Source organism: Thamnophis elegans, chromosome 10 (genome assembly GCF_009769535.1).
Source record: "Thamnophis elegans isolate rThaEle1 chromosome 10, rThaEle1.pri, whole genome shotgun sequence".
In the NCBI taxonomy this organism is placed as follows: Eukaryota; Metazoa; Chordata; class Lepidosauria; order Squamata; family Colubridae; genus Thamnophis; species Thamnophis elegans.
The window spans coordinates 59,657,882-59,729,970 of NC_045550.1; positions in this window are offsets into that span (position 1 = coordinate 59,657,882).

Below are 72,089 nucleotides of genomic sequence, written 5' to 3' on the forward strand. Positions count from 1 at the left end.
TCTTGAAAAATTAACAGTTCTACACTGCTCATCTATTCAAGTTCACCTGACTTGGTTCACACATTTTTTTTCAAGTGAGTGTTGACTCCTGGTGACTATCTGGACAAGTCCCTATAGTTTTCTGAGGTAAAAGTAAAGGTTCCCCTTCATACCACTTCTAAAAATAGAATAGAATAGAATAACAGAGTTGGAAGGGACCTTGGAGGTCTTCTAGTCCAGCCCCCTGCTTAGGCAGGAAACCTTACACCACTTCAGACAAATGGTTAGATTAGATTAGATTAGATTTAATAAATTTATAGGCCGCCCAATCCCGAAGGACTCTGGGCGGCTTACAACAAATACATTTAAAAAAATAAAAAAGTTAAAACAAAGAAACACAGATTAAAAAACCACATCATACACCCAGTCTAGTTGGGGCGGGACCTCAGTCATGAGGTCAACAGCCCGAGGCCTGCCGGAATAGCCAGGTTTTAATAGCCCTTCGGAAGGCCATGAGAGTGGGTAGGGTCCAGATCTCTGGGGGCAGTTCATTCCATAGGGTCGGAGTGGCTACAAAGAAGGCCCTCCCCCGGGTAGTTGCCAGCCGACATTGTCTGGCTGACGGCACCCGGAGAAGGCCCACCCTGTGCGATCTTATCGGTCGTTGGGAAGTATGTGGCAGAAGACGGTCTCGCAGATTATCCAACATCATCTTAAAAACTTCCAGTGTTGGAGAATTCACAACTTCTGGAGGCAAGTTCTTCCATTGCTTAATTGATCTGTCAGGAAATTTCTTCTTAGTTCTAGATTGCTTCTCTCCTTGATTAGTTTCCACCCATTGCTTCTTGTTCTACCCTCAGGTGATTTGGAGAATAGCTTGACTCCCTCTTCTTTGTGGCAGCCCCCAAGATATTGGAACACTGCTATCATGTCTCCCCTAGCCCTTCTTTTCATTAAACTAGACATACTCAGTTCAGGGGTGGGTTGCTGCCGGCATTACTGCCAGTTCGACGTGTGTGCGCACATTTGCACCTAAAAAGGTCTGTGCATGTGCACAATGTTAGAAAGAGGGGAAAAAATGCATGCTTGCAATGAAGATTGTTCTGTGCATGCTGAACCGCGCCGAACCGGTAGGAACCTACCTCTGACCCAGTTCCAGCAACCGTTCTTCATATATTTTAGCCTCCAGTCCCCTAATCATCCTTGTTGCTCTTCCCTGAACTCTTTCTAGAGTCTCCACATCTTTTTTTACATTGTGGCAACCAAAACTGAATGCAGTATTCCAAGTGTGGCCTTACCAAGGCATTATAAAGTGATAAATGCTTCCCAAAAAGCTGTGTGAATTTGACCAGGCAGTTTCCAGTGATCAAGAGGGTCACGGACACATTCACAGATTAATTTAGGCAAGACCTAGGCTGCAATTCTATAGAGGCTTACTTGGGAATAAGCACAGCTGTTCAATTGTTCCTGCCCCCCAAATCCCTGCCTGTGTTTCTATTAACAGGTTGAATTGATGAAATGTACATTTAATTTATCAGGGTAATTGGTAAAATAACAAAACCAGAGCCTAATGAAAATTGCTGGGGTCCTTGGAGCTCTCTGGGCTTGGTGGTTTTCTTACAAATGCTTCATTACCAAACTAGGAAACATGATCAGTGAAAGGAAACCACCAAGCTCAGAGAACACCAAAGACCCAGCAGTTTCAATCCTAAACTACAAATACCTCTGATGCAGAAAATGACAGGCGTTAGACTTCTCAGGGTGCAGGAAAAGTTTATTTGGCAGCCAGGTTCAGAAAGCTAGCCCATGGCTTAGCATTGCAAGTTCTGAACAACCTTAATTATCGAAGCACGCATTCTTATACATTCTCAAAAGCATTGCAACACGTAAATACTTAACCCATTTCTTAGTGGTTACCTTGAGGAGAAAGCCTTATAAGGAGATGGGATCTTACTTCTCCTTTTGTTTCAGGTATGGCTTACGTGTTATTAACGAACTTTAATTGAACTTTGCGGTTTGGACTTTTAACACAAGTTTAGACATAGGGACGTTGGCGAGAACATCCTGTGGTTAGTGAATGGGGACACTTCCTTTAAGCAACTTCTAACTGCCCCTTTTATTCTATTGCAAGTTCCAACTCTTATCTATGTGGCTTTTAATATAGAAGTAAAGGGGACTCTAAGCGGCTGTCTAGCCTGACCCAGTAGGTTTCACACTTAATGTCCAAATCTTACTTTACGGCTGCTTTACCTCCTTCCGACTTGCAAAGTCAAATGAAGCATTACTGTAAATTTGATCTGTAAATTAGGATCACTATTTTCTGGCTATAATTCTGGTCCCAGTTTTGGGTACCACTTCTTGATTATGATAAAGTAGGAGCAGGCAAGTTAGTTCGCGTCCCCTAATGCAGGGTCGGGATTGAAAATTTGTTAGCAACCAGTTCTCTGCCTTGTTGCTGGGTGGGCGAGGCCATGGGGGTGTGGCCTAGTCGGCTTCCTGAATCATGGTGGGGGGTGTTTTCACCCTCCCGAAGGCTCCGGAGGCTTTCCTCAAGCCTCTGGGATGGCAAAAACATCCTCCCCCGGGCTCCAGAAGCCCTCTGGAGGCCAAAAACGGCTCTGTTTCTGGTACTTCTGGTAGGCCCATTTTTCGCCCTCCCAGAGCCTCCATGAAGGCCCTGCACTGACCTGGCATCCAAAATGGGCTGCGTGGAGAGTCCTGGGAGGGGAGGGGCAGGCGGGGTCAGCCAGTCCTTTCAACTACCGGTTCGGTGAACCAGATTAAAATTAACATTTGGTTTGCCGGAACCTGTTTGAAACGGCTGAATCCCACCCGTGCCCTAATGGTAAAGCCCACAGAAAACCAGGTGGCAATATTGTGGTGGCCGTGGATAGAGATAGGAGAAGTTCTGTTTTGAAAAATATTGGAGTTAACAGGTACATTTGCTATAGTTTCTGTCTGAAAATGGTGGAAGGAATATTATTTGTTGGCTTGCAGCCGAGTTTCAACAGCACAACCCCAGGAAGCTTCAGAGAAAGAGAGAAAAAACACCCCTGGTCTACATACAGTAGATAAGCTAGAAAATTGGACGCTCATATTTATACATTTGTATAAATGTACGAGCAGATTTTTTTTCCCCACTCCGCATTTATGGTTTTTTTCAAGCAGTCTGCAGGAGGCCTTAAGTATATGTAGAGTAGAAGGAAAGGAACCAAGAATTATTGGTAGAAGTAAATCTGATTCATTTTCTAACTCTTTGCTTTTCTTTAGCCTGTATGGCTTAACACCTGTGCAAGATGTAGAATAAGCTGCTTGTTTTCCTTATATTATATTGGGCAGCACGGTGGCCCAGTGGTTAAGATGCTGGGCTTGTCAGCTGGAAAGATGGCAGCCCGGGTTCGAGACCCAAGCACCGTATGATGGGATGAGTTCCCATCCTCATCCCAACTCTTGCCCACATAGCAGTTTGAAAGCATGCAAATGTGAGTAGATAGATAGGTACCACTTCGACGGGAAGGTGACAGCATTCTGTGACATCCTGCTGGCCACATGACCACAGATATGTCTCTGGACAGCATTGGCTTAATGGCCTTGAAACAGAGATGGGCACTGCCCCCTATAGTCGACAATGACTAATGGAATTAAATCCACAAAACTCCTTTCATTATATAGCAATGGATCAGGGGTGAAATGCTACTGGTTCGGACCGGTTCGCTGGAAGTGATAGTAAAAAAATGCTACTAGTTCAGGTGAACTGGTATTTCCAACGATCAGCTGTGACGTGCGATTTATATTAGCTAGAAAGCAGGATTTCCTGCTGTCTAGTTACTCTAAATCGCGTGGCACAGTGGATTCTCCCCCCCCCCCCTCGCTGTTCTACTTACCTTTCAGGTGTGCTCAGTAACAGGCTCCACCCACCCGTCCATTTTTAATGCTCTGCGCATGCGCAAAAGGTCCTGCGCATGCACAGAAGTGCACGCATGCTCACATTTGCGAACTGGTAACGAAGGTAAGTAGATTTCACACCTGCAGTGAGTGATATGATAGCCTGTCACACTCTATAATGCAACTAGCTTTCTTTAACTAACGCAGAGAAGGCAGCACTACTTTTTCCAAAGGAGTGAGATACTTGGAGTCTGGCAAGTCAAGCAATAAAAGGTATTCTGAAAAAATCCTAGTACATTGCTTTACAGGGGGGGGGGGATACATTGAAATGTCAAGCTGTTTTGATTTTGTATCCCAAATAAGGAAGATGTTTATATTGCCAGAAGATGGGATGAATTTAAGTTTGATTTATACTTTTTTACGACTTCGCCTGAAACTAAAAGGTGATATAAAATTAAATCCTTCCTTCCAGCCTGCTTCGTTTAATATACTGTGTAAGTTTAAGTTGTTTATAAATCCACAAATAAAGTGGCTAGAGAAATTAAAACTCTCAATCGATTATCCTACAGTATTTTTCCAGAAGAGTTGGGTTTCTGGATGCTATAGTCTCCATTGCCTGTGTTGCCTGAAAATAAGAATTGAAATTAAATGTGATTATCCTGTTCCCCCAAACTAAGACCTCCCCGGATAATAAGCCCAATTGGGCATTTGAGTGCATGCACTAAAATAAGTCCTCCCCCCAAAATAAGCCCTCCCTGAAAATAAGACCTCCCTGAAAATATTGCAACACAGCAGCAGCCATGAGGTGACCACGCTTGCCACCTCCTGCACCTCAAAAATAATAAGACCTCCCTGAAAATAAAACGAAGTGCTTATTTCGGGGACGGGAAAAAACAGTAGTGAGGAATTTTTCACAACTACTCAATACAGTACCTATATCTTCTTTACCAAAGTTCCATTGTGGTTACAAGCGAGCTATGCAAGGGACTTTGCTAACACAACAACATCATTTCTGTAATAATTTGTGTTTTATCCAATATATGTGGTCTCTTTTCTCATTGTTGGTTGGCTTGGATCTCCATGCTTGTCCTCACGTCTTGAAAACAGTTCTACATAGCTCACCTATTCAAGTTTACCTGACTTGGTTCACAAAAATTTCTTCAAGTCAGTGTTGAATCCTGGACAAGTCCCTGAAGTTTTGTTATCGGTTTGCTATTGCCTCCTTCCTACAGATGAGAGAACTGATCCAGGGTCACCCAGCTGGTTTTGTGTCTAACATGGAACTAGAACTCACAGTCTCCTGGTTTCTAACTTGGTGTCTTAACCAGTACACCAAACTGGCTCACATCAACTAGATTAGGGGTGTCAAACTAAACACCTGCGGGTCAAATCCATCCCATGATGTGCTTAGATCTGGCCTGCGGGACTGCCCTGGAAACAGCGGACTGGTCCCCGCTGCCTCAGCCCCAGCCCAGCCAAGCCTGGTACTGTTCCATAACTTGGTGGCAGCCATCCGGGCCAGAATGCAGTCAATTTCAATTCAATTTCAATTTTCAATTTAATAAAATTTGTATGCTGCCCACTCTCTTGGGACTCTGGGCGGCTTACAGACAGATAAAAAAGCATTTAAAAATTTACAAACAAAAAATACAATTGTTAAAATTACACACCATCCATTCAGTCTAAGTGGGGCTGGACATTGATCAACAGCCCCAGGCCTGCCGGAACAGCCAGGTCTTAGTGTAAGGTGACCAGACATCCCGCTTTTGGCGGGACACCCCCGCTTTTTGATGCATTTTCCCGTGTCCCGCCCGCTTTTTTAAAAGGCACGCTTTTTTTGGCGCTCGCAGCTCCCGCCCATCAGCTGCTGGGCTGGCTCATCATTCTGTTCTATGCTACCTACAAATTTAAGTCAGCCCAGCCTGCCGCTCACTGATTTGATTGGCTGGACTCCGTAGCTGAGGACACATGCGCGAGTCTCCATTTTATTTTGTCTTTCTTGTTGGGGTTGCAGCTGCGCTTACTGGTGGTGAGTAAAATAAATCATGTTTTGTAAAAATTTTTACTCGGGAGTAAATTTTACTTACTCCCGAGTAAAAATTTTACTCGGGAGTAAAATTTACTCCCGAGTAAAAATTTTACTCGGGAGTAAAAAGCGGCTGCCGGTCACGCAGAGAACTTCCACGTGGTTCCATCCAGACTTGCCGCCCGTGCTGGCTGTGAACTCTGCAAAGCCAAAGGGGGAGAAGGCAGGGGGCTGTCTCCTCCTCCCAGTCCAGCAAACAGTCCGTTTTTCAGCTGTGCAGACAACTTCCACGTGGCTCTCGCAGCCCGGCAGAAGCATTTTTTCGGGGGAGGGCTCTGCCTTAAGCAAGAATTGCATTAAAGACCAGAGCAACAGGTATTTCCTTATTTGCCTGGAGACAAATAATTCCTAGGGATACTTGCCATGTTCTTTCATCACCATGACGATCTTATTTTTTTGAGCTAAATGTATTTTTCCAGTTTGAATTGGGCATAATCTTTTTTTATTGATCCACTGTCAGGAAGAGGGATTATAATTTAAAACAGATGATTTCAGTGGCATCTTTTTTATTAATTTAAATTTCTTTCCGTTCTCCATACCCATCTTCTTGTATCAAATAATAGCTGTGGATTCATTGGTATTAAGTGTATATGTTTGAAGCAGTGCAGGAAATCTTGAAAACTTATGAATTTCTCTCCCCTCTGTGGCATTAGGCCTTAGTATCTGATTTGCTATATAACTTAGCAGTAGTTATTAGCACTCTTGGTGAATGATTCCCTTTTCTCAAATTATCTTGAACAATAGTTTGCAATGTTTTCATATCTTGCATCCAGCTTTTTAAATTTATTATTAAATAATTTGTATTCTATCAGGGGCTTTCAGCAGTTTACAGCAACAAAAATGCCAAATAAAATTATATTATTATAAAATCATTGTAACAATTCCACAAAAACAATAAAAAGAAAATCCAGTGATAAAACCATATTAAATCCCAATGGCTCTAGAAGACAGAATAATTTGTACAGCCTTCCTGAATGGACAGCAGGTTAGGGCTCCCTGCTCTGGAGGAGGTTTCCAAAGGATGGGCACCAGCTGAAACCTTCCTCCTGAGAAAGCCCTACCTTTGTCATGAATGGGATTACAGGGCCTCCCCAGAAGATATTTAAAGCTCTGGTAAGATAGCTTTGAGGGGGGTGGTCTTTAAATATTTGGACTTTAAGCTGATTTTGGAACATCTGTAAATTTGAAAGCACAAAAAATGCTATTGGCTTGTTTCCAGATGAGTCATTTACTGTAAGGAGTATAGGCTCAATGTATTTTAAAATAATATTTTATTTATTGTGCATATGATTTTTTAAAATAGTGGTATTCTGTGTTGATTCTTTTTTTAAATTGTCTTAGACTATTTAAAAAAAGATTCTATCCAAAATAAATTGAAACAAGCCATTTTTAAAATTTCTATGCACAATACTTTGAAATGGACTCAGGAGTCATGATTGACACTGAGTGAATTTGCACTTTTAATAATCAGGAAGATACAATGGCATTGAAAAAAGTGACTGATGACCATTTTTCACACTTAGCGACCATTTTCACACTTAGCGACCGTTGTGGCATCCTCATGGTTACGCGATCAAAATGTTGATGTTTGGCAACGGATTCGTATTTCTGATGATAGTTTGAAATGGTGACAGTATAAATTATTGCTGGTGTAATACTTTTCTTTTATTTATAGAATACCTTTTTATTATTTTGGGGGGATTTTTACTTTTAAATTGTTTATAAAATGTATTTACTACAAGAAATGTTCCTTTTTGCAAATGTGATCTTTGCAAATCTTTGTGATGCAATATGTTCAGACCAGGTTTATGTGTCTCAAAGTGGCTGCTATTCTATGGGCAGGCCAGGTTGGTGCAAGGCAGCTTTGCCAGATTTGGTGTGTTTCACCCTCATTGAATTTTATATCGTATAAAGAATGGAAGGAGGAAGGAAGAGAAAAAAGGAGGAAGGGAGTGAGTGAGGAAAGAAGAGGATGGAAGGAGGGAGGAAGGAAGGAAGAGAGGGAAAGAGCAGAAGACAGATAAGGTGAAGGTAGATAAGCAAGAGGAATGAAGGAAGAAGTGAGGAGTCTCGAGGAGGGGGAAAACATTTAGTGACCAAAGTTACAATGGCATTGAAAAAAGTGACTGATGACCATTTTTCACACTTAGCGACCGTTGAGACCATTTTTCACACTTAGCGACCGTTGCGACCATTTTTCACACTTAGCGACCGTTGCAGCTTCCTCATGGTCACGTGATCAAAATTTTGTTTGGCAACAGATTCGTATTTATGCTGGTTTCAGTGTCCTGGGGTGACCTTTTGACAAAAAAAATTTTTTTTAATCAAGCCCCCCCCCCCCCCCGGTCAAGGGTGTCCCTCTTTTCCAATCTGAAAATCTGGTCACCTTATCTTAGTGGCTTTATGGAAGGCCGGGAGAGTGGTAAGGGTCCGGATCCATATGGGTAGATTGTTCCACAGGGCCGGCGCAGCTACAGAGAAGGCCCTCCCCCGGGGGGCCGCCAGCCGGCATTGTCCACCTTAGGTTTGCAGGACTTCCTTGAAGCCTATGAGTGGCCAACCCCTCCTCACACCCTGGACGCACACTGCAGACAATGGATCCCCCAGCCCCACCCAGGCTACCACAGGTGTCCCACAATGTGAGCAGCATTGAGCGACATTGTGTTTCCCAAACATGAGCAACGTTGCCCACGCTGGCCACATCCACCCAGTCAGTTGCGACCACCCAGCCCCTCGAGGTCAGCCACAACCCTGATGTGGCCCACAATGAAATTGAGTTTGACACCCCTGAATTAGGCCATCATGTTAAATCATAATATGGGTATAGCATTGTTGTATAAATTACATCAAGCCATTTCATTAAGCCACACTTAGCACACTGTGTGAAGCATTTATAAAACCAAAAAAAGTATTAGGAGCTATTTTTTTTAATTCCTGAAAGACTCTAAACTGAGCCCTTTGAGTATTCACCTCACACATATGTGCTAGTCATTCCTGATTCTAGGGGGCAGTGCTCATTGTTGTGGCCCAGCAGGATCTGGTTGAGCTGCTGATGGACTCGGATAGCGAGGAACCACATGAGTCTGCCAAGGAAGATGTGGAGGACCCTGGGCAGGGTTCAGACTCAGAGCAGGGACCAGAGAGGCTGGTTGGCCACCAGGAGGCACCTGAGGCATGGAGCAGTGGGGAAGAGCAAAGGCAGTTTGTCCCTGATGCAAGATTAAGAAGGGTGGAGTAATGGAAGCAGCAGCTCTGTAGGCAGACTCGTAGACGATGATTAAGCCTAGGTGTTGTGGCTTGACCCCTTCCAAGAGAGTATATAAGTGGAGAGGTTGGGAGGGGGCATTTGCAGGAAACAACCATTTGAAACAGTATTGGAAAACTCTGTCTGTATTGTATCTGTATCTGTTGGATTTTGGGTTGCTGCCAACTATTCTTGCATGTGAGTCTTGTCTGGGTCTTCAGCCAAAGGAGTCGATAACTCTGTGATTAAAGAGTGGCAAACAGCCAAGCCTGTGTCTGGGTGATTCGCAGGCCGGAGCTGGGGGGTGGTCAGAACAGCTCATCTATGTTTCGAAACCAGAGAGGCAGCGCTGTCCAAAGACGTCTCCGTGGTCATGTGGCCAACATGACTAAATGCCGAAGGCATATGCTTTCGAACTGCTAGGTTGGTAGAAGCTGGGACAAGTAACGGGACCTCACTCCATTATGCAGCACTAGAAATATGAACCATTGAACTACTGACATTTCTGATCGAGAAGCTCAGCATCTTAGCCACTGAGCCACTGCGTCCCTTTGAGTTAGGTGAGGTCAACAAACAGAAGCAGAAGGGATTCTGAAAATATTTATTTGTTTATTTATTTACTGAAAATAATTATATGAACTTCCATCTTAAGCAACTCTGGGCAGCTCGCAGCAACCGTAAAACTAATAAGCAGAACAATAATAAAAATAAAACCAGTAAAAAATAAATTGTTGTTAAATTATTATTATTATTGTAAGATAGAATAACAAACTCTTAAAAGCCTATCAAGGTTTCTTTCGGTATAGGTAATAAAAGCAAGGTAGTTTTATTCTGAATTACTTTATCATACTTTTCTCTTTCCCAGGACTGTGTGATCATTTCCGACTCTTTAACAGGTTTCTCATTCTTTCTTCATTCCCATGGCCAAGTCTACATGTCTTCACGGTAGATAAGTACATAGGTTCAATTTTTTCCTCTACCCCTCAGTCCGTCCCTTTATGTTAATTGGGAAGATTTCTACAGTAATTCAACAACTTCAAACATCTTCAGCTGAATACAATTTCAGAGCATTGCATGACAAGGAATTTTTGTATGCATGACTATCGAGTTCCCCAAGGCCGCAGCAGGATCAAGATATTGGCAAGCTCCGTTGTTTATTGCCCTGATTTACCTGTCTGTGATGCATTATGTGGGATCAACTCATACCGCAGTTTGTATAATGATGACATTTCCTTATCTTAACTGGGAGGCAAAATCTGGAATAAACACTAGATGGCAGCAGAGGGGTAGAATGGCTAACCTTTTTGTCATCACATGCGGAAAGCACACCCATAATGCAAGGAATGTGAGACACCACTCCCCTGTGCGCCCTGTCCCCATGTGCCTGCACGTGAGACTCCCCGGCCCCTCCTACACATGCACTTGAATCTCCTGCATGTGCCCCACCCACTGGGCACGCACAGCAGAGACCGGAAAATCAGATGGCCAGAGAGAGGCACACATGCATGCACGGTGGAGCTGAACTGGGGCGACGGCTCACGGGCCCACAGAGAAGGCTCTACATGCTACCCGTGGCACGCGTGTCATAGGTTTGCCATAGCAATAGCAATAGCAGTTAGAATTATATACCACTTCATATGGCTTTCAGCCCTCTCTAAGCAGTTTACAGAGTCAGCATATTGCCCCCAACAATCCGGGTCCTCATTTCACCCACCTCGGAAGGATGGAAGGCTGAGTCAACCTTGAGCCGGTGAGATTAGAACCGCTGAACTGCAGATAACAGTTAGCTGAAGTGGCCTGCAGTACTGCACCCTAACCACTGTGCCACTTCGGCTCCATCATGGCCCTATATCTGTGATGGTGAACCTATGGCACATGTGCCACAGGTGGCATGCGGAGCCATTTTTGCCGGCACGGCAGCCCTCGGCTCCGGTGCGCATGTGCACGCCGCCCAGCTGATGTTTGGTGTTCTGGAGGCCTTATACCATTCCAGACAAGTGGCTGTCCAGCCTCTTCTTAAAAGCCGCCAGTGATGAAGCGCCTACAACTTTTGAAGGCAAGCCGTTCCACTGGTTAATTGTTCTCGCTGTTAGGAAATTTCTCTTTAGTTCTCGGTTGGATCTCTCCCTGATTAGTTTCCCTCCATTGATTAGTTGTTTCCATCCATTGGAGAGGCTTAGATGATGCAAAATGAATAGCTCTCTTATTATTATTATCATCTTTCTCTGCTGCTACTTTCAATTAAATTGACAATTTAATAAGTCATCTTCTTGCACTTGCATAGTTTTTGGCATCCCAGATATGATAGTCTGATAAAATCCCATATACTGTTCCAAATTCCCTTGCTCCACAATAAACCAATGAGACATTCTTTGTGATAACAGAACCTCCTTGCTTCTTTCTTGTTCTCCTCCAAAGTGTCATTGCTGTAACTACATTCTGGTTATGTTTTTCAATGTAGAACTCTCAGGCTGGGCCTGAGCAGGTGAGACCTAACTTTCTTCCATGGGTTCAATTTGAAACAGGTTGAAATAGCCTTAAATGAGAGGTTGATTCCCACTCGCACATATGTGCTAATCGGTCCCAACCCTAGGGGGCGGTGCTCATCTCCGTTTCAAAGCCAAAGAGCAAGCGCTGTCCAAAGACGCCTCCGTGGTCATGTGGCCAGCATGACTAAACGCCGAAGGTGCACGGAACATTGTTACCTTCCCACCAAAGGGGGTTCCTATTTTTCTACTTGCATTTGTACATGCTTTCGAACTGCTAGGTTGGGAGAAGCTGGGACAAATAACAGGAGCTCACTCCGTTACGTGGCACTAGCAATTTGAACCTCCGAACTGCCGACTTTTCTGATTGACAAGCTCATCGTCTTGGGCACTGGGTGCATGAAGCGAACCGGTACTGGTTCGCATAGGAACCCACCCCTGACTCAGAAGCATGAAGCCTTAAGTCACTCTTTTCAGTGCGGTTGTAACTTTGAACACTCACTAAATGAATCGTTGTAAGTCGAGGATGGCCTGTATAGAAAGAAAACTGAAAATAAACATGTCTGTTCATCCGTCCTTTCCTTCTTTCTCTTTTTCTTTCTACATAGCTCTTCATTTTTAAACCCCAAAGGATGTTCTCTAACCTGCCTATATACCTGTTAATATATGTCCAGGGAAAGCTGAGGTAAATTTTTATTTATATGCACATGTATTAAAACTCGCAGATGCTTAAATTAAAAAAGTGGGAGGAAGAGAGAGAATTTAAAAGTTTGCCTTGGAGAGAAAGTGAAAGGGTGGGATTTACCGTTTCCGAGCTTTGCCTCTGACCTACAGCACAACCCGTATGCAATCCTTCCTCCTTGCATTTTTCATGGCTTCGGTGCCCCTCAGGAGGGGCACTTAAGCGATGAAAAATGCAAGAAGGAAGAACTAGACATGGTGTGGATTTCAGAAGAGCCTCTAACTTATCTTGAATTTCTCCCCCATTAATGGTATACGAGCCCTTAGCAATGTGCCCTTCCCAGAAAGACCAGGAATGGATAGCAGTTAACGTCTCCTGACAGGGATCTTATTTTCTTAAGTCTCAGGGTACAGCTGCTAAATGCAGCAAGTTATAGTTCACAGGTGGGCAGCTTTCAGCCCTTAGGCCATATCCAGTAATGGGATTCAGCCAGTTCGCACCTATACGGGAGAACCGGTTGGTAACTTTCTAAGCAGTTCGGAGAACCGGTTGTTGGAAGAAGTCTTTTGTTTTTTTCCACTTTACAGGGCTAATCCTGTAAGGAAGGCAGGAAGGAAGGAAATATTCTGGTGTTGTTTCTAGCCTAATCTTTATTGCCCTGCTTACAGAAACTGCCTCTCTGGTTAACCCTTATGACATTGTAACTGCTAAGGCGAAGCGCCCATCAATGTAAATGATGTTGAGCTGGCCATGCCCAGCCAGTCACATGACCACCGAGCCATGCCTACCCAGATGGTCATTAGGGCAGAGAACCGGTTGTTAAATTATTTGAATCCCACCACTGGCCATATCCCACACTCAAACTCATTTCATGTGGCTCTTGGTCTCCATTTAACACACACACACAAAGACACACACACACACAGAAGGAAAGAGAATTGCTCACACTTCTGACAGGTTGTCTCAGACTCCTTTGCCGTTGGGAGGCAGGGAAGAGGAATTCAGAATGGAAAATAAAATTATGGAAAATGTGTGTCCTATCTACTTTGGATTCCATTGCCCTCATCCTCACCTGTGTTGTTTTCCTTTGAGGGAAATAAAATGATACCCATTTCCCTGTACTTTGTGGCTGTATTCCCTGATTTGAAAGCCAGTAGCCTGCATGGGCAAAATAAATTAACCCCACACTCCCACCAACACAGACAGAGCAAGCTTCTGTATATAAACAAGGAGCAAAACTGACACTCTCTGTCGCTGATGATGTTACCTAGTTGGGTAATGAAACGTCCACAAGAATATCACCAAGCTCAAAGAGCATCAAACATTTCAACCCTGAGCTACAAATATACTCTTCTACTGGCAAAACAAATTAAGATTAGTTTTAATCTCAGTGGGATGATTATTATTTTAAAAAGAAGTTGTTTAAGGGAAGGCTTAATGTGTGGTGCAAATGCAACCCATTTGGTTAGGTAAGGGTTCAGTGTATAATGGACACCCAGAAAATAGACTAAATAGATTAACAAGTAGCTAGATTAACAATGCTATGTAAACTCAGCTCAAGATTTCCCATTGACAAGAGTGTGTTCAGTGACCAGTCCTAGTATCTGTCAAAATTCCTTCAAAAAGTTAATTTAGCAAAAGGTAAAGGTTCCCCTTGCACATATGCGCTACTCGTTCCTGACTCTAGGGGGTGGTGCTCATCTCCATTTCAAAGCCCAAGAGCCAGCACTGTCCAAAGACATCTCCGTGGTCATGTGGCCGACATGACTAAATGCCGAAGGTGCGCAGAACGCTGTTACCTTCCCACCAAAAGTGGTTCTTATTTTTCTACTTGCATTTTTTACCTGCTTTCGAACTGCTAGGTTGGTAGCAGCTTGGACAAGTAACGGGAGCTCACTCTGTTACGCAGCGCTAGGGATTCAAACCACTGAATTGCTGACCTTTCTGATCGACAAGCTCAGCGTCTTAGCCACTGAGCCACCATGTCCCTTTTAATATAAGCCAAATCAACCTTCAAATAAACAAAGAGTTGGGGTGCTCCAAAGGATCTCATTTCTAAAGGAAATCTGGGAGCTGTTCTGACTGGTCATTCAATTTTCCTACTTACGTATCAGATTTCTTTCACGCATGACTTATGACCAGAATTGCGCCCAATGTTTCTATTGCTTAAGCGAAACATTTAAGTGACTTGACCCTTTCTTGCCACCGTTGCTAAGTGAAGCACTGCGGTTGTTAAGTTAGGAAGACAGTTGTTAAGTGAATGTCTCTTCCCCATTGACTTTGCTTCTAAGAAGGTCGCAAGAGATGATCATGTGACCCCAGGACATTGCAGCCGTCTTAAACGTGAGTCAGTTGCCAAACATCCAAATTTTGATCATAATGTAATGGACATGAGTGTGAAAAATGGTCATAAGTCACTTTTTTCTAACTTTGGATGGTCACTAAATGAAGTGTGGTAAGTCAAGGATTTGTACTATTTTCTGGAATGATGGACCTACTGGCTAAGTTCACCCAATGCTAGATCAGGTACAAACCAAGTAGATTACCTTGATTAGAGATAATCCAATACTTTGGTTAGGATATTTGTGGATTTCCTTTCTAAAATGATTCCTGTCTACTACAATGATAGAAAGTATCCTGGAACATCCCTTAACCTTTTGGTACATGGAGATTTTTCTGGTTGACATGTCAATCCTACCACATCCTCCCTAAATTCCAGGCATTTGTCCTGGCTCACAAATATTGTCTCATGATTCCAACAGAAGAGAACAACTGTAGCTTGTTGGGAGTGAGTTCTTGGAGTTGAGCGAGGTTGCTTGCTTGCCGATGTTGTATTACCCAATTGGGCATCACCAGTACACCAAGAACTTTGTGATGTTATGATATATTTGGTGTCATGTTATGATGGTGGAGCCATGATGGCTCAGTGGTTAGAGTGCAGTATTGCAAGCTGACTCTGCCCAGTGCCAGGAGTTTAATCCGGATCTGGCTCAAGGTTGACACAGCCTTCCATCCTTCCGAGGTCAGTAAAATGAGGACCCAGATTATTGGGGGCAATATGCTAACTCTGTAAACTACTTAAAGCACTATGAAATGGTATATAAGTGCTTTTGCTATTGCTATTACTATACAAGCTCCATCTCATATATACTTTATAAGGTGGGTTGCACTTCACAAAGACTGGGAAGAATGTTTTCAGAAAATGACTGGCTCAACCTATCAAGAGGGCTTTAAACTAAAATTGAGGGGGGAGGGTGACCAGTCTTTAGGATTTCCAGGTCCTAATTCCAAGCAAAAAACCCTAGAAAGCAAGGCAAATAACCAAGTAAGGAGGGGTGGGAAGGAAGACAAACTCAAATACCAAATAGGAGAAATAGAAAGCAAACCCAGAGTCAGGCATATGTCAGCGTTCCAAGTATCATGTAGAATTAAATCAGAGTCCAAGGCAAAACGATCCTTAAAGTTCCAATTTAATAAAGCAGACATCTTAGCACATCAGTGTTAATCCTAATTCTGGAAATTACATCAGGGTCAGAATTCCACCCAGTTAAAAGTTCATGATCTTGTCCCCACACCCACAATCCATCAAATGGTCCAAACTTCTTCTTCCACGCTGGCGTCTCCACCCAGCTGCTTCCGGTCAGGTGTAAAAGTGCGGAGACAAAAGATGACCTTGGTCTTCTAGAAAAGAATGATAACAATACATTCCACAATCCTACTCCTTTCTATTCCCCCCTCCTATCAACTATACTAACGAAACAGCATAATGAAATAAGAGAAAGTGTGGCCGGCCAAAATTCTAAAAAGAATATAATTGCAGGCCTGACAGCATAAAGATCTCAAGTGCCTATATACAAATGCACAAAGTGTGGGGAGCAAACAGGGTGAACTTGAACTATTAATACACAAAGGTAGATACGACATAGTTGGAATAACAGAAACTTGGTGGGATGAAACCCACGATTGGAACAGACTAATAGAAGGATACAAACGCTTAAAAAAAACCAGACCCCATAAAAGAGGAGGTGGAGTTGCACTGTAAGTCAAGGGCTACTACATCGCTACAGAATTGCATGAAACCAAAGGTTCCCATAACCTACCACACCCTGAGCTTCTCCTGCAAGGCTCAATAATTTCGCCGAACTCAAGCAACCTTAATATATTCTTGGAAATGATTATGAAGCCACTCAATGGCAGTTCTGACTTGTGAAAACAATTCCTGCAGTAAACCAGTTTGATTCTGCCAAAAGTCCCAGGGTTTTGTCTGTCTCTGAAAACCTACAAATAAAGAGAGGCAGATGAAAACTGGTGGCCTGCAGGCAAGTATCTGATGAACAGAGTTTTGACTGGCAACTTAAAATGTTGGAAGGAAAATTGTTTCCCTAGATTTCCTACCTTTTTTGTGTTAAAGCTTATTCTTGCGGGTGAATATAATCCTTTCCCGAAAGAAGTCGGCATCAACCCTTTTTCTTATTCCCTTAGATTTTAAAAAAAGGCAAAAGAAGGCTGGAAGCAATTAAGTACCATTACTAATTAAAACAGAGAGGCTTATATTTGCATAAGGGCACAATTGTTACTAGGATCAGTATGTAACTCCCGTGTTACATATTAATAAGGTTACTCATTGAAGGAGCCCGAGTTTCCAAGTTCACTTTTGCTAATGTCCTTTAAGACAGACAACTTAAACCAATGGCTAGTTCTCGGGGGAAGATTTGCCATGCATGCAACTCCACTTTCATGCGCGCATCTGTTCCATGGGGATGGAATCAAACTATGACTCACTGCAGTCTGGCAAGGAACTCAGCCTGTTCATTACTGTATCTCTATTTGAAAACAGTGGGTGTTCCCCAACTGAGTTCTATGATAAAATGATCTGGAATAGAAATGACCTTCCAAATGTGGTTTAATTACAGTTTTGTTTCCTGTTGATCATGTTGGTTAGAGTTGCTGGTTGAATTAACTAAATTGCATGCACATTATCGCTCTTGTCTAAGGAAATGTTGGAGCTATTCTGACTTGTCTTTCCATTTGCTATTTATGTAGAAGATTTCTTTCGCATACTTCTTTCTAGAATGACAAAAATATTGGCTGAGTTCACCCAATCAAGTAAAAAAAAAACAAGTACCGTATTTTTTGGAGTATAAGATACACCTTTTTCCCTCAAAAAAGGGAGTGAAAATCTGGGTGTGTCTTATACACTGAATATAGCATTTTTGGCCTCCTGAAACCCCACCCCCTTTGCAAAAATGGCCATGAATAGCCTTTAGGAGGCTTCCAGAGTGCTCCTGGGGGTTGGGAAGGGCAAAAATTGGCTATTTTTTGCTCGCTTTGCTCCCCCCCCAGCCCCCAGGAGCACTCTATAAGCCTCCTAAAGGCTATGCATGCCCTTTTGGGGGGACAAAAAATGGGCCCTTTTCATGAAAAATGGGCCATTCTGGGGAGGTCTGCAAATTACTTTTTTTTTTTTTTTTAATTTGCCTCTTCAAAATCTTGGTGTGTCTTATACTCCGGTGAGTCTTATATTCCAAAAAATATGGTAGATTATTTTGATTAGGGCTAATAAAATACAGGTAGTCCTCAACTTATAACCACAATTGAGCCCAAAATTTCTGTGGCTAAGTGAGACAGTAGTTAAGTGAATTTTGCCCTCCTCCTTTTTATGCAAAGTTTTTTTTTTATTTGTAAACATAAATCAATATCATGCAATTTGCATGGCCAGTGTGGCATCTGAGTGTCATTCATTCTGATACAAAACCAATGTTAATACAAATAAATGTTACTACATTAATCAAACTTACATGGTCTAATGTTATTATACATATTTATATCAGCACATATTCCTTCATTTTTCAATTATTCCATATTTGCTACATCCTTCTAATAGTCATAACATTATTCTTGGCCATATCTAATAACAGCCTTTTTCAAAATCTAATCTTAACCTCTAACATTCACTTTAAATGTGTTATGCAAAAATATGTATAACAATATTCCCCTATTTCTAATTTCTTAATCTGTTCTAATTTTCAGTACAGCCAATCTTTGCCCCATTTTATGATCTTCCTTGCCATAGTTATTAAGTGAATCCCTGCACTTAACAGTTGTTAAGTGAATTTTGCTTCCCCCTTGACTTTGCTTGTCAGAAGTTCCCAAAAGTTGACCACATGATCCCAGAACACTGCAACTATCCTAAATATGAACCAGTTGCCAAGCACCCAAATTTTGATCACATGCACAGTGGTTGTAAGTGCAAAAAAACACTTTCTTCAATGATGTTGTAACTCACTCACTCACTAAGTGAACTGTTGTAAGTTGAGCACTACATGAGTCAGGTTTCCGAAAGATGCCCCAATTAATTCATGAGTCTCGAGCCAAGTTTCAAAAGAAATCCAGTCATTTATTAGCAACACCATTTCGGCAATACCCCATTACAGTCAGATCTGACCTCATTTTAATTATGGATGAACTTTCCCCCTCTTCTGTCACCAAAGTGTACATTTAGTTGGATATAGGCATGTGAATCCCCATCCTTATTTATATACATACAGTCAGAGGTGGTGTTCAGCAGGTTCTGACCAGTTCTGGAGAACCAGTAGCGGAAATTTTGAGTAGTTCGGAGAACTGGTAAATACTAACTCTGACTGGCCTCGCCCCCATCTCTTCTCTGCCTCCCGAGTCCCAGCTGATCAGGAGGGAATGGGGATTTTGCAGTCACCTTCCCCTGGAGTGGGGTGGGAATGGAGATTTTATAATATCCTTCCTCTGCCATGCCCACCAAGCCATACCATGCCCACTAAGCCACACCCACGGAACCGGTAGTAAAAAAAATTAAATCCCACCATTGCATACAGTATACATCTGCATATATACAAATACAACAAAAACAATATAAAAGGGAGGAGGAAAGAAAAAAGATAGCAAAACTGCATTTTCAGAAACTCAGAAGTTTTAACCGAAGCACTGAATGTTGGCTACATGGAGTAACGTTGATAAATCTTCCATCATTCCATCAAAAGAAGGGAAGTACATAAGCAGAGAATGAATATTTAATCAGTCCAGTGACAGCACTATCTCTCCATCATAAAAGTGTAATTTTTTTTGCTGTTTCCCAGGTGCAGTAAATCCTTAGCATTAGGATTTTCCCAAACACTGTATTTGTTTTTTTCCCATGCAACATTTGTTTTACTGTATACAATTAAACTCCCATTCTTTACTTCTAAACTTAATGCTAAGTCTATGTTTGTTTCTATTTCCTGACCTTTTTTATTTTCTCTTATATGACTATTGCTCTTCTTATTTTATCTATTACTAGCTGATAACCCAGCGTATCCTAATCCATACGTTTGTTCTCAAAAATAATCCTGGACCAAATGTAATTTCTAATGTTGGATTTTCCCCCTTACCAGAGGGAGTACTGTGGAGTACTATGAAGCCATTACCAAGGCAACTTCACTGTGCTGTACAGTAGAAGTCATTTTATGGCAGTACAGTAGAAGCCATTGTAAGGCACAACAGGCTGTATTAACGAACACACACCCCGAGGGGTGTTAGGTGTGTCTTACCCTCACAGTATTTGTTTCCAGAGAGTAAGTCATCTATGTACCAAGTTTGCTTGAGACAGTCCAGAGTTATGCCGGAACATACACATACATTTTTATGCATATGGATGATCTTATTTTCTCTATGTTCTATTTCTCATTTTGTTTCTCATTTCTCTGTTTGTTTGTAGCAGGGTTTTTTCTTGTCTTAATTATTTCTTAGCTCTTTACCACTTTCTTTTCTCGCAAGTCTTCATCTCTTGTTGCCAAACTCAGCGTATTTGCACAAAAAAAAAACATTTTCACTCCTTTATAAACTTGCAAACAGCTTTTCTCTCTATTCTCTCCCTGACTACCACTCACACTCCTCTGCTTCTGGTTTCTAGAGCTCTGCTTCGCTCGGTGGTCTTGGTTTGATTTGCAGGCTTCCTTGGATTTTCAGATTCTGATCATGCTGTTTTTCTCCCGTGTCTGTCAGCCAATCTTACAGCAAAAAGATTTGAAGGTGGTTTTTTTTTCAATGTCTGAACGCTACTGCACTGCCTTGCCTTTGCACTGGAGATTTCTGTTTCTCACCTCTGTATCTTTTATTTATACTCACTTGTATTATTTTTTGTAAATAACTCAAGGTAGAGAATATACCTGACATTCCTGCTTTCTCGTATTGTCAAAAACCATCTGAGGTAGATTGGACTGAAAGAGAGTGCCTGGCCCAAAAACACCTAGCCAGTGTTCATACCTAAAATGGGACTAGAACTCACAATCTCCTGGTGATTGGCTCAAAGCCACCCAACTAGCTTTCATGCCTAAGATAGGTCTAGAACCAGTGGTGGGATTCAAATAATTTAACAACTGGTTCTCTGGCCTAATTACCATCTGGGTAGGTAGAGCTTGGTGGTCATGTGACTGGGTGGGCATGGCCAACTCAAGGTCACTCAGGTCGATGGGCGCTTCGCCTTAGCTGTTAGGATGTAATAAGGGTTAACTGGAGAGGCAGTTTCTGTAAGTAGGTCAATAAAGATTAGGCTAGAAACAACACTAGAATGTTTCCTTCCTGCCTTCCTTACAGGATTAGCCCTGTAAAGTGGGAAAAAAACAAAAGGAGATTTCTTCCAACAACCGGTTCTCTGAACTACTTAGAAAGTTACCAACCGGTTCTCCCGAATAGGTGCGAACTGGCTGAATCCCACCACTGTCTAGAACACATAGTCTCCTGGTGATTGGCCCCAAATCACCCAATTGGCTTTCATGCCTAAAGTGGGACTAGAACATTCAATCTCCTGGTGATTTTGCCCCAAATCATCCAGCTGCCTTTCATGCCTAAAGGAGGGACTAGAACTCACAGTAACCTGTGATTGGTTCAAAGTCACCCAGTCAGCTTCAAGTCAGTCTTGTTGACTGGATTCCTTTCTTCCCATACTAATGCATATATTTGCTTTCAGGTCTCTTTGTATAGAACTATCTCTCCAATTAAAGAGAGGATTGGGCTGTTTTAATCCTCCTTCCTAGGTAACATGAAAAGTTTGTATTCCAGAAGAGGAAAAAATGCCTGCTAACTCAAGATGATGAGTTTTTCTTTTACATTTTATTTGTTAATGAATTGATAAATTCCAAATCTTTTGGCATATAATTCAAACTGAGATCCACATCCTTAAGCCATTGTACTCTTCTCAAATCATGATTAGTATTAAAGCAAAATTAAACAATGGTAACAAAAACCTTTATGAATAACTGTCATCTCCCCCATCTGCCACTTCTGTCACATTTCTAATGAGCTTGTTAATTATCTTTTTTTCTAAACATTCTCTAAAGTGTCCGGTAAGTAAGAGAAACATCTTTTCTTGGAAGTGTCATTTTAAGTACAAAACAATTATTACTTTTAAAGTCCCTTAATACTGATCATTCCAACTGTTTATTCCACAGCTCTTGCCCATAATTATTATCTGTTTTAACAATACTCTTTAGCTGTCTGTAAAAATAAAAAATCTGCAGATTTAAAACCTTTCAAAACACATTTCAGTGTTAATAGTAATTCATGAGTTTTAAACGCTGCTAATGGATCTGGAACAAATTGCAACATCAAAAGATGTTTTCATTATGCATACTGCCCGTTGTTCAGTTTTTGACAATCCAGATTCCTTTGGCAATATCTCAAATGTTAAAAAACTTGATTAGCAATAAGCTGGTGCAAAGCGCTGATATCTCTCTAAGCCCATTAATTTTTTTTAAAAGTGCCCTTCTATTTTCAAACTGGGGTAATTCCAAAGTGATTCAACCATTCTTGCTTTGTACTTCAGTCCTCCAAAACTTTGCTCTCTCTGCATTGCCACTCACCATTTCAGGTCAAATCTTTTCAAACTTCTCCTCCTTCCATTCAGACAAGAGATTTGGTGAAAGCATTTGGCCCAGGGGGGAAAAAAATTGACACCTGTGCATGCTGCCAATTTTATTCTGAATTATAGCAGCTTACAGAAATTTAAAATAGTTCCTGGTACAATGAATGATATCAAAAGGAAAAAAAAGCATCCACAGAGGTATAAACATCAACATGTCCATGGCAAACAGTAGCAATGAAATATTTGCAGTAATATCGTAGACATTATAAGATCATTATATCAAGATACAAGAAACTTATAACTAACCCAGAACAGCTCACAATTAATAAACCACATTTTTATTTTAGCGATCAAAAATCCTCGGGAAAAGTTCAGTTTTTATTTCTTTCTGGAAGGCAGCTACCGTTGAGCTAGTCTAATGTATCTAGAGATGCTGTTCTACAATTTTGCCTTGAGAAGGTGTGGGTGCTCCATCACTGGAGGTTTTTAAGAAGAGATTAGACAACCGTTTGTCTGAAATGATATAGGGCATTGATGGCGAACTTTTCCGCAGCGAGTGCCAAAAAGGGAGCGTGCGCGCAGACGCATACTCATCTGGGCCTCAACCTGGAAGAAGACCTGCCCAGGGAGCATGCACACACTGGAAAATGAACTTCTGGATTTTGGCATGTACATGCGCACTGGCCAGCTAGTCTTCCAGTTACTAGCGTGCATGCGTGCACAATTATCAGCTGGGCAGTGTGCATTGCTCATGCCGGAAAACAGAAGATCAGCTCTTCCAGTTTCCGGCACTGCCACATGCACGAAGGACAGCTGATTGTCACACACATATGTGCGCCAGAAACCCAGAAGAGGAACAGGGGATGATGCGCATGCCAGGCAACATGGCTCTGCGTGGCATACGGGTCATAGATTCACCATCACAGGTATAGAGTTTCCTACTGGAGCAAGGGGTTGGACAGGAAGATCTCCGAGGTCCCTTCCAATTTTAGTATTCTGTTAATGTCGGTACTTTTTGGAAAATCCTATTCCCAAAAGTGAGGATGTTCTTCCCTCGATGTTTAGGAAGCAAGTTAAGGCTGTGTTATTCCAGTAGATATGTGATGCCTAGCTTCTCTTGATGACTTGTATATTTATTTGATTGGATCTTATTTTACTTGTTTGCTGCCCGGAGTCCCACAATAGTTGTTAGGGGTGACTTACAAGAACAATAAATGAACTAAGGTGATGCTATAACTAAAAAACGATGCCTCTAGGCTTAGGACTGCTTATTTTTACAAAAACGTTGGAATACCAGAAGCTTCTGCCATGGTATCTATTCAGACAGGTCAGTTCTGGTTGAAGGAGGTAGACCTGAAGATAAGGTGATGTGAAGCCATGTAGATCAAGGGTGTCAAACTCAATTTAATTGAGGGCAGCTTCAGGGTTTTGTTAAATCTCAGAGGGCTGGGGTAGGCGTGGCCAGGGTGGGCGTGGCCAGCTTGACATCACTCCTGTTAGGGGGTCAAGCCCTCTGCCAGTGAAAAAGGGCTCCTGAGCTCCATTTTCACTGGCAGAGCGTTGCAGGAGGCCGTGGTAACCGAAAACTGAGCTCGGCAGTTTGGCAGCTCTGGCAGAAGCTCCACAGGCAGCTTCAACTGTTTCCAGGGTGGCCCTGCAGGCCAGATCTAAGTACCCCATGGGATGAATCTGGCCCTTGGGCCTTTAGTTTGACACCCCTGATATTGATCTTTTGTAGGTCTCACTTTGACCTTGCTTGCAAGCTCATCAGTAATCAATGCAAGACCAGGAATAATCTGCTCCAGGTGGGCAACATCTGCCAACATCTGGGCCACCACATCCAGAACCTATTGTACCTTCCATGTAGACATCAGAAGCAGCCAGCCCCATATATATAAATAGCATTGTAGTAATCATATACAAAGTGATGAGCAGGGGTGAAATGCTACTGGTTTGCCCGAACTGGTAGTAAAAAAAAATGCTACTGGTTCCCAGTGAACCAGTATTTCCACCGATCAGCTGTGACACACAATTTATATTAGCTAGAATTGTTGTGTTTCCTGCTTTCTAGCTAATCTAAATTGCGTGGCACAGCGGATTCCCCCCCCCACCTCGCTGTTCTACTTAACTTTGCAGGCACACTCACTAGCAGGCTCCGCCCACCCACCCAGATGTCATCACATCTCTGTATATGTGCGGAAAGTCCTGTGTGCGCCCTCACATTTGCGAACCTGTAGCGAAGCTAAGTTGATTTCACTCCTGGTGATGAGGTATCCTCAAATTTCAGATAAGGCACCATTTCATGATGATACAAATTTTATCTGTTTTTTTTTTATATAAATAAGGATTTATCTAGGAAATACTTATAGCCTTTGGAACATACAACAGCTCCCAATCGGAAACACGATGAAGGGTATTTTCGCTTAATTTCCCTGGAATTTCCAAATTAGTGTTAAAAGAGAATTTGAAGAACAGACGGATCTAACTTTTTTAGTTTCTCTTTAGTCTATGATGGTTCTTCCTCTTTCTTCCCCCAGTCTTTGCTTCCTTGTCTGTATGAATTACAGTTTGTTCTGTTCCATTGACTATCACTAAGCCTTCATTCACCCATTCTAATTCAATGAAAATTATATATAATGAAAATTAGCGTGTTAGAAATAAACCACGAGAAGCAATACAGATGCAAGCTTCAAATATCCAGCTGCTCTTTGCAAATGTTTCGCAGTTACGTCATCCTTTTCCTCCCCCTATAGAAAATCTGTGGGTTTGTGTTAGATAAAACTTCATGCCATCGTTTGAAATTCCATTTGCTTCAGTAAAAGAGCCAAAAAAAAAATCCAAGCCATATTCCCCGGGGAAACATACTTTTCATACACAGTGCAACTTAGATATTGCAAAAAGAACCTCTCTTGCATATTGTTGGAAGAAATATCCAGCTCCAGGTACAATTTGAGAGAAAGGCACTCGAGACAAAAATGGAGGCTGGAGGCTGATTGGAAAGAGGGCCATTTATTGATGAACAGAATCACATGTTTGTGGTTGTGGTGCAGCTGACTACATTGAGTTGAGAGTGAGGGGTTTCTCTAGGACTTTGAACTTGAGCTTCCAGTTCCTGTGCAAAAACATGCATTCTATTGGCTGTTGTCAGATTCCCATGGGGCCATGTAGGGGTCATAGCTGAGGTTGTCTAAGCTCCCAGGTTTGGTTGAAGTTTGAACTGCTGGCATGATGCAATGAAATAGTGTTCTGAAAGGGTGTTGGACAGTTCCTATTGTGGCTGAGGGCTAATCCTATCTTTGACCAGACCTGGTGGCAGGCAGTAATAGATGACCAAATCTGCATTTCTAAAGCTGCCCCAGCTCATTATCTGCTGGGAGGGGCCAGGGAGCTGGGTCTCTGAGTTTCTGTTTCCCTTAAGATTTTTGTATTTCTCTTTTAGGGGAAATATTTTATCCTGCCTTTTTAAAATAGTCCTCAAAATATTACATTCTTCTAGGAAAGGGGTGGGTGCTAACTTTCTACACTATGTAGTAAGGACCATGGGCTATGATCTTCCAAAGCTGGATATTTTGAACTTATATTACTGTCTCAGCACCTTGCTTCTACTTATACTATTGGAGGAAGTTGTCTATGGAGATTCTCAATTATCCAGGTCATGGTTGTCCCAAATGAACTTTTTCCAAAAGGCAACTAGACCAGTGGTGGGATTCAAAAGATTTACTACCAGTTCTGTGGGCATGGCTTGGTGGGCATGGCAGGGGGAAGGATACTGTAAAATCTCCATTCCATCCCCACTCCAGGGGAAGGATACTGGAAAATCACCATTCCCTCCCCACTGCAGGGGAAGGATACTGCAAAATCTCTATTCCCTCCCCACTCCAGGGGAAGGTTACTGCAAAATCTCCATTTCCTCCTCACTCCAGGGGAAGGATACTGTAAAATCACCATTCCCTCCCCACTCCAGGGGAAGGTTACTGCAAAATCTCCATTTCCTCCTCACTCCAGGGGAAGGATACTGTAAAATCACCATTCCCTCCCCACTCCAGGGGAAGGATACTGCAAAATCTCAATTCCCTCCCCACTGCAGGGGAAGGTTACTGCAAAATCTCCATTCCCTCCTCACTCCAGGGGAAGAATACTGTAAAAATCACCATTCCCTCCACACTCCAGGGGAAGGATACTGCAAAATTTCAATTCCCTCCCCACTCCAAGGGAAGGATACTGTAAAATCTCCATTCCCTCCTCACTCCAGGGGAAGGATACTGTAAAATCACCATTCCCTTCCCATTCCAGGGGAAGGATACTGCAAAATCTCAATTCCCTCCCCACTGCAGGGGAAGGTTACTGCAAAATCTCCATTCCCTCCTCACTCCAGGGAAAGATGCTGTAAGATCTCCATTCTCTCCACACTCCAGGGGAGGGATACTGCAAAATATCCATTCCCTCCCCACTCCAAGGGAAGGATACTGTAAAATCTCCATTCCCTCCTCACTCCAGGGGAAGGATACTGTAAAATCACCATTCCCTTCCCACTCCAGGGGAAGGATACTGCAAAATCTCAATTCCCTTCCCACTTCAGGGGAAGGTTACTGCAAAATCTCCATTCCCTCCTCACTCCAGGGGAAGAATACCGTAAAATCACCATTCCCTCCACACTCCAGGGGAAGGATACTGCAAAATTTCAATTCCCTCCCCACTCCAGGGGAAGGTTACTGCAAAATCCCCATTCCCTCCTCACTCCAGAGAAAGATGCTGTAAAATCTCCATTCTCTCCCCACTCCAGGGGAAGGATACTGTAAAATCACCATTCCCATCCCACTCCAAGAGAAGGATATTGCAAAATCCCCATTTCGTCCCGATCATCTGGGACTCGGGAGGCAGAGAATAGATGGGGGCGCAGCCAGTCAGAGGTGGTATTTAACCGGTTCTCTGAACTACTCAAAATTTCCACTACTGCTTCTCCAGAACTGGTCAGAACCTGCTGAATACCACCTCTTAACTAGACTTTCAATATTGTTTTTTCAGTCTGAGTAAAAAACTCAAAATGTGAGTGTGCCAACAAGTTCCTGAATATAGTCTACAATTGCAATGGTTCAGATTAGAATCTTTCTCAACCCTTCCTGGAGAAACAAGCACCTGAAGCCAAGAATGTCTGCATGCAAAATTATGGCTTTGGTTAATAGTCTGATGGGAAAGAGATTTCCATACATGTGGTCTATATTATATATCCACCGATATAGGCCAATTTCTTGCACTGCGAAGTTAAAAAAGCAGGAGTCCAATATGAGTGTAAACAGGCTTAAAAAGCCAACAATAAAATATAGTTTTATTAAGGGCCAGCACTTAAATTGCCACTGAGTACAGTGAGAATGCATATTCCCATAACTCCTTTGATGTGCTTCCACCTTTAATATCCTCCACCAGTATGGATCGTTTCATTTGCTGCATAAATGGATTTATAGCTAAATATAATTATGCTTTATTTGCACTCATTCCTACATATTTAAAATGGCATGTAAACACTTTCTTTTTATGCATCTTAAAACATTTTATTTCTATTTTCAACTGGTAAGCAGGAGTAGTTCAATTACCTATTGTTATGTTTTCGAGTTCAGTTCTAAAACTATTTGATACTTTCAAGTAAACTCAAGTCTGTTCATCTGTTTTGCTGGTGTCTCATGTGAACAGCAAGACAACACTTTAAAAAAATAAGATTACAGAAATTTGTTGAAATAATAGTATTGTTGCTATTGTTAGTTGTGAATTTGTGTCCAACTCATCATGACCCCATGGGCAACCCTCCTCCAGGCCTTCCTATCCTCTACCATTCTCTGGAGTCCATTTAAGCTCACGCCTACTGCTTCAGTGACTCCACGCAGCCACCTCATTCTCTGTCATCCCCTCCTTCTTTTGCCCTCAGTCTTTCCCAGCATTCGGCTCTTCTCCAGGGAGACCTTCTTTCTCTTTAGGTGGCCAAAGTATTTGAGTTTCCTCTTCAGGATCTGGCCTTCTGAAGAGCAGTCAGGGTTGATCTCCCCTAGGACTGACCTGTTTGATCGCCTTGCAGTCCAAGAGACTCGCAGGAATCTTCTCCACGCCTGCGTGGAAGCGCAGAAGCCTTCAAAGACCGGTAAGGAGCGCGGGCGGGCAGGCAGGCCCTTCGCCGTTCCCGGAAGTTACTTACTTCCGGGTTCGCCGACCAACCGGTTCAGAGGACCACCACGAACCTGTTGAAACCCACCCCTGGAATAGTCAGAATCACTTTCCACCAGCCTGTGCCAATATGACATATTCAATAAACCTATTCTTTGAGGAAGTTGCCTGCCTTAGAGTTTTATTTGCTATGGGTATGTTACCGGGAACCCTGACATCAATAATATGCTGCCAAGGTTTGATTAAAGTATGATCATAGCACACCTGGATGATGGCATCACATGAAAACCCAAGAGATCTTACTGGCAGTCCCAACTTAAGACCAGTGTTGGCACCAGAACTTCCATCACTAAGTGATGTGGCCATTAAGAGAGTCACGCTCAGTTTTATGATCATTTTTTGCTGCTGTTGTTTAGTGTGATGGACTCAGCAGAGCCCAGTTCAGAGGAGGAAGAGGAGGAGTTGGAACCAAGATCATCTGATGGGGATGGTAGCCAGAAAGTCCAGGGAGTGAGGACAATACACTTCCAGGCCTGTCCAGCACTAGGAATGGGCAGCTGATCGGACATGGATTCACCTGCAAGAGAGGATCAGCTGCACAGGAGCAGCAGTGATGATGTGACAAAACGCCTCTGATGAGGAACAGCTGCCTCCCTCACCCAATATGCAGGCATGGAGAGCAGAGTGGAGAGAGGCATAGAGGATGTCAGCGAGGTTACTCGTGAGGAAGCAGCCCCATCCCTCTTCACAAAAAATACCTAGTCTGGGGTGATTTAGCTGGATGGTGGGGGAAGGTGCATTTGTCAGGAACATCCTGTTTCCTTTTTTTATTTTTTTTTATTTTTTATTAACAAACATGTAAAATACACACACACAAAACCTAGACGTACACCACATTTACACAATACAATACGAACAGGAGCTTCCTGTTCTTTCTAATAGCAATTATCAATCGATACCACTCACCTTGTATTATTTCCCCTTCTATTGTATTTCATTCGGATTTCACCATTCTTAACCCTGTTATTTTACTCATAACTATTATTTTTTGAGTTTTGTTATATTCCTTCCTTGATTCTTGTTTCTTTCCTCCATCCACCTATACCATTTATCCCATATCTGGTAGAATTCTGATTCTTCTTTTCCCTGGATTTCTTTAGTTAGTTTGTCCATTTCAGCACAATCCACAACCTTTCTTATTATTTCATCTTTGCTTGGAATTAATTTGTTTTTTCTATTTCTGGGCAAAGGCAATCCTTGCTGCCGTAATTATACTGTATGTAGTATTAAATACTGGATTACTTTTTTGTATTTCGCAGACATTATTCCTAATAAAAAAAAACTTCATCCTGTTTCCTTTGATGTGCTTCTCCCTGGCTTTCATGGATGCAGCTTTGTGAATCTTGGATCGTGTTTCTTGGCTCTGAACTTTGCACTTCACATGTGGACTTTGGACTTGACTCTCTGATTTCGGACTCTCGGACTGGGATTTGGTTTTTGGAACTCTGGACTTTGTGTTTGCGGACGTGATATTTGTTGGTAGAGTGACTTCCCCTTAGTTTTGTGGGTGAGAATAGTGAGTGAAGCTGGCTTCTCCTATTGGCCTTGTTTGTCAAAGTCCCCTGGGAAAGTTGCAAGTGGCAATCATGTGACCCTGGGATGCTACAGCTGTTGTAAATGTCTGTCAGTTTCCAAGCGTCCAAATTTTGCTCAGATGACTGCAGGGATGCTGTGACACTCATAAATGCTAGGACCGGTCAGAAATCACATTTTTCAGCACAGCTGTAACTTCAAATGGTCATTAAAGAAATGGTCATAAATTGAGAACTGCCTATAATTTCCTCCTGAAGCATCTGGCTCCGAGAAGACCTGAAGCTGTCGGCCTCAAATGGTCCTTAAACAAAAGGTCATAAATTGAGATCTTCCTGTAATTTCTCCTGAAGTACATGAATCTAGGAAGACTTGAAGCTGTCAGCCAAAGTTGGAAAAGCCCAACTAACTTGTAAGGACCCAAATGAATTCTAAAATGCAGTTGAGCATAACCTCAGCTGAGAAGACTTTAAGCACTGCAGGTATGGACCGTGAAATGAAAGGATTGTGATGCTGGAGGTGATTTCCCAGTGTTTATGATGTTTTCATTCTCCACGAACACAGATGTGCACTGACACTTAGGTTGTGGTATTATTGAGATTTATGGAAGAGTCAATACTATTGAACTCCAGACTTTCATCTCCGTTGATGTGCAGATGGGCCTGTCCACACCCAGATAACCACAAGATGCCATCAAATAACATATTTTTGTGATCAACTAGTGGTTGTCCGGATTTCTCCCTGACCTGGAAATGCTCTGTGAAGTAGACTCAGTGGTGGGTTGCAAGCCGTACACTCTGGGTACAGACGTACCAGTGCCTGCCGGGAGCACAGGGTACTGTTCCGGTACGGTGCTCTGGAGGGCCCACCACCCACCCTCCTTACCTGTATTTGAGTTCTTTGGCGCTTCCACGCTTCTGCGCATGTGCACAGAGCATAAGGCGCCTCTGGAGCATTGCAGAGGTGTCACAGAGGCAGCACGGAGCATCGCGGAGGCATCACAGAGCATCATGGAGGCATCGCAGAGCATCACAGGAGGTAAAGGGTAAGGTGACCAGACGTCCCGCTTTTGGCGGGACACCCCCGCTTTTTGATACATTTTCCCGCGTCCCGCCCGCTTTTTTAAAAGGCACGCTTTTTTGGGCGCTCGCAGCTCCCGCCCATCAGCTGCTGGGCTGGCTCATCGTTCTGCTCTATGCTACCTACAAATTTAAGCCAGCCCAGCCTGCCGCTCACGGATTTAATTGGCCTGGACTCCAGCCAATCAGTGAGCTGGCTAGGATGGAAAACTTTAAGCACGCACGAGGGTGCTTAAAATTTTCCATCCCAGCCAGCTCACTGATTGGCTGGAGTCCGCTTAAGCACGCCTCGCGAGTCGTGACTCTCACGAGTCTCCATTTCATTTCGCCTTCGCTGTTTGTTTTTGCTGCACTGCCCTGGTGAGTAACTCCGGTGCCGGTGGGAATCGGGAGGCTTCGCCGCTTCGGGTGGGCGGCGGTGGCCTTTAGCAAGGGAAGGGAAGGCCTTCCCTTGCGAGCTACTCATGAGAGGAACTGGGGGGGGGACCGGGCAACCTGAGAGAGGGAAAGAAGATCGTCCCTCCCCGCAACTCCCCGGATTTTGGAAGCCGGGTGTGTGTGGAAGGCGGGGTTTTTGAGGAAAGCGCTTGGCCGCCCCTGTTAGCCGCAGCCCCAGACGGAGGAGTGAAGCCCGAGCGTTCATTGCCGTTCCCGCCAGTCGCAGCGGGGGAAGCCGGCATCGGTGACTCCGAGGTGCGCTAACTGAAATGCGGTCTTCCTTTAGTCTCTGCTTGCAGCCTCTGGGATGATCGTTGGCGGGTGGGGGAAGCGAGGGCGCAGCTGAGCCGGGGAGGCAGAGATGAGAAGTGAGGGCTAAAATGCAAAGCGCGCCGAAGAGAGCAAGCGAAGGATCCCCAAAGCGAAGGACGGGCGGGAAGCGCTTGACCAGCATGTGAGAAGGCAGGCTGGAAGTGGCCACGGAAGGGAAAAGAGGCGGCCACGTGTATCGGTTCTTCTTGCGGAGGTTCGTAGCAAGGGTCCGCTGGGAGGGGCGAAGGCCTCAGTCGAGGGAGCGAAAATGGGCGGGGAGGAAATGGAGCCGAGCCCGGGGAAAGCAGCGAGACTAGCCGCGAGGAAGCCACGGTGGGTAAACTCATGGTACGGGCGAGGGTTGGCCGGCTGGGGGTGGGGGTGGCTGCTGCCGAGGCCTCCAGCCTTGCAATCCTGGGCGGGAAGGCGAAGGTTAGCTCCGGAGCTGCGGAAGACCGTTGCACCGGGAGGCCTCCGCCCTGGGGATCCCCTGCTCCACCCATTCGGATTAGCCCCAAACCCAAAGGAGCCTGGGCGCAGGAGTGCAGGCCAGGGAAGACGGGGTTTGGGGGCTCGGAGAAGGAAGGGGTGATCTCCCCCTCCATTCGTCTGTCCTGCTGCAGAGCTCCTCCCGGGGGAGGGGGAAGCGGCGAGTGCGCTGATCCCCGTTTGCAAGGGAAGCGCCGCTGCCCACCCGAAGCCTCCCGATTCCCACCGCCGGAGTTACTCACTCACGTGAAGCTGCCCGCCCTTCCCTTTTTCTTTAAACGAGCTTCAGTTTCCGAGGGGGGAAAAAAGCTTTATGTGCCAGCATTATTGAATTCCTCATCAATTGAGATCCGCCCACGATCAACTGAGGCACCTGCAAAGGCGTCACATCGCCACCACCCATGTTCACGAGGCACCAGGCATCGCAGGGCACAGAGGAACTCAGCAGACAGACGGGAGACCGGGGGGTGGGGGAGAAAGAGATCCCGTCCAGGGTAGGCTCCACGCTTTTCCCTCTTTTCACCCTGGACGGGATCTCTTCCTTCCCCCCTCCCCAAGTCTCCGGTCTGTCTGCTGGCTTCCTCTGCGCCCCCCAACTGGCAACGATCAATTCCAGACCCTAACTGGTAAATAGACCTGAGGCCATAAGTGGAATTGGGGTCCGTGGGGTCCGTGCAGGGAGGAGAAAAGAGATTCCTCCCAGCACGAACTCCACTGACTAAAGCGCTTTCACGTGGAGGGAGGAATCTCCTGTCCTCCCAGCTCCCTTTTGCCCGCAGCAGAGATCAGGCGGGCCAGAGGAAGCACTTTATTCAGTGGATGCGTGCAGGGAGGAGGGGATATATTCGTTCCAGCGCATAGCCCACTGATTAAAATACTTGCTTTTGCTCGCCCGAGCTCTGATGCCGGCAAAATAAAAGTCCTTTCCTTCACCTGAATCCCACCCGAGGTCTGATGCAGGCACCGTGGGGTCCATGCAGGGAGGAGAAGAGAGATTCCTCCCAGCGCACACTCCACTGACTAAAGCGCTTTCACATGCAGAAAGAATAAACTGACAGTTGGTCAGAGGGAAGGTGGGGGGTGGGGGTGGCAGCTGAGTGTCCAAGGAAGCCAACCCAGACGGGCATCGCAGGGCGCAGAGGAATCCAGCAGACAGACGGGAGACCGGGGGGGGAGAGGGAGGAAGAGATCCCATCCAGGGTAGGCTCTCCGCTTTTCCCTCTTTTCACCCTGGACGGGATCTCTTCCTTCCCCCCTCCCCAAGTCTCCCGTCTGTCTGCTGGCTTCCTCTGCGCCCTGCAATGCCCGGCGCCTCGTGAACATGGGTAGCGGCGATGTGATGCCTTTGCATCCGTATTGAGCTTGGCATGTTTCCGGTGGTGCTCTGGGAGGAGGGGGAATGATGGAGGGAAGGACGGCGGCGCGGCGGCCGGTGCCTAGAGCGGAGCCAAAAGAGGTCCGTGACGGTGGCTCGGAGCCGAACGGGAAGAAAAGGCGCTGCAGGCCTGGGGAGTGGGGGAGCGGGAGGAGCGCTGGTGGTTTGTTTTTGGGGTGGGGGGCATGACGGGGAAGGGGGTGACTGCGCGGAGAGTCTCAGAGGCGGACCGTGCAAGCTCCCTTTCCCAGCGCACGCCCCTCTCAGCACCGTCCCCATCGACTGCCAGGCATATCCGCCTCTGAGCCTCTCCATTTTGTTCCGAGAACGGGCTGCTTGGTGAGAGGAAAGGGAGCTCCCTGGGAAGCGAGAGCAGCGAAGAGGTGATGCAGTTGCAGAATTCCCCGACACTCGCTTTTTTTAAAAACCCAGCCTACCTCGTAGGGTTGTTGTTACGGGGCTAGACTAGGAAAGGCAGCCTCTCTCCCATTTTCGAGAAAAAGTAAGGATGTCCATCTGGTAGAACAACCACCTGTGCAATTTGGTGGCGATCCGCGAACGTTCAAGCCATGTAATGCGTGGTAAGGCATAGAATAAAGTTAGCATACTTGAAGTGAAATAGGCTTTGGTTATGTTTAGGTTGCATTAGCTAAAATGTGCCAATACCGTCCTTGTTGGTAAGAATTGTTGTCATGTTAGAAGAATGACTAAGGCTGACAGCCTAATCTACTCTGTATTAAATAAATAAAATGGATGGAAGGAAATGAAAGAATACAGAAAAGGTTGGTGAGGCATTTAGTGGCCTATGGATGAGAATGGTGGCTGTTTGGTAAGAAAATCTGTTTGGAATGTGCATATATATTCATATGTGGCCATAGCAAAATAATAAATAGAAATAAAAAAGCATGAGTGATTTTTACTGTTTTTGATGAAAGTGAGAGGATTAGTGAAGGCTTGGTGCAGCAAGGATCCCACTATCTTACTATTTTATTTTTCTTTATGTACACTGAGAGCATATTCACCAAAGACAAATTCCTTGTGTGTCCAATCACACTTGGCTAATAAACTATTCTATTCTATTTTACTCTACTCTATTCATTTCTATTTCAATTCTAACAAGGAGTTTAGCTTCTCTCTCTTTAAAATGTAAGCTGGCGTAAGGCATTATAATGCAAGTCTCAAACAGTTCATTTAGTGACCAAAGTTACAATGGCATTGAAAAAAATGTCTGATCACCATTTTCACACTTAGCGACCATTTTCACACTTAGCGACCGTTGCAGCATCCTCATGGTCACGTGATCAACATTTTGATGTTTGGCAACAGATTCGTATTTATGATGGTTTCAGTGTCCTGGGGTCATGTTTGACAAAATATAAAAATTTTAATCAAGCGCCCCCCCCCCGCCGGTCAATGGTGTCCCTCTTTACCAATCTGAAAATCTGGTCACCTTAGTAAAGGTGCATGTGCACACTGCGCATATGCATGCATGTGCTGTGCGTGTTCATGTGGTGGACGCCGGCCCCATTGCACCGTACTGGTTGCAACGGGATCTGGAACCCACCACTGAGTAGACTGCACTGTTTGTAACTCAAAACAGGCCAGGCAGGTTTGCTACACAACCAGTGATGAGATCCTGCCAGTTTAACAACTGGTTTGGTGATCGCGTGCGTTGCATGCGCCGTTTTAGGAATATTTACCTGCCGCGTTACTGCTGGGGAGTAACACAGCTGAGGCACAGCAATCCGTTCTCCCACATGAATCAGCTGAGAGGATATATTTTAAGAATTGAGTGGATGGAAACGCAGGAGCCATGGAAGTGCAAAGAACAAGATATTTATTTAGAAGAAAGATGACAGCGATTCAAACCTTTCACAAAACGCGCCCAGTATTTATAGTAATTGTAACACTTATAGTAACCAATCAGGGGCTGGGTACTGCACAGCAACTGCTGATGCAGTACCTCGGCCAATCAGGACCCACTGGCTGGTTAGCAACAGTCTATGCCGCGTCCCAGCCAATCAGGGCGCAGCATAGACTGTTGCTGGCCCTTTAGGAAAGATTAGAATTAGTCTGGATACACAACAATATAGGTCAGTAAAGCGCAGGGGCGGGCAGGCGGCCCCACCTGATTATCAGAGCGAACCAGTTCACTCCCAGCTGATCGTCAGAGCTATCAGTTTGCCCGAACTGGTCCAAACAGGTAGAATCCCACCCGTTTTAAACCCAACACTTAGCAAAATGAGATGTCTGCTCTCCTCCAGCTTCCATTTATTGCAACTGAGTTTAAAGGAGTGGGGGAATCCCTTTATTCTTAAGTATCAAACTTAAATATCTTAAATATTTATCGAACTTAAATATGCTTCAATATCAACAGAAGTAGTAAAATTGCAGACAAACAAGATAGTTTTACCAATATACTTTTTTTGCAAGATACAGAAAATCTTTAGGGAAGGTCTGGACAATTCTCAACCCTGGAACTAGTGGTGAAATTCAATTTTTTTTTACTCCTGGTTCTGTAGGTGTGGCTTGGTGGGTGTGGCAGAGGAAGGATACTGTAAAATCCCCATTCCCTCCCCACTCCAGGGGGAAGGATACTGCAAAATCTCTATTCCCACCCCACACTGGGGCCAGCCAGAGGTGGTATTTGCCAGTTCTCTGAGCTACTCAAAATTTCCGTTACTGGTTCTCCAGAACCTGTCACAACCTGCTGAATTTCAGCCCTGCCTGGAACACAAGTAGCACAAACCAGACCCTGATTTGCAAATTCCAGGACACACGTAGAGGCTGTTACAAACACCAGATGGCCTTTTACTTATTTTAATAAACCAACCATCCTACAAATGAAAACATTCACTAGCAAAAACATAGTAGTGGGGGAAAAAATGTTCTTCCTTAAAAAGTATGTCCGGGAGGCTTAATGTTCCTTATTTTGCACTTCAAATTAATTGGGATTGATTGGTCCTGGCCCCTGGTGGCATTGTTGCATCACCAACTGACCTTTTGGGCTCTTTGAGGACTAAATAATAATTTTAAAAGGGGCTAGAATAGAGTATTGTGAGAACACACACCCGAGAATGCAATATTTGGGGGAATATTAAAAGAGGCAGAATATTATATTTCCCCAAAGGGCAAGTGGAGAGAAAAATCTTAACAAAGGCATAAAGCAACCCCAGTCTTCTTCCCGTAGGAAAACAGCTTCAAACGAAGAAGATTGAAGAGGCCGACTGATTTTAAAGAATGCAGATTTTGTATCTATTCAAAAAGACTGGGCCAATCTCTTTATAAACAAAACACCTTCAGCCACAGCTCCCCCAAGCTGATATAATTAAGAATTTACATTCCCCTACCCACCCAAATTCTAAGGACAGGATAGGACCTTTAGGACATAATAGAATTAACCCTCCAGAACTGAAACAGTGAAAGACACAAGGCTCGCTACATTGCACAACCCCCTGGAGCATCTCAATCACAAAACCAGAACCCTATAAAGATCCATCCACTCACTCGGCCATTTTGTCAGCCACCCCAGAAACATGCTGCTGTCACTGACGTTTCTGGAAAACCAAATAAGCAGAGATATTTTCTTGTAGCCAGCCTCCATTTTATTTCCAACGGGGGTTTGCGGGGGGGGGGGTGTTCTACTGGCTTGGAACTGGACTGGATTTTTTCTTCCAACAGTATCATGGCCAGCTGGTTAAAAAAAAACGTGAACAAAAGTAATCCTGGTAAGACTGAATTGCAGCCCTTTCTGGTACCTTCTGGTGGTTACATCAAATATTGTTTGGGTTTGGATTTTCTCTTCATTTACTTTTGATTGTGTTAATGGATAAAAATAAACTATGAACACTTCTATGTTAATAGAAGTTACTATGCTTCAGTTACTATGATTTAACCTTTAGACATTTTTGGCCTGCATGATTGAGTCTTCATTGACATATAAATTCATTGTTTATATGTCAATGTCTTCATTGACATATAAACATTTCTATTTCTGAAAGCATTCTTAATTTATAGCATTTTTGCACAACTGCCTAACACTTTTGCATAGTGCTGTAGATGCCAATAGGACCATTTCAGTAGTTGTTTCCAATATTTATGAGTTGGCCTCATTTAGAGAGCAGGGTAGATTTTGGGGTTTTTTATATTTATTTTCAGCTTCCAATGCTCACAAAGAGCTAGTGGCAAATCCAAAACCAAGAGTCACACATGGTAATTCTCTCAAGCTAATTTCTTCATTGTTTCACACTGATAGACGAAATCTTGCCTAACTGAAGACTCTTCTACCTGCATCTACAATATTAGAGCCGAGGTGGCGCAGTGGTTAGGGTGCAGTACTGCAGGCCACTTCAGCTGACTGCTATCTGCAGTTCAGCGGTTCAAATCTCACCGGCTCAAGGTTGACTCAGCCTTCCATCCTTCCGAGGTGGGTGAAATGAGGACCCAGACTGTGGGGGCGATATGCGGACTCTGAGGGCTGAAAGCCCATAGAGAGGGCTGAAAGCCCTATGAAGCGGTATATAAGTCTAACTGCTATATACTCTGTGAACTATTAAGGAGGGACTGTCTTCACCCTCTTTCTCTCAGACATGATATCTGGGCTAGGTTGCCTTTTATTCGTCTGAAATTTCGCCCTTCCTTCCCGGAAATCCATCTCCTCACAACATTCCATCACATCTAGCAGGGATGTCACAGGAGTTGACATTAATTAAAAGTTAATTTCAAGGATGGTGTGACTACAAGTTTGATTAACACACATATTTCAATCTTTTTTTCTTTTCAAAAGAGAGAAAGGGTCATTTTGCTCTGCAACAGTATGATTTTTGCTGCCAAATTTCAGCAGTAGGATACAGAAAAGGCTCTCAGAAACCTGGAAATGGGATGGTATATACATATCCGTAGGGACGTGGTGGCTCAGTGGCTGAGATGCTGAGCTTGTCGATCAGAAAGGTCGACAGTTTGGTGGTTCGAATCCCTACTGCGGTGTAACAGAGTGAGCTCCTTTCTGCCAACCTAGCAGTTCGAAAGCATATAAAAATGCAAGTAGAAAATTAAGGACCACTTTGGTGGGAAGGTAATAGCATTCCATGTGCCTTTGGCGTTTAGTTATGATGGCCACATGACCAGGGAGATGTCTTCAGACAGCGCTGGCTCTTCGGCTTTGAAATGGAGGTGAGCACTGCCCCCTGGAGTCGGGAATGACTAGCACATATGTGTGAGGGGAACCTTTACCTTTACCTTATACGTATCCATAATCTCTGGTTGCCCACCTTCACTATTGAGTGGGGATAGGCTACCTTTCCAGAAATTTGAAGTGCATTTGTTCTGTATTACTTTATTCAAATACGAATGAACTAGCAAGTTAGGTCATGTGACTCAGTGGTTTCTAAGATGCAGCTGAAGCCATAAGTCAGTGCTAACGACAGCACCAATTAATGGACTGTAGATTCCTTCTGACTCCATTAATATTCAGCTCAGACATGATAAAAGCTAAATCCACCAAGATATGCTGGCACATGATTCAAGATAGTCAGGCCATAAACTTTACCTCTTTCCATCTTTAGAATATATCAGGCTTCAATTCAGGGGATGGGGGTGAATAGAACTGCTCAAAAATAATGGTGCATTAATGAAAAGTGTCCTTCAGTTAAGAAGAAAAATGGGTAGATGGTAGGGAAACATGAACCCAGGGCTAAAATTCATTCACACTTAGTTTCTCAACTCTCTCCTGTTTCAATGATTGTCTTTCATTTGGAGATTTTACAATAGGCAGCGAAAGAAAACAAAAAAGAAACATTAGCATTGTGATTCACATGTTCAACTTTTAGAGATGTTGTATGTTAGCCGATGGTGAAGACCAGTTGTTTCAAATGCAAGCACACACTTGAGGAACATCTATAGAAGTTCTTCTAGTTTCATCAAATAGATTTTCTTTCCTACGTTTTTAAAAAACAAGCAAGCAAAAAATGCTAATGGGGAAGTATTAGGGATGACTGGAGATTTGGACCAAGTCTACAAAATGTGTTTCAGCCGGGGGGGGGGGGGGCATTCTGTCATTCATTAAAGAAGATGTCTATCAAGGAAGCAAATGTTGTTATCTGGGTATGGAGAGGAAGGAAGGAAGGAAGGAAGGAAGGAAGGAAGGAAGGAAGGAAGGAAGGAAGGAAGGAGGGAGGGAGGGAGGGAGGGAGGGAGGGAGGGAGGGAGGGAGGGAGGGAGGGAGGGAGGGAGGGAAGGAAGGAAGATGGATTGATTGATTGATTGATGGATAGATAATAGAGGAGTAATTCAATGTAATTAAATGAATTATACATTTTGGATAAGAAATAGAGGATGAAAATAAAAGCCTTTTCTTTTTTCATAGAAGGAAGGAAGGAAGGAAGGAAGGAAGGAAGGAAGGAAGGAAGGAAGGAAGGAAAGAAAGATAGATAATAGAGGAGTAATTCAATGTAACTAAAAGAATTATATATGTTGGATAAGAAATAAATAGAGGATGAAAATAAATGCTTTTTCTTTTTTCATAGAAGGAAGGAAGGAAGGAAGGAAGGAAGGAAGGAAGGAAGGAAGGAAGGAAGGAAGGAAGGAAGGAAGGAAGGAAGGAAGGAAGGAAGGAAGGAAGGAGGGAAGGAAGATGGATTGATTGATTGATTGATGGATAGATAATAGAGGAGTAATTCAATGTAATTAAATGAATTATACATTTTGGATAAGAAATAGAGGATGAAAATAAAAGCCTTTTCTTTTTTCATAGAAGGAAGGAAGGAAGGAAGGAAGGAAGGAAAGAAGGAAGGAAAGAAAGATAGATAATAGAGGAGTAATTCAATGTAACTAAAAGAATTATATATGTTGGATAAGAAATAAATAGAGGATGAAAATAAATGCTTTTTCTTTTTTCATGGCAGGCAGGCAGGCAGGCAGACAGGCAGGCAGGAAGGAAGGAAGGAAGGAAGGAAGGAAGGAAGGAAGGAAGGAAGGAAGGATGGAAGGATAATAGAGGAGTAATCCAATGTAACTAAATGAATTATACATGGATAAGAAATAAATAGAGGACAAAAATAAATGCCCTTTCTTTTTTCATAACCATTAGTTCTGTCATATATGGTAGCACAAACAAATGTGTTACACCACACATAGAGAGGTTTCTGGTAGGGTATCTCCAGCAATAGATTTAACTGGAGAAGACAATCCTTCATGAAGAAACCAAGGAAGGTGAGCATTGTGCAAGATTTGTGCTTTTAAATATGTTGTTTTGTTATGTGCTATCCCGGGGAAGAATATTTAAATTCGGGTTTATCTTTCTCTGAATAAACATGGCATATAGATGGGCCTGTAATATATTTTCTTGGGAAGCAGAAGGTGACTTTCGGGTGTCTCTTCAAAATCTCAAGTTTGTAGATTGGAATCTCTTGTCCCAAGGATATTTCAGTTCATAAACTGACATTTCAGTGATATTTCTTATTTGATGAATGGCTCTCAGGGTTGGGGTTGCGTACACAGGAGGGATCGGCATGGTGTGATAAGGTTTTGCTTCTTCCCCATTCTTTCCTCCTAGTGATGCTGTGGCAGACGTAATATTGAATAGAATGAGGTATGGCTTTTTCTATTCACAAGGTCATGCTGCAGTAGCCTCACTTTTCTCTGCACTCCACAAAGCTGCGCTTGCGAACATCTGAAATGTTTTAGAAGATATGATTCAGATCCTGTGCAAATATGATCACAGCCCCCTGTCTGCTTTTCATTAAAGTAGCTCCACTTTTCCCAGGCTTTAAAAGAAAAAAAAAAGTTGTGACTGCTTTAAGGGGTAGATTCATTGTTTTATTTAGTATCCTAGTGTGATTTATGTTGATTGCTTATTTAGTATCCTATGACTATCACTGAGTGTTAATGTCAGTGTTGCAAATATCATGCAGAACTAAATCAGAGTCTAAGGCAGAGCTATCCTTAAAGTTCCAATTTAATAAGACAGACATGTTGGCATCGTGCTATGGAATCCCAATACTGGAAATGACATCAGAATTCCACCCAGTTAAAAGTTCATGATCTTGTCCCCACACCCACAATCCATCACATGGTCCAATCTTCTTCTTCCACGCTGGCATCCACACCCAGCTTCTTCCAGTCAGGTGTACTGGTGTGGAGACAAAGGATGACCTTGGCTTCTAGTAAAGAATGAAAACAATACATTCCACAGTCTTACTCCTGTCTATTCCCCACTCCCATCAACTATACTAATGAAACAGCATAATGAAATAAGAGAAAGTGTGGCAGGCCAAAATTCTAAAAGGAATATAATTGCAGGCCTGACAGTTGCATCTTATTTATGACTTATGATGAATGTATTTTATGATTATAATCATGATTTGTCACTTGTTGCTTGTGTGTACACTGAGAGGTTATGCACCGGAGACAAATTCCTTGTGTGGCCAATCACACTAGGACAATAAAGAATTCTAGTCTAGTCTAGTCTAGTCTAGTCTATAGTGTAGTCTAGTCTAGTCTAGTCTAGTCTAGTTTGGTCTGGTCTCTCTGAAGATCTCTGAGAAGGGAGGGAGAGAGAGAGGGAAGGAATGAGGGGAAACAGTGGTTACAATTCTGCTTTAACTTCAAATTGTCTCTAAACAAACAATTTTGTAAGTCATGGGCTACCTTGACTTAGGAAATATTCTCAATGTCAACACGGAAGTGATCATGGCTGAAGCCAAGCCATCTTGGAGATTTCAGGGCTGCCACACAACAGGGGGGGGGGAATAGTTAGATAGGGTTTGTAGTCCAAACATATGGGAACTAGGGGTGGTATTCACTTACCTTCCCTACCTGTTCGCAAATGTGAGCGTGCTTTTGCCCGCTTCGCTCGCACATGTCACATCTGTGCATGCGCTCCACCTTCTGTGCATGCGCTTTGCCTAAAAAGGGGGCCTAAATGGGATGCCATAGATCTGGGGCGGGTGGGCGTGGCCACCTGCAATTTCCGCTACTGGTTCAAGTGAACTGGTCAGAACCAGCAGAATACTACCTCTGGTGGGAACCCAAGGACATTCCCACAGGTGGCTGGCCAGAGGAGGAGTGAAGGAACCAAGCAACCAACCCACGCCTGGATTGGAAAGTATGACCATTGACTTGGGGAGAAAGGGGAAACTTTTACTCTTAATTAGGTGAAAGCTGCGGGAACTTTTAGAGTTGGCTTTCACCAGTTGTGTCAATATGATCTACCCAATAAAACTGTTCTTTGAGGAACCTGTCTGCCTCGGAGTTCTAATTTCTATGGGTGCATTACTTGTTTTTTCAGGCTAGCAATATATCTCTGCTATATAACTATCTCTTAACTTCCCAGAACATTCCTCTTAGCACACTTTAATGTCTTTTCTATGATGGCTTTTGCAGTCCAATATTCTTAAATAAGTTCTGTTTGTTCTAGTGTTCAAAGCTCCAGGCTAGAAATCAGGAGATGGCAAATTTAAGGACTACCTTAGCCGTGAAAGACAGCTTAGTTTTCTTGGGGCAGTCACTCTCTCTCAGCTAACTCACCTCACAAAATGTCCCTGTGGAGAAAATAGGAGAAGGAAGATGTGTCGGATATAGCAATAGCACTTAGAATTAGCACTTCACAGTGCTTTATGGCACATTCTAAGCCTGTGATGGCGAACCTATGGCGCGCATGACAGAGGTGGCACGCAAAGCCCTTTCTGGACATGTGTGCCATCACCAGCTGGTATTCGCAGGCACCGGAGCACCAGAAAATGGCCTGAAAATGGTCCAAAAAAACAACTGGAAAAATGGCATGAAAATAGCCAAACGGCCAAAAAACAGGCATGTACGTGCCGGAAACCCAAAGACAAGTTGGCCGGTAGGTGTATGTGCACCGGCCAGCTGCTGTTCAGGTTTTCAGCACTCCAGTGTGCATGCGCACACATTCCAGGCACTTGGTGCCGAAAAGGTTCTCCATCACTTCTCTAAGCAGTTTACAAGAGTCCACCTATTTGCCCCCAACAATCTGAGTCCTCATTTTGCTGAGTTCAGAAGGATTGGAAGGCTGAGTCAACCTTCAGCTTGGTGAGAATTGAACTCCTGGCAGTGAGCAGTGAGTTAGCTGCCCTGCAAGTATTTAAATATATACCTTTCTCCCTGGCTCAGCTGATAATGGATCAGAGCCTGTGGCTTAATGGCTAAGACGTCTGCCTAGTATGTAATATAGCCCAGGTTCGAATCCCAGTAAGGGTATGGCTAGCTGATGAGAGCTAAATAGCTTGAAATAGATCTATACTAGTCTCCCTTTATTTATTTATCAGCACAAATAAAACACAAATATAACAAAGGCAACAGTAAAAATATTGGGTTTCTGTTGTGATGGACTCGTTGACAAGCCGATTGACAGAGAATGGAAGCAGTTAGCTTCCTCCCATAATTGGGGCATACCAGGGGTTGTGACTTTATATATATATATATATATATATATATATATATATATATATATATATATATATATATATATATATGTGTGTGTGTGTGTGTGTGTGTGTGTGTGTGTGTGTGTGTGTGTGTGTGTGTGTGTGTGTGTCCGTCCTCGTGAGCTCAGATCCTTGTGTTCTTGTGTGTCCTTGTGGGGAAAAGTTTATTGAATCTATAGTTTGTGTCCGGCTATACTGCATTTTTATAAAGAAGCAGGTGTCTGGCCTTATCACTTCTTTTTTAACAAAGTACCTGGGAAATTTTTATTTATTTCCTGTGCTGCTATCATCATCAGCCCAATATGAATGAGTTTCTACGGAGGTGGCCGCGTTTTGCTGTGCTATTTGTAAAACCAGACACCTTTTGATTGTATCAATGGTCTTGCCGTAAGCTATAAGGTTTCATTTTGTTTCATCTTCAGCTGTTAACTTGTGTGATTCCACTCAGTGACCATAATAAAGTACTGAGACTCCCTATTGTTATGGTACTAGGCTTTGTGGGGAAAGATTCGCAACTATCAAGGCTTTATATATTACTTGGATTCTGTTCCAGCTAAACTTATTATCCCCATGTGCCAGCTACTTCAAATGTCTATTTGGAATCATGTAAATATTCATGCTTTGATTAGCAACATTTCTGGAAGTCTGTAGAGATTCTTAGTCATTCAGGTCATGGTTGTCCCAAAGGGGCTTTTTTCAGGAGGCAACTGGACTTTCTTCTTCTTCTTTTTTTTTTGAAGACATTTTGCTTCTCATCCAAGAAGCTTCTTCAGCTCTGACAGGATAGTGGGGAACTTTTAGCTATACAATTTGGGATGAACACCTTTTGAATGGTGTGGGAATAAGGAATGGATTTCCAGAGGGGAAAAAAAATCCTTGTGGACTACAGGAAGCAGGAGCACTTACTCAGGTGACCCTGAAGACACAGATAAACCTCTAAGTGCTTCATCGGCCCTCTAAGAGGATGCAAATGACCAGCTGTCTGCAAGGAGTATAAATCCTTCCATTCCCCACTCTCCTGTCAGAGCTGAAGAAGCTTCTTGGATGAGAAGTGAAACATCTTCAAAGAAAAATACAAGTCAGTTACCTCATGAAAAAAAGCATCTTTTCAACATTTCTAGAAGTTGCCTTTTCTATATTCTATTGCAAATCAGGGTACAGGTAGTCTTCGGCTTATGAGCACAATTGAGCCCAAAATTTCTATTGTTAAGCAAGACATTTGTTAAGTGGGTTTTGTCACATTTTATGACTTTTCTTGCCACAGTTGTTAAGTGAATCACTGAGTGTATGAGTTAGTAATATGGCTGTTGAGTGACTCTGCCTTCTCTGTTGACTTTGCCTATCAGAAGGTTGCAAAAGGTGATCACATGACCTTGGGACCCAGCAAGGGTTCTAAGTATGAACCAGTTGCCAAGCATCTGAATTTTGATCACGTGATCACGGGGATGCTAGAAAGCTCGTAACTGTGAAAAGCGGTCATAAGTCACTTTTTTTCAGTGCCACTGTGATTTTGAACCGTCACCAAATGAACTGCTCTACGTCAAGACTACTTGTATTTAAAAAATCAAGTTTAAAAAGTAGGACTTTTATATATGAAACAGGTGATTATCTTCAAGCCTTCCAGTGTTTTCCATTGGGTTAAGCCTGACTTTGATTTTTTTTTAAATTCATCCGTTGGGCACAGAGGAAATGCACTTGCTTTGAGATTTAAGGTTTTATCTTTGGCATGTTTAGAGAGGGGTATGCACTGAAATTTGCATTCTTGTCATCTGGCCAGCTAAAGATGGCAGATTTCGCACATTCTCTTGCAGCTATATAGCTCTTCAAAGAATCAGGAATCCTTTATTTTTTTTTTAAGAAAAGGAAGATAACTGCTATTTATCTGTAACAGGCTTGAATATCTAATGACAAAAAAAAAAATCTATATTTGTCCTGGCGGCCCTCCAAGCGAGAAGCAAATGTCTTATATGAAATGGGCACAACATGCTGGGATTTAGCTATATTAAAACGTATTAATCAGCTTGATCGTGCTTTAATGCTGAATCAATCCAGTAAGCTTTAGAAGCACAGCTACTGTTGGATGTCTAAATTTCAAGAGGGAAATTCAGCCAAATCTTCCAGGGCAAAGAATTTTCAAGCCCAAAAGCTTATTAGAAAGGACTAATGTCTCCATATTTACCAGCCATACCTCTGATAGTAAAGGTAAAGGTTCCCCTCGCACATATGTGCTAGTCGTTTCCGACACTAGGGGGCGGTGCTCATCTGTGTTTCAAAGCTGAAGAGCCAGCGCTGTCCAAAGACGTCTCTGTGGTCATGTGGCCGGCATGACTAAATGCCGAAGGTGCACAAAACGCTGTTCCCTTCCCACCAAAGGTGGTTCCTATTTTTCTACTTACATTTTTACATGCTTTTGAACTGCTAGGTTGGCAGAAGCTGGGACAAATAATGGGAGCTCACTCCGTTACGCAGCACTAGGGATTCAAGCCACTGAACTGCTGATCTTTCTAATTGGCAAGCTAAGTGTGTTAGCCACTGTGGCACTGCATCCCCCACCTCTGATAGTAGCTATACATAAATCAGGATTACCTTGATTCGCTGAGAAAGCAGATCCAAACACTTAGGAAGAAGTTTTGGATTTTTGGATTTTAACTTTATTTATATGCCGCCCTTTTCCCTGAGGGGACTCAGGGTGGCTCACAATCCAGGGAGTTATCCTTCAACTAGACTAGTCTTGTCCTTAAAGTCTAACCTAAGTTCATGCTTCCCCATTAAATCTAAAACATCCCGAGTGAATAGTTTGCACCAACAAGATGTTAAACTTGTGGCTATGTTAAGGTTTTGCTTTTAATCTTTTAATTTTAGTTAGGCCAGGCACTGATTAAACTCTATTGTTTTCCGTTCTTCATCTGGGTTGGATTTAAAGTCTGAGGATTAGATAAAAATTAGGATAGAATTTAGTGATTAGAATGCAATAGTACAGGCTAACTCACTGCTCACTGCCAGAAGTGCGATCCTCACCAGCTCAAGGTTGACTCAATATTCCATGACCACAGAGACGTCTTCGGACAGTGCTGCCTCTTCGGCTTTGAAACAGAGATGAGCACTGCCCCCTAGAGTCAGAAACGACTAGCACATACGTGCGAGGGGAACCTTTACCAGTACCTAATTAATTGATGGAATAGCTTGCATCCTGAAGTTGTGAGTTCTCCATTGCTGGACGTCTTCAAGAATAGACTGTCCAGGATGGAATAAGTTATCCTGGGTTGGACTAGAAGACCTGTGACTGAGGTTCTTTCCAGCATTATGACGCTGATCAAAATATCATTATCTCTTGAATACAGGCTTTTTCCTAATATGAGGCAAACCGCTTCCACTGTTTTTGTAAACCTCATTTACGTGTGGAATTTTCTCTCAAGATTTTCTGGATCCAAATCCTTTGGAATCGATTATCACAATCTGAAGAACTAGTCATTTACATGTATTATTTATTGTTTTCTCTCTGCAGAGACACTGAAGAGAGTGAACTTTACCAAACCCTGAATAATGAACTGTAAGTGTAAACAGTCACGGGATGAAAGCAATACTTTGATTTGGGTCAGGGGGAGAAAATACAGCATTGGAGTGACTTCCTGCAGGGCATGGAAGATTCAGCTTTTCCTAGAGAAAAGAAACATTTTCTGGGAAGGAATGAACTTCCAGGTATATCCCAGGGGTCAGCAGTATATCCATTATCAAGACAGGCAGTCCTCGACTTACAACTATTTGTTTAATGACAGTTTGAAGTTACAATGGCACTGAAAAAAAAGTGACCTATGACCATTTTTCACACTATTGCTGCAGAATCCCTGTGGTCATATGATCAAAATTTGAACACTTGGCAACTGGCATATATTTATAACAATAGCAGTTAAACTTATATACCGCTCCATATTGCTTTACAGAAGGGTGGCTCAGTGGCTAAGATGCTGAGCTTGGCGATCAGAAAGATCTACAATTTGGCAGTTCGAATCCCTAGCGCCGCATAACAGAGTGAGCTCCCGTTACTTGTCCCAGCTTCTGCCAACCTAGCAGTTTGAAAGCATGTAAAAATGCAAGTAGAAAAATAGGGATCACCTTTGGTGGGAAGGTAACAGTGTTCAGCATTTAGTCATGCTGGCCACATGACCACAGAGACCTCTTTGGACAGTGCTGGCTCTTCAGCTTTGAAACAGAGATGAGTACCGCCCCCTTGAGTCGGAAACAAGTAGCACATATGTGTGAGGGGAACCTTTACCTTTTTATTGCTTTACAACCCTCTCTAAATGGTTTAGAGAATCAACATATTTCCCCCAACAATCTGGTTCCTCATTTTACTGACCTCAAAAGGAAGGAAGGCTGAATCAACCTTGAGCCAGTCAGGATCAAACTGCTGGCAGTTGGCAGAGTTGGCAGTGCAATGGTGCATTCTAACCACTGCGCCACTGCAGCTCGTATGATGGTTGCAGTACTCCTGGGTCACGTAAACAACTTTTGCAACCTTCTGACAAGCAAAGCCAGTTGAGTTAGTAAGTGAACTAACAACTGTGTTACTAACATCACAACTGCAGTATTCACTTAAAAACTGTAGCAAGAAAGATCATAAAATGATCTTGTCTTGTTTAGCAACAAAATTTTGGGCAACATTGTGATCGTAAGTCAAGGACTACTTGTACTTCCCCATGACATTCATAATCTCCCAAATTAAAATTAAATGTATTTTTACAATATTAAAAATAATTAGTCTTTATCAAGTAATGCTTGGATCTCATAACATGCTACGGTTAGATTAGTGAAATCTCATAAAAGGCTCATGTCTTCTTTTAAGTGCCTGGTTGCCAACCCCTGGTATATCCTGTCATATAACCTGCTGTCATGTTTATGCCTCTTTAATTGTTATGGTTATCTTGCTATAATTTGTGCTTTAAAAAAAAAAGAATATGTCTGATTTTGTATAAGAAATCTCTATTTGTCTCCCAGAATTACAATCCAAAAATATCTTGCACTCAAGGTAGGCAAAAGCTACCATATTTTTCAGAGTATAAGACGCATGGGAATATAAGATGCACCAAGATTTCGAAGAGGCAAATAAAAAAAGTTTTTGCACTCTGCACATCTCGCAAAAATGGCCTGATTTTTGTGAATGGCCTTTAGGAGACTTGTAGAGTCCTCCTGGGCGGCTGGGGGGGAGGGGCAAAATTGAGCAAAAAACTGCCACTTTTTTTGAAAATGGGCCTGTTTTTTGTCAAAAAAGAGGGCATAAATAGTCTTTAGGAGGCTTATAGAGTGCTCCTGAGGGTTGGGGGGTGCAAAACTGAGCAAAAAACAGCCCGTTTTTCACTCATTTCTGCCCTCCCCAGCCCCCAGGAGCACTCTGCAAGGCTCCTAAAGGCTATGCATGGCCATTTTGGTGAAGGGGGCGGGGTTTTTGGACGCAAAAAGTGCTGTATTCACTGTATAAGACACACCCAGATTTTCAGCCTCTTTTTTGAGGGAAAAAAGTATATCTTATACTCCAAAAAATATGGTAATATCAAATCTCATCCACCTAATCTTCATAAATGAATATTTGTATATAGTCTGACTGTGCTTACCTATGGGAAGTCCTACCTGGATTGCATCTATTTATAAAGGAAGCTACCATTTGTAAATTACACTTGCAAAATAATCACACAAGTTATTTTTGGATTGTCCATCTTTTAGGAATCCATGAGAAGTCTTAGTTGGTTATAGGTACTGATTTGAAAGGTCCTTGGTGCTCTCTGTGCATAGTTGTTTTCTTGCAGATATTTTGTTATCCAAACCTCATGTTATAACTGCACAGGATCAGTATATTTGGTACATTGGTCAATAGTGGTGACTGTGAGAGGGATCTTGGAGTCCTAGTGGACAATCATTTGAATAGGAGCCAGCCGTGTGCAGCAGCTGCCAAAAAAGCCAACACAGTTCTAGGCTACATAAACAGAGGGATAAAATCAAGATCAGGTGAAGTATTAATACCACTTTATAATGCCTTGGTAAGGCCACACTTGGAATACTGCATTTTGTTTTGGTCACCATGATGTAGAAAAGATGTGGAGACTCTAGAAAGAGTGCAGAGAAGAGCAACAAAGATGATTAGGGGACTGGAGACTAAAACATATGAAGAATGGTTGCAGGAACTGGGTATGTCTAGTTTAATAGAAAGAAGGACTAGGGAAAACCTGATATCTCAAGGGTTACCACAAAGAAGAGGAAGTCAAATTATTCTCCAAGGCACCTGAGTGTAGAACAAGAAGCAATGGGTGCAAACTAATCAAGGAGAGAAGCAACTTAGAAATAAGGAGAAATTTTCTGACAGTTAAAACTATTAATCAGTGGAACAACTTGCCTCCAGAAGTTGTCAAAGCTCCAACACTGGGGTTTTTCAAGAAGATGTTGGATAACCATTTGTCTGAAGTGGTGTAGGGTTTCCTGCCTAAGCAGGGGGTTAGGATAGAAGATCTCCAAGTTCCCTTCCAATACTGATATTCTATGTATTCTAAACTTGTGTTGGAAGTTTGTGTTGGAAGTTTGGTTCAGTTCCAAGCATGGGAGAAAGACCCTGGAAGTAAAATGGAGGCTGATTGGAAAGAAATATTGTGTTTATTGGTGAACAGAACCACCAGGGTTTGCGGTTGTGGGACAGCTGACAAAATGGAGTTTAGAGAGGGTGGGTTTTTTTATACCTTCTAGATTCCTATGCGGCTATGTAGGGGTCATAGCTGGATCTATAGGAAAAAGGGAAAATGTAAATCCTAGGTGTTTGCTTGAGCTAATCTTGTCAACTTTTGGCTTGCCTGATTGTATTGCTTATCTGGAGTATCTGTCTGACCCAGTCTTTCTGAATGGATTACCAAATCTGCATTTCTAAAACCTGGCCTCCTCAGTTTCTGCTTGTGGCAGAGAAAGTAGGGCTGATTTCTGCCTCCCTTAAGGGTTTTTTTTTTCCATTTCTCCTTTAGGGAAAATATTGTAACCTGCCTTTTTATTATCCCCAAAAATATTTTATTCTTCGGAGGGAGGCATCCCACACTTGTTTAGGTAATGAAACATCTGCAAGGAAACAACCAAGTTCAGAGAGCACCAAGGATCCCACGTTTCAACTCTGAGCTACAATGTGTGTGTGTGTATGTGTGTACGTATGTATGTATGTATGTGTATATAATATATATATATTATATATATAGTGTCACAACCCCTGGTATGCCCAAATATGGGAGGAGGCATACTGCTTCCTTTCTCTGTCTATCGGCTCATCACAAGAGACCATCCAGACAGAAAGCCAATATTTTTACTGTTGCCTTTGTTACATTTGTGTTGTATTTGTGCTGATAAATAAATAAAGGGAGACTAGTATAGATCTATTTCAAGCTATTTAGCTCTCATCCCTAGCCATACCCTTACTGGGATTTGAACCTATGCTGTATTACATATTAGGCAGTTCTGATAACCACTAAGCCACAAGGTTCTCCTCCTTTATCAGCTGAGCCGGGGAAATAGGTATGTATTTAGTGTCACAACCCCTGGTATGCCCAAATATATATATATTTAATAGGCAGCTGCTGGTTTATAGGCTGAAGTCTGTTAAAGTCAGTATCTGGGAGAGGTGTAAAAGGCCAATTAACCTCTGTAATTCTGGCAAGAGAGATGATATAACTTATTGGCTTGATGCAAATAGGTTAAGAAAGTTGCTTAAGCATGCATGGGGATTCTTATCTCTTTTGACTTTGCTGGCCTTGCCTGTTATAAATTTGTAGGGAAGAAAAGACTGGGAAAAGGGGAGTAATTCAGCAGTTCTCTTATCTGATCTGGCTTGGCTGGGATAGGATTTCCAAAGAAGTCAGAGAACAGCCCTGTGCATAACAAGCAGGGTACTTAACTTAATTAGCCTGTTAGATTGATTAGCCAAAGCCAGGCAAACTTGAACTTGCAAGCAGCTGAACAAGCAAACAAAGGAAAGGGAAGCTAAACAAAACACCTACCCTCTAAGACCACTTAGAGAGCCGTATAAATGATCAAAGCATTTTGGCTTTAAATAAATCTTTTGAAGGGATCCAATTAAGAAAGCAGTTGAGTTTATACCACTTTATAATGCCTTGGTAAGGCCACACTTCAAATACTGCATTCAGTTTTGGTCATCACGATGTAGAAAAGATGTGGAGACTCTAGAAAGAGTGCAGAGAAAAGCAACAAAGATGATTAGGGGACTGGAGGCTAAAACATATGAAGAACGGTTGCAGGAACTGGGTAAGTCTAGTTTAATGAAAAGAAGGACTAGGGGAGACATGATAGCAGTGTTCCAATCTCTCAGGGGTTGCCACAAAGAAGAGGGAATTGAACTATTCTCCAGGGCACCTGAGGGTAGAACAAGAAGCAATGGGTGGAAACTAATCAAGAAGAGAAGCAACTTAGAACTAAGGAGAAATTTCCTGACAGTTAGAACAATTAATCATTGGAACAACTTGTCTCTAGAAGTTGTGAATGCCCCAAGACTGGAATTCTTTAAGATGTTGGGTACCCATTTGTCTGGAACGGTATAGGATTTCCTGCCTAAGCAGGGGGTTGGACTAGAAGACCGCCAAGGTCCCTTCCAACTCTGTTATTGTATTGTATTGATATTTGCAGTCCAAGGTTGCTTGTGTCCCGTCCTGTTCCCCCTTACTTCTATTCTGTTACCCATTCGCATCAACCTATCCATTATTTCCAGAAATATGCATGAAAATATTTGTGTGGGTTTTTTTTCATTTAAAATACACCGAGGACTTCTTTGTGTGTGTGTGTGTGTTTTTTTTAGGGTAGAAAATTCTATTATTTGATTTGAAAAGGTTACTGTGGAAGGACAATTGCCTCTTGATTTAATGTAGAATATTAGGAAATGCAAGTTAAGGGCATTAAATGCAAAGCCAAGGGATGTCTCCCTCTTTCAAAAGAGCCAAGTCCCAAAAAAGGCAAATCGAGCCAAGGTTATAGTTCTTAATTGGAGTCCCTTTTTCATTATGCTGGAAAGTTTAGAACCATCAGCCATGGCTGTCACATGGCATCAAAGCAGAGCAGTTGTTTCAGGAAGCAACATTGTTTTTTCTATATTGCATTTATGGTACAGGCAGTGGTGGGATTCAACCCATTTAACAACCGGTTTGCCAAAAATGTGAGTGCATGCACATGCACCCACCCACACAGCTTCTGCACATGTGCGGCTTCCTCCACACGGCGAACGTCAGCCTTTTGGAGCCTGATCCTCTCCATCTTTGTTCTCCGGGGTAGTGGCTGCTTCTGAAGAGCCGAGGTGGCGCAGTGGTTAAATGCAGCACTGCAGGCTACTTCAGCTGAGGGTTGACTCAGGGTTGACTCAGCCTTCCATCCTTCCGAGGTGGGTAAAATGAGGACCCGGATTGTTGTTGGGGGCAATATGCTGACTCTGTAAACCGCTTAGAGAGGGCTGAAAGCCCTATGAAGCGGTATATAAGTCTAACTGCTATTGCTATTGCTATTCTCTTCGTTTCTGCTCTTGCTGGGAGAGAGTGTCTCTTGTGCAATTTAGCAGCTGTGAGCCGCCGCTTTCCTCTAAGTCCCATCCAGAAAGCGCACAGCACAGAGAAGCAGCAGCCATGTTGAATGCTGGAGGCCCAGGGCAAGGCTGGAGCCAGGGAATGATGCAGGGGTGGGTTTCAACCGGTTCGCGGCGGTCCCCGCGATCCGGTTGGTCGCCGAACCCGGAAGTAAGTAACTTCCGGGAACGGCGAAGGCCCGCGCCCACGCACCCGCGCGCGCCCGCGCCCGCTCCTTACCCAGTTTTGCCGAATTCTGCGCTTCCACGCATGCGCAGGACGCATACAGCGCCTGCGTGATCCTCCAGGAGCAGCTGGAGCATCGCACAGACGCTAGTACGCATGCGCGTGGCGCGCACATGCACGCACGCGCAGCGCGCATGTGCGAGGACGCCGCTGGCCTCGTTCCAACCGAACCGGTTGGAACGGGGCGAGAAACCCACCCCTGGAATGATGCATTTCCCAACTTGGCTGAGGCGGTGTCAAGCCAGTCTCCCTCAGCAACCAAGAAAGAAACCACTTAACTCCATTTTGCAGAATTAAGAGTAGTTTTACTGGTTATGAAAAGATAGCAGCTAAGCAAAGCAAGATCTGAGGCAAAAGCACGTGAAATCATAGATAGATCAATATGTGACCCAACCAGTGGTGGGATTCAGCCGGTTCGCACCTATTCGGGAGAACTGGTTGTCTAAGCAGTACAGAGAATGGGTTGTTGGAAGAAATCTCCTTTTGTTTTTTCCACTTTACAGGGCTAATCCTGTAAGTAAGTAAGTAAGTAAGTAAGTAAGTAAGTAAGTAAGTAAGTAAGTAAGTAAGTAAGTAAGCAAGCAAGCAAGCAAGCAAGCAAGCAAGCAAGGAAGGAAGGAAGGAAGGAAGGAAGGAAGGAAGGAAGGAAGGAAGGAAGGAAGGAAGGAAGGAAGGAAAGAAACATTCTAGTGTTGTTTCTAGCCTAATCTTTATTGACCTGCTTACAGAAACTGCCTCTCCGGTTAACCCTTATTACATTGTAACAGCTAAGGCGAAGTGCCCATCGATGTGAGCAACGTTGAGCTGACCATGCCCACCCAGTCACATGACCACCGAGCCACGCCTACCCAGCTGGTCATTAGGTCAGAGAACCGGTTGTTAAATTATTTGAATCCCACCACTGGACCCAACCCCCTCCCCCTGGTAACCCCATCCCTACTCCAATCTGAAAATCCCTCGGGGGTCATGTGAGTTCCATCGTCAAAAAGCATCATCAGGTTGGTACGCAAGACAGTTGGCCTTGGCAGCTCCCATCACTATCTCCAGCATGCTCAGTAGATGGTGAGAACAAAACTCCCTTTACACAATCTCTCCTGTAATTAAAACTTCCCTTCCCAAATACCAGGCCTCCCCCTCCCCGTTTCAATGGCAGCCAAAAGCAAGTAGCGAAACAGAGGCTGACAGGTGGGCAGCAAGTGGGCGGAAGATCCGGGGTAAGGCTGGAGCAAGGGAATAGCATGTTGCTGGTCCCCGACCTGAGATGGAGGGTGAATGGGTGGCATGCTTTAGTAAGCAGAGCAGATAAGGCACGGAAATTAGCTGGATAGTATGGATCGCACGGCAAAGGGAAGATAATATATAGGACGGGGTGGGGTAGGTGAGGCTAGCTGGTGGTCAATTTTACCAGGAATGAGGATTTTGCAATATCCTTCCCCTGCCACGCCCACAATGCCACACCCACAGAATGCGCAGAGGTGGCGTGTGTGCTCACGTTTGCGAACCTGTAGGGAAGGTGAGCGTATACCACCCCTGTTGGGATGGATACATATTGCTTCACCACAATGCTCAATCTGGTTATTTTTGCATGATTATTCTTCTCTGTCTTAAAATGGTGCTTTTCCTTATCTATTTAGCACAATGCTTGCAGAAAGAAACTCAGCTCCACTCAGGATAGTGCTGTGATTTAAGTGACTTTAAAAATGTAAAACTGCATATGCTGCACTTTTATCTGGAACATAAAATTGTTCAGAAATGTAGAAGGGGTTGTAAATTTGGGACGGCAAGGGTTGCGGGGGGCAGAGGAGGAATTTAGTTGGGTGTTTTCCCATCTGTGGCAGATCACCATTAATCTTAGATTTTAAGACGGCCTATTGCCCCACTTCTGTTTACAACACAGTCCTTTCAGTAGTTGCAAGAAGAGTTCCACATCCTCTTGAACCCTGATTCAGGTGACTTTGAGGATACCTATAAACCTTTCATCAATTGTCCTCAACAACTCTTAGAGAGCTAACAACCGCAGAGAGATGACTGCAAAGAATATAAACCAGAGGTGGTGTTCTGCTGATTTGGATCGATTCACTCAAACTGGTAGCTGAAATCGTGGTCATGCCCACCCACCCCAGCTCTATGGCATCTTATTTAGGCCCTTTTTTTAGCCAAAGCGCATGCGTAGGAGGATGAGCATATGCACAGATGCAGTGAAGCTAGCACATGCGCTCACATTCGCGAACTGTTAGGGAAGGTAAGTGAATATTACCCCTGATATAAATCATTCAATTCCCCAGAATTGAGGAAGTTTCTGGGATGAGAAGTGAATCCTTTTCAAGGAAAAAAAAAACCCAAATTCCAGTTTGCCTTTTGGAAAAGCACTTTTAGAGTATTACCCCAGGGTTGACACATGGTTGAATTATGGATGGACAATCTGGACCACAGGAGCCACCATCAGCTGCAGAGCCATGGGCATCCCCATCCTCTTTTCTCAATGACCCCTGTGCCATGTAGGGCAGAACAATATGTAATCTATTACCGAAAGACCGTCAGCGCCCAAATCGTGGGCTGATTTGCCCAATGGACTGCAATGAGCCACAGTGGCGCAGTGGTTAGAATACAGTACTGCAGGCTACTTCTGATGACTAGTGGCTGCCTACAGTTTGGCAGTTCAAGTATCACTGGTTGGCTCAGTCTTCCATCCTTCCAAGATGGGTAAAATGAGGACACAGATGGCTGGGGGGGGGGGGGTAATAGGCTGACTCTGTAAAGCGCTTAGAGAGGGCTGTAAAGCACTGCAAAGCGTTATATAAGTCTAAGTGCTATTGCTAATGGATCACTGGGAGGAAGGAGAAAAAAATTGTTGCCTCCTTCTTCTACCCGATGACCTTACTCAAGACTGCATGGGGGAGAGAGAGACAAATATTTGTGAGAGTTTGCATTTTTGCAAACGAAAGCAACTGTGTGCATAGATGTGGGCACTGATCTCCCAAATGATCACATTAACTAGTAGGGCTCTCCATGCTTTAAAAGGATGCAGAGGTTCCTGATCCTGAAAGAAAAAAAGGCTATTCTAAGTATCCATAAGATTAAGGAGTGAATTGCTTGAAGCAAGCATCTCTGGAGAGGCCTGAAGGATATTGAACGTCTTTAGTTCATAAATAGCAAAGAGAGTGTCTAAAACGCCGCTAATTCTTGCCGCTTCGACGACTCTGAAACTCGTCCCTTTCAAGACTTGTAAAATGCTCCCCAAATCTTTCATTAATGTACCATATTTTTCGGAGTATAAGATGCACCTTTTTCCCTCAAAAAAGAAGCTGAAAAATCTGGTCTTATGGACTGAATACAGATTTTTTTTTGCCTCCTGAAATGCCGCCCCCTTCGCAAAACTGGCCTTGTAGAGCCTCTAGGAAGTTTTCAGAGTGTTCCTGGGGGCTGGGGAGAGCAGAAATGAGTGAAAAATGGGCTGATTTTTGCTCAATTTTGCCCCACCCCAGCCCCCAGGAGCACTCTATAAGCCTCCTAAAGGCTCTCATGCCCATTTTTTGACAAAAAAAACCCAGGCGCTTTTTCACAAAAAAACCAGGCCATTTTGGGGAGGTCTGCAGAGTGCAAAAACTTTTTTTAAAATTTGCCTTTTCAAAATCTTGATGCGTCTTATACTCCGGTGTGTCTTATACTCCAAAAATACAGGTAAGTACTGCAGATTTATGAAACATCCTTCACTGGAAGTCTGCATTAATCTGCTCCATAACTCTGCAGCCTGTCTTAGCTTGCCCTGCAAGGGAGCCACAGTGGCATGACCTATTATATCCAGAGCTTGCTCATCCATGGGCCAGTGATTTCCAGCTCTCATTTCACAGCGCCTGATGCCTTGGGAGCAGATGTCTGTTGCCAATGAAGCTGAACTGAAATTTCCACCTACCACTAGGTTAAGTCAGCACAGCTGCCAGGAGCTCTTTTATATTCCTATTTTTTCAGGTTGTTTAAGTGTTGTCATTGTCAAGTCACGTCCGGGTGTAAAGTAGACTGAAAGCAGCGAACAAAAAGGAAGGTCATTTTTATCCCACTTGGTAAAGGTAAAGGTTCCCCTCGCACATATGCGCTAGTCGTTCCTGACTCTAGGGGTTGGTGCTCATCTCCATTTCAAAGCCGAAGAGCCAGCACTGTCCGAAGACGTCTCTGTGGTCATGTGGCCGGCATGACTAAATGTCGAAGGCGCATGGAATGCTGTTGACTTCCCACCAAAGATGGTTCCTATTTTTCTACTTGCATTTTTACATGCTTTCGAACTGCTAGGTTGGCAGAAGCTGGGACAAGTAACAGGAGCTCACTCTGTTACACGGCACTCAGGATTCGAACTGCTGAACTGCCAACCTTTATGATCGACAAGCTCAGCATCCTAACCATTGAGCTTCTGCGTCCCTTTTATGCCGCTTGGTGAACATGTATAAAAGCTAGAAAACGTTGAGTTCAAATACATAAAAGTGATTCAGAGGATTTTTCTGTTTCAACTTTCTTGTATTTTAAAGGTTAACCCTCAGTTGAAACCAGAACTTTTTCTCTTGGGATGGACAGATGAAAGAGTTAGGAAAGAGCCATGGAGCATTGTTTTTATACATGGCAACTGCAGTGAGATTATTGTTTGCACATAAATGGAAAGATTTGGCAATGCCTTCAGTAGAGGAATGGTTGGTGAAGATTACGGAGCTTGCTGAAATGCTTAAATTGTCTTGTTTGATTAGAGAAAACGCAATATCTACATTTATTAGTGACTGGAAACCAGAGGCAGTTTTCTGCCGGTTCACCCCAGTTCGGTCGAATCGGTACTGGCGGTGGTGGGAGGCTCCCCCCACCCACCTAGACATCATCACAGATGCTCTGCGCATGGTCTTCTGGTTTCCGGTGTTCCCTGAAGGTTCTGTGCATGCGCAGAAGCGCTGCCCTCAAGCTCCCGGTTCCGAACCGGTAGCGAAGGTAAGAGGATTTCATGCCTGGGAAACCCCTTATGAACTTTCTGCATCAAAAAAAAATAAACTCAAGATTTATAGTTTTATTGAATAGACTGGACGGATTATCGAAAGAAGAGAGTCATAATGTATCTTTAAAGGGAGAGGATTTACAAAATCTGTGCAGATCACAAACCGCTTGGTGTCTTTCTTTATATTCTATTTTACCCCTACTTTTTTTTCTTTCTGCACTTTAGATTTTTTCCCCCCTTTCTCTGCCTTTCTCTTTTTTCTCTTTCATTCTATTTCTATTTGCAGCAGTTCTTATCGCTGTTAAAGCTTTCAATAAAAATATATTAAAACGTAAATTAGACTGGACCATATTTGAATATTTTCACTGGGAAGTCTTTTATATATTTCTTAAGCTGAAAAACCAATCAGCTGACCAAGTAGTTGCCAAGGTGAAATAGAATATTCTTTTCCACCTGTGTGTGTGTGTGTGTGTGTGTGTGTGTGTGTGTGATTCAGTTGGTTAGGATGCAGCCTGTGAGACATCCTTGCTCCATCTCTTGATGGAATCATGAAGCCACAAATCTATATTTATTTGCAATATTTATCGGAGAGCAAATGTATCTTTTATTTGATTTGATTTGTATTCATATGCTCCCAGATTCAGTTTTTGACATATTTAGTTTTAAATACAATGAGGGGAGAGGAAGGGGCTTGCTGAAAATAGGCCATTTAATCATTCCCAATTTGAATAGGTTCCCAATCAGTATATTATCTGTGTGTTAGAACATAAAACCATGATGGCAAACCTATAGCCCGCATGGCAGAAGTGGCACACAGATTTCCCGCTACCAGTTCTCCAGGACTAGTCAGAACCTGCTGAATACCACCTCTGCTCTAGTCTTCCTCTTCCTGAGACAGGTATGTTTAGTCTAAGTCATCATAGGTATTTGATGATTTCCAGAATTCTTAGCAATATCCCTCATGGCCAGAGTGGTCTGGAAACGGCAATCCGTTCATCTGAAGGCCACCCAGTTGACAAAAGCAGGAATAAGTAATAGGAGCTGCCCCCAATGGGGTAGGTTATCATGTTATTTTATCAAGTTGTATCACATTTCAAGAATATCTCATATTTATCTGAAAAGACTGCAACTATTTGCAAGTTTATGTGTTAGCCTCTGTTTTGCTGCTTGCTTTCGGCTGCCATTGAAACGGGGAGGGGGGGCATGGTATTTGGGAGAGGAAGTCTTCAGTACAGGAGTGACTGTTAAAAGGGAGTTGTTCTCACCATCTACTAGCCGAGGTGGCGCAGTGGTTAGAGTGCAGCACTGCAGGCTACTTCAGCTGACTGCAGTTCTGCAGTTCAGCTGTTCAAATCTCACCGGCTCAAGGTTGACTCAGCCTTCCATCCTTCCGAGGTGGGTAAAATGAGGACCCGGATTGTTGGGGGCAATATGCTGACTCTGTAAACCGCTTAGAAAGAGCTGAAAGCCCTATGAAGTGGTATATAAGTCTAACTGCTATTGCTATTGCTACTGCGCATGCTGCAGATAGAAGATTTGCCACCAAGGCCAACTGTCCGGCATACCAATCTGATGATGTTTTTTGAAGATGTCTCCCACATGACACCTGAGGGATGTGCGGATTGGACTATGGGATGGGGTTATCAGGGGGAGGGAGTTGGGTCACATATTGATATCTATGATTACAGTGTAATCATTACACGCACTTTTGTCTTAGATCTTGCTTTGCTTAGCTGCTATCTACTCATGACCAGTAAAAGTACTCTTAATTCTGCAAAATGGAGTTGTGTAGTTTCTTTCTTGGTTACTGAGGGAGGCCGCCTTGACATTATGTTTCTAAACTTTATAGAGCATCCATATTTTGCAGAAAGTCCATAAATCTTTGTTGATTTACAACCTAAACTTAAATACTGTATATAGTCATCTTGCTATGTAAATGAATTTTTTCCCCTAAGATTTCCTTGGGTTGTAACTCTAAGAAAGAAAGAGTGATTTCCCCTTAAAAAAAAAAAACTGGGACAGTTTTTGGGACATGTGCATATTTTCCTTGACAAATTGCACCTGAAAAGACACAATTACAACTCTACAGTCTCACAATATGTACTTAATTTCAAAATGGATCAATGTCCACAAAATTATACACATAAATAACATATTCATTATAAGACACTTTTTCTTTCTGATCTTCCTTGTTTATCTCATTAAGTTGGGGGAGGGAAAAGGCACCCCTTGGCAATCATTTCTCTTGGAGGGTTTTCACTCATCTTAGCTTCTGGCTTAGCCATGATTTAGAAAGAACAGTTCAGCAATTTTATTATCTCCCTGTCAATATTTCACTGCTATTGTCCTCCCAACCAAACCTTATTTATGCTGATATTTGAACAAGGCTTTGTTCAACCTAATAGGGCCACTAAATTATTGCTGGGGAGGAAAAGACAGTTACTAAAGAAACAACTAAATAATGGTCTACCAACTTGATCAACTAAGATGTTGTGGCGAAAAGTGTTATAGATGTTTCTCAGGAACTTGCGCTCTGGGCCAACAAGAAAAAAAATCTCACAGCATTGTAGGAAAGGCAATTAAAATTATTATTATGAAAATGTATTATTGACATAGTTGTACACTATAGAAGGGCTCATGCATGACCCGACAAATGCGTGCACGACAAAAGCGCGCTGACAAAACCACGCCGAGAAAACGAGGTCGAAATCACGCCCACAACAGCGCGCCCACAACAGCGTGCCGACAAAAGCGTGATTAGCGTTAAGGTAAGGGTTAGGGTTAGGGTTAGGGTTGAGGTTGGGGTTAGGGTTATTACCTTGTTTTCGCGTTGTTTGTTGATGGCACGCTTTTGTCAGCGCGCTGTTGTTGGCGCGCTGTTGTGGGCACGATTTCGACCTCGCTGTTTTCTCGCCGCAGTTTTGTCGGCGCAGTTTTGTCATGTACGCATTTGTCGGTGAACCGGGCTCATGATAGAGGGAAGGTTAATATATATGAGTAGAAATTCCCTAAGACAGGGTTCAGCAAACTTAAACACTCAAAGAGCCATTTGGACCCATTTCCCACAGAAAAAAAAACACTGGGAGCCACAAAGGTCCTAACAGGAAGCCCCCTGTTCAATTCTGGAGCTGACCAGAAGTTCAGTTCCCCCACCATACAGTCTCCTCCTAGCACGATATACTTTTTCCTCTACCTGTCATAACCGAAAGTCCTATCAATTGTGAAGACAACTGGAAAACCCTCCCCTTGTCATAGAGTCTTCTCCTGGCTCACTGTGCTTCTCTCCCCCAACCCCGGAAGCTCCTCTAAAAATTGTGGTGCCGGCCGGTGACAGAGCCGCAGCAGAGGGAGGAAAGAGCCACATGCAGCTCCAGAGCCGCAGTTTGCTGACCCCTGCCCTAAGACATTAAAGGACAAAATGAAATGATTGTTTGAAATTCTGTCAGTAGTACTAAAAAGCAATTGAATCAAGCAAAGCAGAAAGGACAAGATTAAAGCTAAATCTGAGTGTCTGTAGTAAGGTTAAATAGGCAAAGTAAGGGAAAATTTGATAATTAGGGGCTTGGAGACTAAAACATATGAAGAACAGATACAGGAACTGGGTGTGATTATCTACAGAAGAGAAGGATTAGAAGTGACATGATAGCAGTACTCCAATATTTGAGGGGCTGCCACAAAGAAGAGGGAGTCAACCTATTTTCCAAAGCACCAGAAGGCAAAACAAGAAACGATGATTGGAAACGAATCAAGGAGAGAAGCAACCTAGAACTAAAGAGACATTTCCTAACAGTGAGAACAATTATCTAGTGTAATGGCTTTCCTTCAAACGTTGTGGGTGCTTCATCACTGGAAGCTTTTAAGAAGAGACTGGACAGCCACTTGTCTGAAATGGTATATGGGTCTCCTGCTTGAGCAGGGTGTTGGACTAGAAGTCCTCCTCCATGGCCCCTTCTAACTCTATTATTCTGTATTCTGAATGTTGTTGTTGTTAGTTGCAAAGTCTTGTCCAACCCATCATTACCCCATGAACAACTGATGAAAGAAATGTCCTTCTGGGTTTGGCTCCAAGTGGGGGGAAAAGACACTGGAGACATGGAGGCTGCTTGGAAAGATGGTTTATTGTTGGACAGGACCACATGGCTTGAGTCCTGAACAGAAAAGGCGATCACATGCTTCAATGTTGGTGGAGAAGAAGAGAAGGGCCGAGGGAGGGGCTTGCTAGGCTTTTTATAACCTGTTCAGTCCCACCTCTCTGTTTCCTGTTCCTGTGTAAGAAATGTATCCTGATTGGTTGTCAGACTCCCATGGGGCCATGCAGAGGCAACTCTCTAGGCTGTGTTTTGAATCCAGGTTTGGTTGAGTTCTCAGATGCCATGTGGTCAGTTGGGGCCAATATTATCATGCTTTAATCCCATCCCCATGGAGCTGAAGTGGAGAAGCCTTTAGTATGTAAAGTGGACTAGCTTGGCCTTCTTAATGGCCCATTGACAAAGTAGGGATGGGCAGGAAGCTACAGACAGCTATTCTGTCTTTTAAAACATGTTTCTTTCTTTTCACATCCAGAGAAATATTCCGCCTTTTCAATATTTCCATTTTTCTGGGAGAGGGCTGGGTGATAACTTCCTACACAACGTTCCTCCAGGCCTTCCTGTCCTCTACCATCCTCTGGAGTCCATTGAAGCTCACACCTAGTGCTTCAGTGACTCCATCCAGCCACCTCATTCCCTGTCATCCTCTTCTTCTGCCTTCCATCTTTCTCAGCATTAGGGTCTTCTCCAGTGAATATTCTGAATGTAGATGCACAATAATACAGTTCTACAGAAATCTACTCAGGAGTGTAAAGAATTCCATCAGAGATTTGGAAGTGAATTGCAGCATTTTTTTCTCTGCCACTAGATGCATCTCTGAATGAAAGTTAAGGAAAAGAAATCATTTGCAGAACAGATGAAGGTTGCATTCACTTTTAAAATATACAAGGTCACCAGTGTATGCAGCCATACATATCAGAGCTGAGAAATCCAGACCGTCCAGATGACAGCCAAGAGTTAGTCCTATATCATTTTTAAGGCCATCTGGTCATCTAGATGTTTACAGCTCAAGCACCCATTTAATCTAATTATATACAAGGGCTGCTTCAGAGCATGTGGAGTGGAGACATATTAGCAATCGGCTACAAATTAAGCCACGCTCATTTTTTTCCCTAGGTTCCTATAACCCAACTTTGCAAAGCCGCTGGGCAGCAGCAAAAGAAGGTGCAGCTGCTTTAAAATATCCCCAAAAGTGGCTAAGTGGAAACTCATCTGTGCTTCAAGTCACATTTTGCCCCTCAAATCTGTATCTCTGCATAGCCCTGCTATATAACAAGAGCAATAGCAGTTAGACCTACCATATTTTTCGGAGTATAAGACGCGCCAAGGTTTTGAAGAGGCAAATTTTTAAAAAAAGTTTTCGTACTCTGCAAACCTCCCCAAAATGGCCCATTCCCAAAAAAAGGCATGAATAGCCTTTAGAGAGCTTGCAGAGTGCTCCTGGAGGGGTGCCCCCCCAAAAAACGAGCAAAAAATGGCCCATTTTTCATGAAAATGGGCTCGTTTTTTGTCAAAAGCTGCATAGCATTTAGGAGGCTTATAGAGTACTCCTAGGGGCTGGGAAGGCAGAATTGAGCAAAAAAGGCCCATTTTTCACTCATTTCTGCCCTCTCCAGTCCCCAGGAGCACTCTGAAAGCCTCCTAAAGGCTATGCACTGCCATTTTGGTGAAGGGGGCGGGGTTTCAGAAGGCAAAAAATGCTGTATTCAGTGTATAAGATGCACCCAGATTTTCAGCCTCTTTTTTGAGGGAAAAAGGTATGTCTTATACTCCGAAAAATACAGTGGTCTTTGAGTTTTCAGTGCGCGTGCATTCACGTACATTTCAGTTTGAGCACTCAGTGCTGAAAAAGTTCAGCATCACTGTCTTATGCCATTGCAAACAAATGGCTGTCCATTCTTAAAAGCCTCCAGTAATGGAGCACCCACCACGTCTGGAGGCAAGCTGGTCCACTCGCTGTTCTCCCTATTAGGAAATGTATCCTTCTAGGTTGCCTTCACTCCTTGATTAGTTCCCATCCATTGTTTCTTGTCTTGCCTTTTGGTGATTTGGAAAATAGGTTGCTTCTTGTGGCAGCCCCTCCAATGTTAGAACACTGCTATCCTATCACCCCTAATCCTTCTTTTCACTAGACTAGACAAACCTAATCCCTGCCATTGTTCTTCATATGTTTTAACCTCCGGCCCCATAATCATCTTTGTTGCAATTTCCAGAGTCTCTACCTCTTTTTTTTTTAATAATAAGGTGACCAAAACTGGATGCAGAAATTGCAACTTCCTTGCTATTTTCTCAAATTCATCGCTTAGGATGAATAGAATTGATTGAAGATGATTAAGATGCTGTAACTTAATAAGTTCATCTGTTACAGTGATCCAATATTCAGCCCTATTTATCCAAACAATGTTCTGACTTTCTTCCTTTTTGTTTTCCTTCTGTCCCTACATAACAGATGCCCCTTTTTCAAGAGAACTGGCCTGTTAGCATATGTCCTTGTTTTCACAAGGATCAGATTGTTCTTATCTTCCTTTTTGCTGTCAGCATGAGATTTAAGTCTTAACCCCCCCCCACCCCAAAGACCAGCTTGTTTCGTTCTTTAAAAGACCAAGCCTATCCTTCTGTGTTCGTGACCAGTTTTTGAGATGGATGCCAAGTTCCGCATCTGCCAGCTAAGAACAACTGAAAGCTATTGTTATTTGACACTGAATTTTACATCCTCTATAGACCGTTCCCCAAACGGACTTAATCCAGCCAAATCTTCTCAGTGGTTCTGACATCACACAATCAAATTAGATTCTAGAGCAGGGGTTTCTAAACTTGTTGCCAAAAGCCTTTGCCTCCTTCCTCTGGGGCATCCTAAGAGGGGTCCCCAGATCCTTGCTTCCAGAGAATACTAGCAAGACTTCAGACTGCCTGGGGTTATCCTAGAGTAGAGGGGATTGACTTACTCTTCAAAGCACCAGACAGCAAGGCAAGAAGCAACAGGTGGAAGCTCAATGGACTTGAACATCGGGCGTTATCTAACAAAATGAAATCCAATGGTGAAAAAAGTAAGGTTCGACATTTAGGCAAGAAAAACGAAATGCACAGGTACAGTATAGGTGGTACCTTCCTCAATAGTAGTAACTGTGAGAGGGATCTTGGAGTCCTAGTGGACAACCATTTAAATATGAGCCAGCAGTGTACAGCAGCTGCCAAAAAACCCAACACAATTCTAGGCTGCGTAAACAGAGGGATAGAATCAAGATCACGTGACGTGTTAATACCACTTTATAATGCCTTGGTAAGGCCACACTTGGAATACTGCATTCAGTTTTGGTCACCACGATGTAGAAAAGATGTGGAGACTCTAGAAAGAGTGCAGAGAAGAGCAACAAAGAGGATTAGGGGACTGGAAGCCAAAACATATGAAGAACGGTTGCAGGAACTGGGGATGTCTAGTTTAATGAAAAGAAGGACTAGGAGAGACATGATAGCAGTATTCCAATATCTCAGGGGTTGCCACAAAGAAGAGGGAGTCAAACTATTCTCCAAGGCACCTGAGAGTAGAACAAGAAGCAATGGGTGGAAATTAATCAAGGAGAGAAGCAACTTAGAACTGAGGAGAAAAGTTGCTGACAGTTAGAATAATTAATCAGTGGAACAGCTTGCCTCCAGAAGTTGTGAATGCTCCAATGCTGGAAGTTTTTAAGAAGAGGTTGGATAATCATTTGCCTGAAGTGGTGTAGGGTTTCCTGCCTAAGCAAGGGGTTGGACTAGAAGACCGCCAAGGTCCCTTCCAACTCTGTTATTCTATTCTATTCATCACAGGGAGATCAAACCTAGAAGTAGAGAGAACAATTAATCAATGGAATAGCTCGCCTACAGGAGCTGTGGGTGCTCTATTGCTGGAGATTTTCAAAAATAGATTTGAATTTAATTTAAATTTGAATTTACTTTATTTACTTTATTTATTGGATGATGATTGGACAATCATTTGACAACAATTTGGTGTTACAGTTTCTGTCTTGAACAGGGAGCTAGATTAGAACAGTGAGAAAATTTTGGTGGTCTGCAGAAAAAATATTTGCATTTTTTATATTGCACTAAATCAGGGGTCCTCAAACTACATCTCCTTTGTTGGATACGTGCAATGGATGTTTGTGTTGCTGCAGAGGGTCTCCCCTTTTGGGGTCTCTTTGTGTGGGTTGGAGGGGGGAGAAATTTTGACTTGGGGTCTGCTTTGGCCTCCTGGCGTGAGGCTTTGGGGGAAGGCTGGAGGGAAGTGCTGCTGGTGGCAAAGAGCCAGAGGGCCTTGTTCCAGTGGGACTGCATCATGGCCTGGAATTGGTTGACCATCTCAGCCGTCTGAGCCTCCAGGCACCGGCACCTAGCCTTGCAGTCTCACAGGTCTTCCCTCTGCTTGGAAAGCCTATGCTCTTAGTCCTCAGTGAGGTGCTTCTGCTGAGCCTCCTTCTTGGTCAGATCCAATTTGAACTGAGCCAGCTGTTTTGCCAACTCTTTCTCGTGGTGGCTGCTTAGCTCCAACAAATACTTCCTGTCAGGGCCCTAAGGAGCCCGGGCGGGCAGGTGAGGAGTGAGTGGTAGGGGTGAGTAGAGGCCGTCGAGGCGCCCTTTGACATGAGTGACATTGAGTTGGCCATGCCCACCCAGTCGCATGACCACCTAGCCACGCCCACCCAGCCAGTCATTAGGCAGATCATATTACTGGTCCGATTTAAAATTATGAATTTAGTGGTCCCTGGGGTCCAAAAAAGGTGGTGACCCCTGCACTAGAAGACCTCTGAGGTCCTTTCGAGCCCTATGGTTCTAAAGCTCTACGGGTGAACTTGTGGTTTTCTCAAGGTTGGTAAATTGCAACTCCTAGGAGTCCTAGCCAGCATGGTTAATAGTGAAGGAAAATGAGACCTCAGCATCATCTGAAGAACCCCTGGTTCTCCCCTTCCTTGTTTACAGGAAAAGATGAAAGCAGGATGTGACAGTGAATTTATAACTTGGGTCCAAGAACAACAGTTCTTTATTGCTTAGGCTGAAGACGGTAGATCTGATAGCAATTGGGCATTGCCATTCATTCCAACATCCAGGGTTTATAACCAGCCCTCTTAATAAATATATCAGAGGTGGCTATCAAAATAATATAACAACAGGATAAATTGTTCTGTGTCGGTAAAAGTTTGTACATTCACTGGCATTCTGCCTGCTTGCCTGGAATCAACTAGAAATGCACTTCTGCCTGCTAATACAGCGATCTGGAACCACTGCAGACTTGTGAATTTCCACACCAACAGCAAGGATAAGAGGCCCAACTATATCCAGACATCATGTTCCATTAAATTATGATGGAAGCAAATTTGGCTTAAATAAAACTTTTGGAATAAGCTTCTTTAACTTCTTTGTGTCCAGTAACCTTCCCTCTCTTCTTCTGATTGAGAAGACATTCAATAATTGCTTCTTCCATGTTTAATTAAATAGCACTTGCAATCTTAGAGGGAGGTGGCTCAGTGGCTAAGACGCTGTGCTTGTCAATCAGAAAGGTCGGCAGTTCGGTGGTTTGAATCCCTACTGCCGCATAACAGAGTGAGCTCCTGTTACTAGTCCCAGCTTCTGCCAACCCAGCAATTTGAAAGCATGTAAAAACTGCAAGTAGAAAAATAGGAACCACCTTTGGTGGGAAGGTAACAATGTTCTGTGCACCTTCAGCATTTAGTTAGGCCGGCCACATGATCACGGAGATGTCTTTGGACAGAGCTGGCTCTTTGGCTTTGAAATGGAGATGAGCACCACCCCCTAGAGTCGGGAACAATTAGCACATATGTGGGAGGGAAACCTTTATCTTTACCTTACTTGCAATCTATATTAGAATTACTCAATTTGGGCTGCCAAACTCCAAATGATCTCTAGATGGCAGTAGGGAGATACAGAAAGCTATATTGTTCTGTGGTTGCCTGAAATTGTGCAGCCTACACTGCAAAGCTTAGATCAAGAGACAACATCTGTTATGGCTAGTTCAAAGAAGACACCTACAAAGCAGTGATTTAGAAAACTGGCTTATTTAAAATAAACAGGACAAGCTTTGCTTTAGTAAAAGTGGATGTTTTTAAACTCTTCCAGCCATGCAGCAGAATGAAAACAATAGGGGATAGACAGAAAAGCAGGATTGGTCACTGTAAAACATGTGAACTTCAACTCCCAGAGTTCCCCAGCCAGCCTTGAAGCTCACACATCTTAAAATTGCAAAGTTGGAGTAACACTTAATTATAATATGTAAAGGTCATTCCTGACTCTAGGGGGCGATGCTCAACTCCATTTCAAAGCCGAAGAGCCACTGCTGTCCAAAGACATTTCTGTGGTCATGTGGCCGGCATGACTGAACTCAGAAGGCTCACGGAACGCTGTTACCTTCCCACCAAAGGTGGTTCCTATTTTTCTACTTGCATTTTTACATGCTTTCTAACTGCTTGGTTGGCAAAAGTTGGGACAAGAAAAGGGAACTCACTGCGTTAAGCAGCGGTAGGGATTCGAACCGCCGAACTGCTGACCTTTCTGATCAACAAGCTCAGCATCTTAGCCTCTGAACCATTGCGTCCCATAAATTATTATATAACAGTTTAGCCTAATTATACAATACAAATATTAATACTGGCATGATTCTGGCTTTATTTATTTATTAAATTTGTATGCCCCTTCCCCTGTCTTAATGTCTCAAGTGACTCTTTTAAACAATTGTATTCCTCTTTTTTTAATAAACAGTCCATTTTTTTCTCTCATTCTCTGACTTTCATGTTATTTCCCTACACACAGACACACACATAGACACACCTCTGCCTTTTAAATAAGTTTAGAAAGTTTCCAGTGATGTGTGATTTGGAAGTTGGAACATCATCTGTTGCAAACAGAAGCAATAAAATCACTTAATGCTGCATCAGGCATCGTTTTATGATGAGATAGCCACACTTGCATTATAAAAATAATAATAATGGGACTCCAATAGGATACAGTGATAGTACTGAAAAACGGGAGTCTCAATTTACAGCTGCATATATTTCCAAATGTTCAACATTTGGATTGTTTTTCTTCAAACAGTCGTGTTTATGACACCTAATGTTTAATAATAACCTTTCTTGGGTAAACGAAGAAAAGATGCTGAGGTTTGGCGACATGATGTCTTGGAAGATTTCTGGGGCTGTAAAAAATGAATGTTAATTATTAAATAGAGTTTTGGAATAAGCTTCTTTATCTCGTTTGATCTACAATGTTTACAACACTTCCGAAACAAAGAGGTTTCCTCACACAAAGCTTGTTCTGCCTTCCCGTCTTAAAATATTCTGTTCGTCTATGAGAAGTCTCAAATATGGAAGACCTTGGATCATGTTTGACATATTAAAATGTCAGCATAGGTTTATGGAATTGTTTTGTCTGACTTTCCCATGTGTGTGTGCGTGTATGTATGTATGTATGTATGTATGTATGTATGTATTATCTGAAACAGGATTACTTGTGTAATCCAGTTTAGGTTACAGAAAGCATTCTGAGGAGCATTTTGATTTATGAGATATGTTGGAAGTAGAACAGAAACAATTTTTTGTTGTTGTGTTCGACTCTTCGTGACCCCCATGGACCCTAGCACACCGGGCTCTCCTGTCCTCCACTGTCTCCTGGAGTTTGCCCAAATTCACATCCATTGCATCAATGACACTGTCTAACCATCTTATCCTCTGCCTTCCTCTTCTCCTTTTGCCTTTCATCTTTCCCACCATCGGGGTCTTTCCCGATGAGTCCTCTCCGGTAGTGGAATCCTCCCGGTTTAACAGCCGGTTTGGTGATTGGGTGCTTTGCGCGCGTGCGCAGTTTTAACCAAACTTACCTTCCACGTTACTTCTGGGGAGTAACACAGCTGATGAATGGCAATCCTCTCCGCCACGTGAATCAGCTGAGAGGATATAGGTAGGTAAAGTGCAGGGGCTGGTGTGCAGGCCCACCTGATTGTCAGAGTGAACCAGTTCGCTCCCCAGCTGATAGTCGGAGTTACTGGTTCACCCAAACCAGTGCGAACTGGCTGAATCCCACCCCTGGTCCTCTCTTCACATTTGGTGGCCCAAGTATTTGTGTTTCAGCTTTAGCATCCAGTCCAAGGACCAGTCAAGGTTGATTTCATTTAGGATTGACTCACTTAATCTTCTTGGAGTCCAAGGGGCTCTCAATACTCTTCTCCAAAACCACAATTCAAAAACAGGAATAACTGGGGGATTCGACCCATTTCTTTGATATAGATGCAAAACAGACCTCTTGGGAATTCTTCCAAGCAGCAGATGGGACAGGACCATGGGATGAGGTGGGTCAAAAAAAGTCAAAATGGCAACCATGGCTAGGCAATCAGAATCCTGCTCCTTTTTTCATATGTGGACGGAGAAAAGAAGACCTCTTTAAATAATACTTTTATCCCGTGTAGAAATAATGGCAATTCTTGCATTTCCATATCTTGGACAGTGTTCCTTTTCTAGCTGAGGAATGCTTTTTAAAACTTTATAGCACTCCAAGGGAAAATATGCTGGTTTACATGATAATGGGAGGAAAATATCATTATGGGTTTAGTCATTCAACTAAGTGCTGAAACAGTACAGTGGCTTAATGCTCTTCATTATGGTTGCAGTACATTTGTAACTTGTACACCATGTGGACTTTTAATGTATGTTAAAAATAATAGCTGTAAAATGCCTGCCTGCCTGCCAGTTTAGTGGCCTTTTATCCCTGTACCAATAGAGGAGCATATCTGTAGCTTACGGTTGAAATGAAGGGTCTTTGGTGCTCTCTGAGCTTGGTTGTTTTCTTGCAGACATTTCATTACCCAACTAGGTAACATAATCAGTGCTGGTGACCTAGTTTGGGTAATGAAATATCTGCAAGAAAAATAAACCAAGCTGTGAGAGCACCAAGGACCCTTCATTTTCCACCAATGTTCTACATGCTTTAGATGTCAGGTGCCATAACCCATGATTTACTGAATGTAGAATATGTTCTGTCCTCTATTTCATGTCACTTTATGATTATTTGTTTAAAGTAACTTTCCATTAATCAGAAAAAGACATCA